A 72,089-nucleotide genomic window follows, 5' to 3' on the forward strand; every position below is an offset into this window, starting at 1 on the left:
AGACAAGGAAAGAATTAGAAATCCCAAGTTGCCTTTGTTCAATTCAAATTATTAGGCCTGAGGAACTTCGTAGAGATTATTGAAAAGGAAGATGGATGAAATTGTGAAACACCGTCTGTGATCTTTGAAATATCCCGGGGAATGGAAGTGGCCCAGGTAATGTGGGAAAGAACAAATGGTATCTCAGCTTTCAGAAAAGAGAGAAGGGATTAGTATCTTCAAATTACAGGAAAATAAGTTTAACTTCAAAAAATTAAAATTTTGGAATAAAAATATGGTTTCTGCTGCCTGTCAAGCTTAAGGGCTCGGTTCTACCTCTTTGGACAGCCCTACTAGAGTTAAAGGACTCTCACTGTTTTCTTTAATTAAAGATATTTCACCAAGTACCTCACTCAGTCTACAATATTAACTTATTAATGATTATCTTTGGGTCTTGTTATTCAACCAGTTTCGAATTCACCCAAAAGTATGTTTCTCCATCTTGTCTACAAGATTACATAAGTGACCTTACTAAGTGCTTTGCTATTAGGCTGTGTTTAAGACATTCCCTTGGTTTGGTAATCCTATCAAAAAAGAAATTAAGTTAGTCCGTTGTGATATACTCTTCATGAAGCCATGGGAACTTTCCATGGTCACAGCTTCCCTTTTAAAATGCCCACAGTCCATCCTTTCATAATACAGTCAAGAACTGTGTAAAGAATCAGAGTCAGATTCATCAGGCTACAGTTTGAATATTCTACCCTCTTCATTTTTTAAAAATCAAAACATTTGTTTGTATCCCATCCTATAGCACTTTTCCCACTTGACACAATTTTTCAGACCATTGGCCAATTCTTTCACTACCCTCAGATGTATGGAATTTTGTCAAGATCTGTTGGCTTGAATTCACTGAAGGTAAATAGATAGCTTCTTAAGATCTTTTATCTTTCTCTTGAAATCCTTATTACCTATGCTCTGTTATCTCCAGTCCAAATACCATTGCCCTTGATAGAGAAACAGAAGAAGATAAAAAGTTCAGTAATTTGGCTTTTGTTTATTGTCTATTACTATTGAGTAGTGGATGGAGTGCTGAACTTGGAATAAAAAAAAAAAACCTGAGTTCAAATTTTACCTCAAATGGTTACGAGGTCTGTGATGATGACCAAGTTGTTTAACCTCTTTGTGCCTCTGTTTATTCATTTATAAAATAGAGGCAGAAGGGGAGGGTCAGACTTGTCCTCTAAGGTTTCATTTAGTTCTAATTCTATGATCCTATAATCATTATTTCTCTTCTTTTTTTTTTGTGAGGTAATTTGGGTCAAATGACTTGCCCAGAGTCACTCAACTAGTAAGTGTTATGTGTCTGAGTTCAGATTTGAACTCAGATCCTCCTGACTCCAGGGCTGGTTCTCTATTCACTGTGCCACCTACCTGCCCCCCGTAATCATTATTTCAAGATGAGGTCCTATCACTTCATTGACCTTTCTTTTACCTCCAACATCAATTTTTAAAGTATTTTTTGTTATTCTTAGCATTCAAATAGCATTCTGCATTCACAAGAGGGATAAAATGTGAAAACCAGAATTTATTAAATTCAATTTAATTGATGAACACATGTCTATATGAGGCAAGAGTTATTGCGTTTGGTCAACAGAAGACTAAAGGTTTCTAGTAATTTTCTAATAAGTTAAGTTCATTTATTTTCTGGAGGGAGTCCAAACCACAAAGTAGCATAATGAGCCTATATGACATGATTGCTAGGGGAAAGGTGGTACTAATTCCAAGAAGGAAGGAGGGATGTATTACAATATAGTAGCTTCCTGGAAGTCCTTCTTGTTTTTGCATTCTTTATTTGGGATGAAATGAAGGTTGTACTGGATCTGATATTGTTAGCTTAAGTGCTTACATTGTGGTTGGGGTCCTTTTACCTAAACCTTTGGAGATCTAGACAGCTAACTATGTTTTGAAATTCTCACAGGAAGCCTGGGTGAGGTCAAAATAGGTCAAATTTCACCATGGTTTTCAGGAGAAATTCTCGATGGGGGCATGAGCCAAAGATGTGCTTTTTTGAGGAAAGTTCTCAAAATTACAAGTCCATGTAAGCCTAGAACTCAGAGATCTAGGACATGGATTGCATCTGTTGGATATTTTTCATATTCCATTGTACTTATCTACATGGAAAGTATTGGTTCTGTATAATGGGAAGAGAACTGGATTTGTAAGACTTGGTTTGAATCTGCTATGTAATGGAGGACAAGCCATTTCACTTTTCTTGACCTAAGCCATCTTACTTACAAAATGAGAGACTGCAAAAGATGATCTCAGAGACACATTGCATTTCTAAATTCTATAAGCCTATGAAATGGAAAACAGACCACAATCACATATAGACTGGTTCCAGACCCTCTCTCAATATTCTCTTAATTGGTGACCCCATCAACTTTTTTGTTTAATTGTCATATTGATGCAGATGCCTGACAAGTCTCTCTATCCAAACCTAGTCTCTCCTGAGCTCTATCCCATCCTGCATAACCAATTGCCTTTTGGTGATTTAGTCTCACAGGTTCCCAAAATGGAAGATACCACCCCTGGGGAGCACTGGAATGATCTGGGGGTGGTAGTAGCCTTGGGTGCAAATGGGGGGCATCGAATAAAAATAAAGGGGCTGTGGAAGTATAAGGAAAGAAAAGATAAGAAAATTTTGAAAAACCTATTTCATATTTGTGCATGTTTCATCTGTTGTGTAACAGAGTTAAAGTCATAGTGACTACATTATCTTCCAAATAAACACACAAAATGCAAGTTATAACTTATCAGTGGTCAAGTCAACTGACACATCTTAACAAGCAAGCGTTAGCAGGTGAGTATGTATCACACTGTCAGAAAGTCCAGCATGCATCGGCAGAAACATGTGTATGTATTGACTTGTTTACATTACGATACTATAAGGTTACATGACATAGTATTGTGTCATAAAATTTCAATGCAGGAAAAAACCTACAAATTTACAATGAATTATTAAATTTAAGATGAGTCTTTTTGTGGTAATCATATTACTGTAGAAGTAATTAAAAAAGAATAATAGATAATTTTGAACATATTAAATTTAAATATTATTGCTTGAACAAACTTAATGGAACTAAGGTCAGAAAAAAAGTGTTCAACTGGGGAAAGGGCTTTGAATCCAATATCCTTGATAGGGATCTAATATACAAAATATTTAGAGTAATGAGACAAATACATAAGAATATAAGTCATTCTCTAATAGATCAAAGTGTGTGAACAAATAATATTCAAAAGAAGATTACAAACTATTAACTAGCATCTGAAATATTATCTCAAATCAAGAATAAGTGAAGTGAAAATCAAAACCATATTTAGGTCTTTTTCTCATGCCAAGCAAATTACAAAGATGACAAAAAACTGGAAGTAGTCAACTACAGGGGAGTTGTGGAGAGTTGGGTAGACTATTGGATTGCTGATGGAGTTGTGAATTAGCCAACCATTCTGGATAGTAATTTGAAATTGTATGAAGAAAGTAACTAAAATACTTATATGCTCTAACTCGTAGATCTCATTGCTACAGTGATACCTTTATAGATCAATGACAAAAACCACTTTCCTTTAGGGTGGAGACTAGACCTGTGATTTCATTGATCATGGAACCCTTGGAGGAAAAGATTCACACTAATAATTTAGTAGTTAATAATTGAGTACCTCTATGTAACTTAGAATCTTGAAGAGTTTACTAGGGTACTGAGAGCTAAAGTTACTTGGCCAGGGATATGCAGCCAGTATTTTCAGAGGTGAGACCAGATGAGTCATTTTTTTAAAAAATTATACTTTTTTGAAATGATGCAAATTGCAAAAAATCTTTGAAGGATTAAAGAAAGCAGATTTCCAGGGGGTCACTGAGTATATTTTTTAGAAGGGGGGGTGGTAGGCCAAAAAAGTTCAGGAAGCTCTTGGCTTAGTGGATAAAGCACAGGAAGAGGAATCAAAAAAACCGAAATTCAAATCCTGCCACAAATACTACCTGAGAGACACTGGGTAAGTCAGTTTCTCTATCTGTAAAATGGAGATAACAATAACACCTACCATAAGAATCAAATGAGAGTTTGTGTGCAAAGCACTCTGCAAACCTTAAAGTGCTACATAAATGTTAGTTGTTATTATTATTCAATTCAAATATTCTATACACATCTCAAACTCAAGATGTCCAAAACAAAACTCAGTATTTTTTCCTCAAAACCTCCCTTTCTGGACTTCCTTGTTTTTACAAGGGTACCACCATCCTTCTCAGGTCCACATCCTTGGTACTATCCCTCTTTCCTTATTCTTTCACCCCATGTAGCCAATCAGTTGCCGAATCTTCTTATTTCTACCTCCATATCATCATGTTCTTCACAGTCACGTTCTCTCAACTCACACAGGGATCACTCTACTCTTCTGCCCTCGTGAACTCTTGTCTGTACTATTGCAATAGCCTCCTAAATGATCTCACTGGCTCCAATGTCTCCTCTCTTCAATCCATCCAGCAGAGCAACCAGTATGATTTTCCTAAAGCCCCAGTCTGATTATGTCACTCTTTTATTTTGTAAATTTCAATGGATCTCTTTTGCATCTAGGATCAAATATAAAGACCTTGTCTGCCATCCAAAGATCTTCACAACCTGGCCCCAGTCTAACTTCTCAGCTTTATTATTCATTACTTCTCCACCACACTTGGCTTTTTGCTATTCCTAACACGACACATTTTCTGCTTCCATATTTTTGTACTGGCCTATATCCAATGTCTGGAATGCACTCCCTCCTCACCTCTCCTCTCATAATCCCGTTTCCTTCAGGATTCAGCTCAAGTGCCACCTTCTACATGAAGCCTTTCCTGATCCCCCCAGATGCTAGTGGCTCTCTCTCCTAAAATTACTTTATATTTATTTTGAATATATTGCTCTTATACCTTTAATATACATATTGTCTCCCCTGATAGAATGTAAGCTCCTTGAGGGCAGGGACTGTTTCATTTTTATCTTTCCTCAGCACCTGGTTCATAATAGAAGCTTAATAAGTGCTAATTAATTTATTACCTCACTCATCTGCACTAGTATACCCTGTCCTCAGAAACATCCCTTTGTTTTCATGGAGGCATAGCTTGTATTTAAATTCTATGAGAATGTGATTTTATATTACTTTAATTTTATACACTTTTATGGGTATGTAAGAGGAACAAAATTAAGTTGAATTATGTCATATTATATGAAATATGTACTTTATAAAAATTTTAAAATATGTATTATACTAGAAAGAATTGTTTTAACGCATGCAAAAGATTAGAGTCATTGTAACTCTAGTTTCATAAGTCCATACTACATAAGCCTTAGATACCTTAGAACATGATACTCCCAACAGGAATTTATTTGGCTTTCAAATTTCACTTTAAGAAAGTTATAAAAAGCATGGATTTTTTTCCCAACTACTGTTCACAAAATATATTTTACTTAGCAACTGCAGCTAAAAGTTAGCACCAAAAACGCCACTGTGGTTCCTATGGTAACGTAATGTCCTAGAACCCTTTGGTTAAGTCATTACCATCAATTTAGTCGCAGAGAAGTTAATGAATCATCTAGGTTCTTCCTTTTACACTGTTGAATCCTTCTTTAATCTTCTCTCTGTCCCATCAACTTCATAGTGTATTTTTTGGATATTTCACTGACTCCAGCAATGTGCGAACTAAGAAAAGAAACATGAATCAACATTGAATTACTACCTAATCAATCCATGGATTATACTTTTGCTTCTCTTCTTCTAGGAAGCTCCGGCAGAGACAGATGAACTTGCTCCTTAGAGAGTTGAGGTCAGTGCTTACAAGCTTGAGACCCTGGGCAAATGATTTACCTTCTCAGAGCCCCGGTTTCCTCATCTATACAACAGAATAGCAGCATTCAAACTTTGTAGAAAGCCCTTAAAATGCTACGTTAATGCTAATTCTTCTAATGTAAAGTCTTCTGCAACTTCCATTTTGACCCCAAAAGGGCTCATTGGCACATCAGTCATCCAGACAGAAAGGAGGAGAGATACAAATCTGTCACGATTGCTATTTAGAATAGAATGTTAGAGTTTAAAGGGTGCTTGGATGTCATCTAGTCCAATACACTCAATTCCTGTTGTTTTATTGCTCTTTCTGAAAAATTACAGATGCTTCCCCAACCCCAATAAAAACCTTCCTTTGTAACAAAGTACAGTCAAAGAAAACATATCAATCAAGCAATATTTATTAAGCACCTACTATGTGCCCAGCACAGTGCTAAGTTTTAGGGATACAAAAAGAGGCAAAAGACAGTCCCTACCCTCAAGGAGTTTAAAATGTATTAAGTCAATATGTTGCACCTGTAGTTCAGGAGTACTTAACTCTTTTTGTCATGAATGCCTTTGGAGATCTGGTGAAGCCTATGAACCCCTTCCTAAATAATAGTTTTAAATGCATGAAACAAAATACAAAGAATTACAAAGAAAACGGATTATATTGAAGCAGAGTTATCCAAATATTTTTAAACAAGTTTATAGACCCCCAAAAATGAACTCTTGGTTTAATACAACATTTCCCTGCAAAGCATCAGGAGACTCAATTCTCCATCTGTCCTCTAGAGTAATAATTGGTCACTGCATTGATTGGAGTTCTAAATTCTTTCAATGGTGTTTTCCTTTACATTATTGTGGCTATCATTTGAATTGGGCTGGTTCTAGTTACTTCGCTCTGTACCAGTTCATACAAATTTTCTCAAGGTTCTATGAATTCTTCAATAATTCAATTTAATAGATATTTATCAAGTACCTATTATGTGCTGGCACTCTGCTAAACACAGGGCTACGGAAAACAAATAAGATAAAGACAATCCTGGCACTCTAGGAGCTTATGATTTAATGAGGAAAGACAACACAGGAAGCCAGAAAGGGGGTGGGGTATCAGAAAGTACCCAGCACGCAGGCATCATGTTTCATGGTGTCCAAACCAAGCAGAGCTTCTGACAGAAACTGGAGAAGTAGTTGGTGTGGAAAAGTAAGGGTTAATGACTTTACTAACCATCTTGATCTGCTTGAGCTCCTTTACTATCCAGGGGAGGCCAGACTGGCCTGGGAATCAGAATCAGCCAATTAGGAGGCAAACTGAGCATCCCTCAATCTTGACAGAACTGAGATCCTTGGCAGTGGTCACTTGCTGAACCCAGAACTCCCTCTGCCGTGCCAACAACAACAGAATTGATTTAAGCTGGTTCAAACCAGCTCTAACAGACAGAACTAAAACAAGCATCCTAGTTCTGGGACCTTGGGGACTTTTCAGCCCGCCCCTCTTCCTTGTTCCATGTAAGCATCTTATGATCTCTGTGATGAAATCTCCTTGGGAAACAGAAGCTGAACACAAGGAATTATGGCAGTACCCAATTGGGCCATGACACCATGAAGAAATTCAAACCCACAGTGGTAATACCTTATTGGGCCATGACATGGCCATTCCCACCCAGCTTTGTGGTTTCTTTTTGTCTTTATAATCTGTGCAGCCTAACACCAAAGCGAGCTCAGTTCTGACTGCAGCTCCATGTGCATGCACGCATGCCTCCACTTTGAGAGAAAATAAACATGCATACAATCTAGTTTTGTTTGTCTTTATTAGACTAAACTCTGGAGGTTGGCACTGGAAAGTCCAGATTTCATATTTTCATCTTTGTCACTAATTATATCATGACAATAATAGGTTTTATGGTTTGCAAAGTATTTTACATATGTTAACTCATTCAATCTTCACAACACTATAAGGTAGGTGCTGTTATTATACCCATTTTACAGATAAAGAACTGAGTCTAAGAGTTGTCCAGGTTCACACAGCTAGTAAGTATCTAAGGTAATATTTTAACTCAGTTCTTTTTGACCACAAGAGCCAATTTCTATGCTCTGCACCACTTAGCTGCCTAATATCATATTTTCATGCCACAATTTATCAAACAATCCCCCAATAAATGGGCGCCCACTTCACTTCCATTTCTTTTCCACTTCCAAAAATGCTACTATAAATACTTTGCATATTTGAGAACTTTTCCTCTGTTTCGACTCCTTAGCATGTACTGCAATAATGGCAATGCTGGGTCAAAGGGTTATGTACAAATTAGAGACTTTTTAAATATAACTCCAAATTATTTTCCAGAATAGTTGGAACAATTCTTAGTTTTACCAAGAGTGCATTAGCATTCCTGTCTTCCTATCACCCTTCCAACATTTATCATCTTTGCCGATTGGTGGGATATGCATCTCAAATTGTTTTAATTTGCATTTCTGCTATTATTAGTAATTTGGGTCCTTCATCTACATGCTTGTTGTTAGTTTGCATTTCTTCTCTAGAAAATTGCCTAATTGTGCCCTTTGACCACCTATCTATTGAGGAATGATTCATATTCTTATATATTTGTATCAATTCCTTATATATCTTAAATATCAGACCTTCATCAGAGATATTTTTCTGAAAAAAAATTCCCCAAATAACTCTTTCTCTTCTTATTCTAGTTGCAACTATTTTGTTCATGTGAAAGCTTTTTTCAATTTTATATAATTTACATTGTCTATTTTATCTTTTTTAATAGTATTTTATTTTTTCCAATTATGTTAAGAGACAATTTGTAAAATTCATTTTTTGATAATATTTTGAGTTCTAAATTTTCTCACTCCCTCATCCCTAACAAGGTAAGCAATTTGATATAGGTTACATATGAGCAATCATGTAAAACCTATTTCCATATCGGTCATGTTGTGAAAGAGGAAAAAGAACAAAAGGAAAAAAACTACAAAAAACAACTATTTTATCTTTAAAGATTACTTCTAAACCTTGCTTAGTAAAGATTTCTCCTTCCCTTCCTCATCCTAGAAGTAGCTGTTAAACAAAGTAACTGCTTCTGTTCTCTCATTTTTTTTAAATGACATGACCTTTCATCTTTAGATCGTGAAATTGGAACTTATTACGGTATGTGGTATACACTATTGATTTCTGAACTTAATTTCTGCCAATCTGTTTTCCAGTTTGCTCAATAGGTTTTATTGAAAAAGGATTTCTTACCCCCACTCCCACCATTGTTGATGAGTTTATCAAACATTACAACACATTTATTTTAGAGGTAAGGAAACCGAGGTACACAGTGGTGAAATGTGCATTGGTAGCTCTTGGAAAAGTTTTGGAGAAAGTGACCCAAAAAATGAGGTTTTCATTTATACGTATCACAGAATGCCAAAATTGAAAGGGACCCCAAAGATGACATCTTCCAATCCTAACAGGAATCCCTCCACAAGGTACCCAGCAAGCAACCATTCATCTAACCCAGAGGTTCCCAAACTTATTTGGCTTACTGTCCCCTTTTTTAAAAAAAATTACTCAGTGCCTCCCTGGAAATCTACTTTCTTTAACCCTTTACTGTTTGTTTTTAAATTTGTATAATTTCCCCCAAAAATATAATTTTTTTAAAAAAGTCACACCTTAAATTTAATGATTTATTGTAAATTTGTGGTTTTTTTTCCTGTATTGAAATTTTGATGATGCAATTATGTAACTATAGAGTATCGTATTGTAAACACGTCATTACACGCACATATTCCTTCTGATACATGCTGGACTTCCCGACAATGAGCAAAACACTCGCTTGCCAACACTTGTTTGTTAAGATATGTCCACAGACTCGACCCCTGATCAGTTATAACCTGCATTCTGTGTTTATTGAAAATAATGTAATAACTCTGACTTTAACTCTATTACACAACAGATGAAATATGTACGAATGGTTTTTCAAAATTTTCTTATCTTCTCTTCTTTCCTTATGCTTCCACTGTCCCTTATTTTTATTCAACTCCCCACAATTGCTCCAGAGCCTACTACCTCCCCCCCCCAATCATTCCATCCCCCCCCAAGGGGCACTATTGCCTACTTTGGGAACCTCTGAAACCCTTTGCTTGAACACTTCTAGTGAAATGAAACCACAATCACCTGAGGCATTCCATTCCACTCTTGGATAGTGCTAATTGTTGCCAAGTTTTTCCTTTTTATTTCTAGTTCTGTTCTCTAGGATCAACCAGACCAAATCTAATATCTCTTTCACATGATTGTCCTTTAAATACATCAAGTCGGGTATAATGTTCCCTCTTCCCACTTCCCAATAAAATAAATATGGAAAGATAGATTGTAAACCATGTTTCAGTTCAACATTGATATTATGAATCATCTGTAGATCATTTATTTTTCCATTCATTCTTTGGATCAACACAGTTAATCATGAGGTGATTATTGTTTTAAATTTTTCTTACATTTTCAAAGCTATACCTTGAACATTCATTTTAGAATTGTTAAACAAGTTGGGTGTAGACTAATAAATTGTTCATCTACTAAGATGACTTTTGACATAAATCGGATAATAATTCAATCCAGAGGTGAAAAGTTAGGCTGGGGAATTCCAGTGGATAAGTCTTTTCTAGTTATTTAAAATGCCTGGAAATGTCCTCCAAAGGCTATTCTTTCATCTCCTTTTATTGATAGCCAGAAAGAATTCAAATTATTTACTTAAAAATAATTTTTAAAAGTATCTATATGGAGAACAAACCATGTACAAAATTAATTTTAAATAAATATTTAATATTTTTAAATTCAGTTTGCTCAATTATTTTTATAATTAAGCAAAAATAAGGAGTTTGTCTAAATTATCCATAATTACATTTCCTCTAGATTCTGTGCCCTAATCCATAAGAAACAGATTTCTCCCCAAAAAATTAATTTCCTGGATTTTATGTTCTTGTTTTTCTTAGCTTTGGAAGAAAAAAAGGTTAAGATTTAAAATGATTCATAAGGATGCTCACAGTAGCATGCAAATAGAAGATTTTATAATATTTCTCATTTACATTTGATCCTGTGAAATTTTATAACTCTTCCATGTAAGCAATTTGGAGGCAAGATCCCTGCCAAGTTAGGCACTAAAAGTGTTCCTAAAACATATTTGATTCATTTCACATTGAAGGAATTTACTAATTGAAATTTCCTTTGTTACTATGGTACAAGGCACAGTCTACTTCTTCCCTAAGGAACCTAATAATTGTCTGCGTTTGAAAGAAACAGCAATCATAGCGATCATAATCCAGAAATGTCCCAAATATCTCATAGTGGAATCTCACATCCTCCCTGCCCCATAAAGTGTTCGATAACATGTTACATTTGGAAGTATTTAAGAATATCCCATTTTATTTCAGTGGCTTCCATGTGTCTGTTAGGCAAGACCTCTGGTCTTTACAATTTTGAGATAGATTTGCTACTTCCTAAACTGAAGCAAATTCAGAACACAAAGGAAGAGATATATTTTGCTATATTACCTACCCTTAGAATACGCCTGACAACATCTGTAGTAGGTAGAGTACTAGAAACTTTCTAAGAGACTTGAGTTCAAATCCTCCTCCTCCTCATCATCATCGCAGCTACCATTTACAGAGCACTTTAAAATTTTCAAACGGCTTTACAAATGTTATCCCTCAGAACAATCCTATAATGTAATTGCTATTATTGTCTCTCTTTTACAATTGGGGAAACTGAGGCTGAGAGAAGTTAATTGACTTGCTCAGGGTCACACAGCTAGTAAATGTACAAAACAAGATTTGGATGCAGGTCTTCCTAACCTGAATCCAATGCTCGACACACTGTCACCTAGCTGTATGACCATAGCATATTACTTAACCTCTCGGAGTCTCAGTTTTCTCATCTGTAAAATGTAATCATTTATAATAAGGCTTGTATTACCTACCTCATGGGAATGAAGTGAAACTCAAGTGAGGCAAAGCACATAGAGTTCTTTGAACACTCTAAGGTATTATATAAACACAATTTATTGGAATCATCATCATTCTCATAAAGTAGTAGCATCAAGAGGAACGTGGAGTCTCAAAGTTGGAAGAGCCTTCAAAGACCATCTAGGCTTATCTAACCAAACCACACCTCCCCTATTTAATGTTTGTGAGATTGATTTTTTAAAAAATTTAAGACTTTATGCTTATTATCATTAAACATTGTGTTATTAGATCCTGCCCAGAAGGAAAACCCTGTGGAAAATTCTTGAATTGTTCATACAATGTCAGCTTTTATATGTAATACTTGTCTCCTCCTCCCCCATCTCCTTAACATCTATGCACACTTGGTCCTTATGGACAGTGTTGCCTACACTAAGGGGCAAAGCTAAAACAGCTGTTGTGAAGTTCTACATCTGTTCATACCACCACAGGGCCCTTGAACCTTGAACTATAGCAGCTCCCTTCAACTGAGCACGTACAAAAAGCATTTCCGATTTGAAGCACCACCTAAGCATAAGCAGACAACTGTCTCTTTTTTTTTTTTAGCACCCCAGATCTCATGTTTAAAGTTTAAAGGATGGATTATATCTAAAATAATAACTCATAACTCTTTTGGTTCAGGAGGCCCCACTCACTTGGAGCCCCATTCTTGTTCCCTTCTTAGTTTAGCTCCAAAGAGCTCACCCAGGATATAGGTTGGATAGGATTTACTAAAAGGAAATCCAAAAATGAAACAAAATCATAAAATTGATATCCAAAAGTATCTTGAATAATCTTTTCGCATTTCTTCTGGAAGAGTCTGAATTTCCAATCCTTTCCCCCTATCTTCTCTTCTGTACCCTACCCTCTTCTTTTTTTTTTTGGTTGGGCAACGGGGGTTAAGTGACTTGCCCAGGGTCACACAGCTAGTAAGTGTTACGTGTCTGAGGCCAGATTTGAACTCAGGTCCTCCTGAATCCAGGGCTGGTGCTCTATCCACTGCTCCACCTAACTGCCCCCTGTATGCCACCCTTTTGTTCCTTGTTGGGGTTAGGGATAGGGATATATGGACCCCGATGTCTTCATTAGTAATTTAATATTACCAATATTAAAGTATTTAAAGTATTAATATAACCAATATTAAAGTATTTATATTACCAATATGCCAATATCAACAACAAAACCCGAAGTATAAATAATATATATTTATATATTATATATTTATATAATTTATGTAATATATAATACAATATTATATGTCATATATTATACATATACGTATATATACATATGTATTATTTTAAAGTCTTCAAAGACCTTTGCACATCCATTATGCTAGCAGGTATTGCTAGGGAAAATTTGGGCATAGAAAGATTAAACACCTCCTAAACACAAAACAAGTAAGTGCCTGGGAATTGAGGTTTTCTGATGTACAAAAATAAAAGCACACTGCAGTGATTCTACCAAATGGGATCAAAGGACTGAAAAGAACTTCAACAAGTAATCTACTCTATCTTGCAAGGCAGCCCCTACCTAAATCACCCAAGACAGATGGCTATCTTGCTTAATCTTAAATATTTCAAGGGGAGGAGGAAAGATTCCAGTTTAAATACACACTTAAAAAAATATTAAGTAATCCAGCTGTGCAGGCCATAAAGTATCCTGAGAGGCATAACATTGATCTCTACTTTTTGTTGCAGCAAATTAGGTTACATTTTCTTTAATATTGTGTTAAGGATATAAGCCACCACACTTTCTGGCCTCAAACCAAGCTCTTCAGAAAAGATGAATAGAGACTACATTTAGTGTTATTTTTCACTGTATGCTTAAATATATGTGTTTTTTTCATTTCAGAAAGATCTCAGTTTCAGGATATGGCCTATATCCAACTGGTATGCTAAGTTCATTATTCCTTCTCATCCTAGGCCTTGATAGCACTTACGAGACTTAGGGTTTCACAAAAGGAGTCAGACCATTAAGGCAAAATGTAATAAATGATGTGTAATAATAGTGGCATTTATGTAATACTTTGAGGTTTACAAAATATTTTAAAATATCTCACTTTATCCACAGAACAACCATGGGAAGTACCAAGCAGTACTTTGCAAATCTTAAGGCATTATCTAAGTGCTAGTCATTGCTGTTGTTATAGCAATGCTATAAGGACAGGTGGGGGGGTGAGGAATAAGTACTTATATGTTGTTCAGTTATTTTCAGTCACGTCCAGCTCTTTGTGACCTTATTTGGAGTTTTCTTGGCAAAGATACTGGAGTGGTTTGTTGTTTCCTCCTCCAGCTCATTTTACAGTTGAGGAAATTGAGGCAAACAAAATTCAATGACTTATTCAGAGTCACACAGTAAGCATCTGAGGTCAGATTTGAACTCATGAAGATGAGTCTTCCTGACTCCAGGCCCAATACTCTGTCCACGGCACCACCTTGCTGCTCCAAGCATTTATAAAATGCCTACTATGTACCAGGTGCTGTCTAAGCACTTTGCAAGAAGTATCTCATTTGACCCTCACAACATCCCTAGGAAGAGGGTGCTATGATTATCCTTATTTTACAGTTGAAGGTAAAATGACTTGCCCAGGGTCACATAGTAGGTTTTAAGGCCAGATTTGAACTCAGGTCTTCTTGACTCCAAGACTAATGTTCCATCTGCTGCATCACCTAGCTACCTCAAGGAGTAGAGGAATGAAGAGGGAAGAATACCACCAGAATGGTTACTGGGACCCCAGGCAGACTGACCTTTGGGCCATGGCTGGAGGAAGCAAGGAAGTCAACAATGACTCTTCAGAGAAGCACTTGATTCACATATCTAACTAGCTTGACTGGACTCTTCATTACTGTTCCCAATCAGTGCAGGACACCCAGACCTCAACTGCCTTCAAACAAGGACAGTTCAATAAGAAAGCCAAAGGTCACATATTTAAAGGTTCTTTTTCTTTCTTCTTCTTTTTTTTTTTTTGCTAGGCAATGGGGTTAAGTGACTTGCCCAGGGTCACACAGCTAGTAAGTGTAATGTGTCTGAGGCTGGATTTGAACTCAGGTCCTCCTGAATCCAGGGCCAGTGCTCTATCCACTGCACCACCTAGCTGCCTCTACAGGTTGTTTTTTTAAGTGATTTCCTACCTCTCATATAATAGACAAGGAAATAATAGGTATTGGCCAAAGGAGACTCCAGTTAAGTCAAATAATATGGAGTATGGAAGTTTCTGACAAAAGTAAAGAAGAAAAGAGAAGTCCAATATCTATAGGAGGAGTAGCTTTCCACAAATGAACCTTATGGATCTCATATCCAGCTCACAGCGCTAAGACTTGTTTTGTTTTATTTTGTTTTTTTGAACTATCACTCTCACAACAATGTATGTTTGCTTAGAACTGGAAGACACTTTGGAAGACAGCATTGAATATTGGATGAAATGCTGGAATTGGAGTCTGAAAAACCAAGTTTCAGATCCTGATTTTGACGTTGCCTGTGTGACTTTGGGCAAATCATGCAACTTCTCTGGACCTCAATTTCCTCATTTTTAAAATTGGGGTGGGATATGGAGCAGATGGTTTTTAAGGTTCCTACCAACTCCAGAAGCATGACTCTATGATAACGTCGTTCAACCATTGAATCCACCCCCTTTAGAACTAGTCCTTTCCTTTTTGGGACAATTCTAACTGTCAGGAATCTGCCTCTTTTCAACTTTCACCCTTTGTTTCTGGTTCCCTTGGGAGAACAAATCTAATTCCTCCTCCATGGACAACCCTTCAGATACTGGAAGACAGCTATCATGCCACTCTCCTGGGCCCCAGGTACTCTCTTCTCCAGACTACACACACACACACACACACACACACACACACACACACACACACACACACACACACACACATTCATGATGACTTGGCTGTCTTGAGAAATTATTTGATTCTAAGACCTAGAAGACCTGAAGACTCTCCAGGCAGTTAGGTGGTATGATACACAGAGAATTGTGCTTGGAGTCAGGAAAACCTGAGTTCAAATCCCAGGTACATGCTAGCTATGTGAGCCTGACCAAGTCATTTGACCTCTTCCTGACTCAGTTTCTTCACCTATAATATGGAGATAATAGCACCTACCTCATTAAGTTGTTATGAAAATTAAATGCGACAAGACATGTAAAATGTTTGGAAAAGCACTATTTAAATGTTTGATCTTAGTCATTATTTCATCAGAGCTATTATTTAGTATCCAGAGGAATGCCAAGCTTTAGGATTACAACATATGTCTATTTACAGTTGAGCCTTAAAAGATCATCTCAGACCAGTGGTTTGCAATTGAATAATCAAATCCATCACTATTGACTAAGACCATCTCCTTATTTGAACAAAACAAGCTGACTGCAGTTATTTTTGCTATAACTTTGGTCATTTTCAAAATTTTGTTTGTTTGTTTTTTTGCTAGGCAATGGGGTTAAGTGGCTTGCCCAGGGTCACACAGCTAGTAAGTGTCAACTGTCTGAGGCCACATTTGAACTCAGGTCCTCCAGACTTCAGGGCACATGCTCTATCCACTGCACCACCTAGCTGTTCCTTTTTGTTATAACTTTGACTACCTTCCTAGGGTATACATAGATATGCCTATAGGCTGACTTCCTTTTCTGGATCCATTCCAGTTAAAATAGAACAGCTGGGAGGATTTTTTTTCCTGACAGATGATCATTAATAAACAAACAAAAAACATTGCTCAGCTATATATCATTGTAGGTGAATGACAATTTTGTGTTGTGATTATACCCAAAAATCAGTCTTTGAAGGGTATCAGATAGAACAAAACATAATTTATTTCATTCGCTAAAGAAGCACTCAAATCAGTAATTGGTAAAATTTATAACAGTGATTCTCCTTTAAATATTAGAAACCAGAGATTTAGAGATGGAAGCAATTTTATTATATTGGCTTGGCCTACCCATGAACAATTAATATTTTTCTAATTTGTTTAGATTTAACTTTATTTGAGTGAAAAGTGTTTTATTGCTGTGTTCATATAGTTCTTAGGTTTGTCTTAGCCAGTAGACTCCCAAGTATTTCATATTGTCTACAGTTATTTTAAATGGAATTTGTCTTTCTATCTCTTGCTGCTAGACTTTGTTGGTAATGTATGGAAATGCTGATGATTTATGTTGGTGTATTTTGCATCCTGCAACTTGGCTAAAGTTGTTAACAGTTTCAAGTAGCTTTTACATGATTCTCTAGTATTTTTTAAGTATAACATCATATCATCTGCAAAGAGTGATAGTTTTGTGTTTTCCCATTGCCTATTCTAATTCTTTTAATTTCTTTTACTTCTTTTATTGCTATTATAGCTACCATTTCTAGTACAATGTTAAATAGAGGTGATAATGGGCATCCTTGCTTCAACCCTGATCTTGAGAAGGCTTCTAGCTTATCCCCATTAAGGGATAATGCTTGCCGATAGTTTTAGATAAATATTACTTATCATTTAAGGCAAGCTCCATTCATTCCTATGCTTTCTAGTGTTTTTAATAGGAATGGGTGCTGTATTTTGTCAAAGGCTTTTTCTGTATCTATTGAGATAATCATATGATTTCTGTTGGTTTTATTATTGATATGGTCAATTATGTTGATGGTTTTTCTAATATTGAAATGGCCCTGCATTCCCAGTATAAATCCCTCTTGGTCATAGAGTATGATCCTTGTAATATATTGCTGTAATCTCTTAGCTACTGTTTTATTTTAAATTTTTGCAGCAATATTCATTAGGGAAATTGGTCTATAATTTTCTTTCTCTGTTTTGGCTCTTCCTGGTTTGGGTATCAGCATCATATTTGTGTCATAAAAAGAATTTGGTAGGACTCCTTCTTTGCCTATTTTTCCAAATAGTTTATATAGTATTTGGATTGTTTTTTAAATGTTTGGTAGAATTTGCTTGTGAATCCATCTAGTCCTGGGGATTTTTTCTTAGTAAGTTCTTTGATGACTTGTTCAATTTCTTTTTCTAAGATTGGGTTATTTAAGTATTTTATTTCTTCTTTGGTTGATCTGGGTAATTTATACTTTTGTAAATATTCATCCATTTAATTTAAACTGCCAAAGTTAAACAGTTGGGCAAAATAGCTCCTAACAATTTTCTTAATTTCTTCTTCATTGGTGGTGAATTGATCCCTTTCATTTTTTATACTAGTAATTTAGTTTTCTTCTTTCCTTTTTTTAATCAAGTTGACCAATGGTTTATCTATTTTATTGTTGTTATTTTTTTTGATAAAATCAACTTCTAGTTTTATTTATTAGTTCAATAGTTTTCTTACTTTCAATTTTGTCAATCTCTCCTTTGACTTCCAGGATTTCCAATTTGGTGTTTAATTGGGGAATTTTTGTTTGTTTTTTTTCTGGTTTGTTTGGGTTTTTTTTTTTTTAGTTGCATGCCCAATTCATTTATCTGCCTTTTCTCTATTTTATTGATGTACGCAATTAAAGATATAAATTTTCCCCTAAGTACCACTTTGGTGGCATCCCATAAATGTTGTTGTCATTTTCTTTAATGAAATTATTGATTATTTCATGATTTGTTCTTTGATCCACTTGTTTTTCAGGATTAGATTATTTAATTTCCAATTAATGTTTAATCTCTCTTCCCATTGTCCATTATTGAATGTAATTTTTATTACATTGTGATCTGGAAAAGATGCACTTACTATTTCTGCTTTTCTGCATTTGGTTATGAAGTTTTTATGTCCTTGTACAGGGGCGGAGCACTTGTGGCCTCAAGGTCACACGTGGCCAGACTTAACAGTTTGGATTCAGTCAAAGGGTGACATTTGAGGACTTAGGGGACCACATATGTCCTCAAGGCTGAGGTTCCCCATCCCCATCCTAATATATGGTCAATTTTTGTGTAGGAGTCATATACTACTGAGGAAAAGGTATATTCCTTTCTATTCCCATTCAATTTTCTCCAGAAAGCTATCATATCTAACTTTTCCAGAATTTTATTCATTTCCTTAACGTCTTTCTTGTCTATTTTTTGGTTAAATTTATCTAGTTTTGAGAAGGGAAAGTTGAGGTCCTCTGCTTGTATAGTTTTATTATCTATTTCTTCCTGTAACTCATTAAACTTCCTCAAAAATTTAGATCCTATACCATTTTGTGCATGTATGTTTAGTATTGATATGACTTCATTATCTATGGTACCTTTCAACACTATATAGTTTCCTTCTTTATCTCTTTTAATTAGATCTGTTTTTCCTTTTGCTTTGTCTACAATCATGATTCTTACTCCCACTTTCTTTGCTTCAGCTGAAGCATAATAGATTCTGCTCCCTCCCCTTGCCTTTACCCTGTCTGTATCTTTCTGCTTCAAATGTGTTTCTTGTAAACAACATAATGTAGGATTCCGGCTTTTAATCCATTCTGCTATCCACTTCTGTTTTATGGGTGAGTTTATCCCATTCACATTTATAGTTATGATAACTAACTGTATTTCCCTCCATGCTATTTTCTGCTTATTCATCTCCCTGTCTCTTACACTCCACCCTGTCCCTCCTCACAAGTGTTTTACTTCTGATCACTGCCTTTCCCAAAATACCCTCCCTTTTATCAGTTCCTCTCCCCCCTCCTATTAACTCTGTCCATTTTTACTTCCTTATAGGTTAAGATAGATTTCTGTATCCAACTGAGTGTGTATGTTATTCCCTCTTTGAGTCAACTTTGATAAGAGTAAGGTTTAAGCTTTGCCTGTCACTGTCACCCATCATCTTCCCCTGCATTATAATAATTCTTTTTTTTTTTTTTTTAGGCAATTGGGGTTAAGTGACTTGCCCAGGGTCACACAGCTAGTAAATGTCTAGTGTTTGGTCTGAGGCCGGATTTGAACTCAGGTCCTCCTGACTTCAGGGCCAGTGCTCTATCCACTGCGCCACCTAGCTGCCCCATAATAACTCTTTCATGCCTCTTTTAGGTGGGATAATTTACACCATTCAATCTCCCCCCTTCTTTTTCCAGTGCCATTTTCTTTCTCACAGGTTTATTTTGTTTTGGTTTTATTTTTTTTTTTGGTATCATTCCATCACCTTATAGCCATACCCTCTGTCTATATATATGTCTTCTAATTGCTTTAACAGCATAAAGTTATTAAGAGTTACAAATATTACCTTGCCATAAATATAAACAGCTTAACTTTATTGGATTTCTTGTGTTTTCTCTTTCTTGTTTCTTTTTCACCTTTTGATGTTTCCCTTGAGTCTTGCATTTGGAGGTCAAAATTTTTATTTAGTTCTGGTCTTTTAATTAGAAATGCTTGAAAATTCTCTGTTTTGCTAAATGTCCATTTTCCCCCCTGAAAAGTTATATTCAGTTTTGCTGGGTAGATGATTCTTGGTTGTAATACTAACTCCTTTGTCTTTCAGTATATCATATTCCAAGCCCTCCAATTCTTTAATGTGGAAGCTGCCAAATCTTGTGGCTCCATGATACTTGAATTGTTTCTTTTTGGCTGCTTGTGATACTTTCTCCTTGATCTGTGAGCTCTGGAACTTGGCTACGATGTTCCTAGGATTTTTCATTTTGGTATCTCTTTCAGGTGGTGATCAGTGGATTCTTTCACTTTCTATTTTGCCCTCTGGTTCCAATATATCAGGACAGTTTTCTTTGATAATTTCTTGAAAGATGTTGTGTAGGCTCTTTCTTTTATCATGGCTTTCAGTTAGTCCAATAATTCTCATATTATCTCCCCTGGATCCATATTCTAGGTCAGTTATTTTTCCAATAAAAAAATTTCACATTTTCTTCTATTTTTTTAAAGTTTTTTATTTTGTTTTATCATGTCTTGATGTCTCATAGAGTCATTAGTTTCCATTTTTGTTCAATTCTAATTTTTAAGGAATGATTTTCTTCAGCGAGCTTTTGTACTTCCTTTTCCATTTGACCAATTCTATTTTTCAGGAAATTAATTTCCCCAGTAAATCTTTGTATATCTTTTCCTATGCTGTTGACATTTTTTTTATATTTCTCTTGTATTACTCTCTTTTCTTTTCCTAATTTTTCTTCTACTTCTCTAATCGGCTTTTTGAAATTCTTTTTAAGCTTTTCTAGATATTCTTTTTGAGCCTGGGACCAAATTACATTTTTCTTTGAGGCTTCACATGCAGCCATTTTGACACTATTGTCCTCTTCTAAGTTTGTGCCTTGATCCTCCTTATCACTATAGTAACTTTCTATAGTCAAGCTCTTTTTGTTTTTTGCTCATTTTTTCTCCCTATTTTTGTGACTTGGTGTTTTTATGTGAGAGTTTTGCTCTGGTCCTGCACTGTCCCAAGCTTTTTGTGCTGGAGCTCTGGGTCTTACTGCTGGTTTTCACTGGGCTTCAGGGCTTAGTCACTTGCTTTCTCTGGAGGGTAAATTTCCCTTCTGGTTTACATTGCCTCCCTGTTGGCCTCCCCTGGGTGTGGGGTTTAGCTGCCGGCCTGCTCCAAGGCTGGGGCCTTGCTGTTGAGTTGCTATGGGAACAGAGTCTTTCTGGTGGCTGGACCTGGAGGCGGCATCTGATTGCTGCTGGGATATTATGGAAACAAGGTCTCTCTGCTGGTAGGCCCCAAAAGTGAGGTCTCACTGATGGCCAGCCTCATGGTGGGGCTTTATTACTAGTCAGCAATGGGGTCAAGGTCTGGCTGGTGGCTTGTGCTGGGGGTGGGGCCTTGTAGTGCTAACCAGACTGCTCACTTGCCTAGGGGGCTTCTGGCTTGGAGCCTTGCTGCTGGCCCCCTGCTGTGGGGCTGGTTAGTGCTGCTGCTCTTGGACCTAGCTCTCCTCCCACCTCAGTGATACAGACCTTTCCTGCTGGGCTGGTGAGCTGCTTCCCTGCTCCTAGACCAATTCTGAAGTGGTTTTCTAGTCGTTCAGAGGGGAATTTAGGAGGGCGTCAGAAGGTTCCTTGCTTACTCTGCCATCTTGGCCCCAGAAGTCTGGGAGCAATCTTAATGGCAATCTAGAAAACTGGGAATTTTCAATTTTCTATTTAAATCACACAAGTCACAAGTGGCAAAGTCAGGATTCAGACTTAGGGCTGTTGACTCCCAATATTTATTACATTATTCCACATTGCCTCTCTAACTTTATTCGATTTTTTTTAGGCAATTGAGGTTAAGTGACTTGCCCAAGGTCATACTGCTAGCAAGTGTCAAGTGTTTGGTTTGAGGCCAGATTTGAGCTCAGGTCCTCCTGATTTCAGGGCCAGTGCTCTATCCACTGTGCCACCTAGCTGCCCCTTCTAACAATCAATAACATTATTAACACAATTCGTGGAACATAATAAGTGCTTCATAAATGCTTTTATCTGTCATCTGGCTATCTATACTTATCTATCTAATCAATATACCCATCTATCATCTCTATCTATCTATCTAATCTATCTGTCTAATCTAACTACCCATCTCTCATCTATCACTCATCTATCCATCCATCCGTCCACCCATCCGTCCACCCATCCATCCATCTACCCATCCATCCATCCATCTATCCATCTGTTTATCTTTTTGTCTATAGTGGTAAACTAATCACACAGACTCTTGGAGCTGGGAAAGAGTTTAAAAATCACTTAATCCAACACTCTCATTTTACGAATGAAGAAACTGAGACCCTGGGGGCAGTTAGGTGATGCAGTGGATAGAGCATGAGCCTTGGATTCAGGAGGACCTGAGTTCAAATCTGGCCTCAGACACATAACACTTACTAGCTGTGTGACCCTGGGCAAGTCACTTAACCCCATTGCCTAGCCAAAAAAAAAAGAAAAAAGAAACTGAGACCCAATGAGTGACTTGTTTAAGGCCATGTGAAGGCATTTAGTAGCAAAACTGGCCCTAAAATGAGATTCTTAGTTGGAGTGGACTATACTGTGCCAAATTAAAATAAAACTGTGGTGTTCGGTATGAGCAAATGTGCCAAAAAAATAATAAGAATGATCCTCAGAAGTAATCTATTTATAGGTTCTAATTTTGTGCCTAGCACTTGAAACAAAATATTTGACAACAGATCAAATATATTTCCCCTCCCCCTCTTCCCATTGTTGAAAGTGAGGTCTGTTCTGTTTTCCACCTTACTGATTTGAGATTATTTAGAGCCCTGGGTTACTTGATCAGTAACACATTAGACTAGAGACAGGTCTACGGAGATCATTGGCAGCATCCCAGTGGCAAGTCTTTCCTCTTTTGCATGGTCCGTTTCACTGAATACCATATCAGTGGCAGATTCATTGCAACACACATTTTTCCATTTCTGTGTGTATTTTTTCTGCAAGCTACAAAGTTTATATGCCTAAAATATTTTGGCTGAATAATTTAAATATATGGAGATGAATAACATTTACTCTCCAAATGACTGAACTGAAGTAAATTGTTCATGTCTTGGTTATGTGGTACTTGCATATTAAAGCAACTTTGTTCTATTCTTTACAAGTGGCTCACAAAGGAATCTTGTAATAAAGTTTTTGAGGGCTGTGACAAAAATGTTTCATAACTTATTCCCCTCTTATCATGGTTGCTGCTTTTTTAGGACCAAACCTTGAATGCTGGTACATTTCATAGAATTTTGGCCTCGTTTAAATTTTCCAGCATCTAAAATAATTTGTCCTGAGTTCAGGTTATCCTGATAATACAGTCAAGAAACATAGCTAGGTTCTTTCTATGCCATTAGACAATTTAAATACAGAGGTAGCTTTCTATAATGGAAAGCATAATAACTGTCTCTTAGCCTCAGATTTCTCACTTGAAAAATGGGGATAATAATTTTTTAACTACCCACTTTAAAAGTTTGCATGAGAGAACAATACTTGGGGCAGCTAGGTGGTGCAGTGGATAGAACACCAACCCTGAAGTCAAGAGAACCTGAGTTAAAATCCAGCCTTAGACACTTACTAGCTGTGAAACCCTGGGCAAGTCACAATCCTGATTGCCTGGAAAGAAAAGAACAGTACTTTGTGAATTTCGAAGTGTTGCAGAAATATTATTCTTAATGAGGAGGCATTAAGCTGCAAACGCACAAATAGAAAGTCTGGATTCAAATCCCACCTCTGATCTTTGCTAACTTGGTGGACACATCACATAACCCTGAGCCTCAGTTTCTATATCTCACGAACGGAGAAATTGAACCAGATGGCCTCTGAGCTTCTCTTCCAGGATTGTATCGATGAGTCTATGACTTCTGAATCTGCTTCTATTCAAAATCTTCAAGTAGTTTTGGTGGTTGCCATGACATTGGTTCTTGGCAAAAGTAAAGTTGTTTGGGGGTTAGGGAGGGGGGCAACTACAGAAACATAAAAGCGAAGGAGACTGGGTTTGGTTTGACTAGGGACACATTTTTTTTCCATTCCTCATTTCTAATGCCCTCAATCATAATTTTTTTATTATTACGATAAATTGGATAGTGTGGAACAAATCCTTTCCATTAAAAAACACCCAGACGCAAATATAAAAACCAAGTAGCTCTATTTTGTAGTTCTTTTCTACAGGCTTATTATTGTCTGATTCTTCCTCCTTTCCTGAATCTTTGCTCCAATTCTCTTGTCTGCCCATTTCCACTATTCTTCCTTTTCCTTTTCTGTCTTCCCCATTCCTGCCTCTGGTCATATTTAACTGCTTCTCTCCCCATGTCCTTCAACTGATCATTTTCTTCTATCCTTTGTTTCGTTCATCTATGTACAGTGCCTCACATTACCCACTAAAAGCATTCTTGAAAAGAGGACTGTATGTTTTTTAATACATCATTTTTCTTCCATAAATTTAAATTGAAATTGATGAGAAATATCCCCAACTTTTAAAAATGGGCTTAAGACATCACTAAAAATAATAAGAATGCAGAAACCCTCCTCAAAGTTACATATTTAATTATAGAATTGTAGAATTGGAAGGGAGACCATCCAGTTAAAATCTGCTAACATCATGAATCCCATATACAAAATTTCTAACCAAATGGTCTTCTAGCCTGTGTTTGAAGGCTTTTTATGAATCAAACCTCATAACCTCATGGGATGTCCCATTCCATTTTTGAATGACTCTGATTTTAATATTTTCCAAAAAGAATTTCCAAAAAGATCAAGAAATTAGGGTGGTGGTGGGGTAGGACAAAAAGAGGAACTAAGTGTCAGAGATGTTACAAAAGTAGAATTGACTAGGAGCAGGAGCTAAATGGGAAGGAAAAGTAAAATTAAACTAGGAGTTTTCAAGCTCAAGTGAGTGAAAGGACAGGGATACTATCAACAGAATGGGAAAGGACAAGTTTATCAGTATAATGATGAGCTCAATTTGGGATATGTAAAGCATCAACTAACTGTTGGCATCCAGGCAGAACGGTACAATAGACAGTTCAAAATGGGGAATCATTATCAAGATTAGGTATAGAGGTTGCCATTTACATGGGTGATCACAGAAACCACAAAAGTAGAAAAGATGACCAAAGAAGATAATGTGGAGTAAAAGTGCATAGTCCTTGAAAGACACTTATGCCTAAAGAACAGAAAAGGAAAATGAAACATCAAAAGAAACTAAAAAGGAATAACTAAAGATATAGGAGAGGAAAAAGATAAAGGAATACCACCAAAGCTAAGGGAGAGGAATACCATAATATAATTCATCCCAAGTAGATAATTGAGATATTTTACTGATTTGAAGTATAATTAGGGATAGGAAACCTTGTCTGATACCATCTTGCTGCCCTAAATTCTTGGCACCATTTTGGTTTTGGTCCAGACTCTTGACCGTCAGTTTGTTCTATAAAAAGTGATTTGATCAGTTAATGTAGCTGTTTGCTACTTCATTAGAACACCTGTGTAGGCCTCTTAGATTCATAGATGTAACCTAGAAAGCACCTCAGAAGCTACGTCCTCATTTTACAGACAAGGAAAATGAGACTCAGAGAGGCCATGCCCAAGACCATATAGGTAGTAAGCATCAGAGGCAGTATATGAACCTAGATCCTCTAACTTTATAACCAATCCTTTTTTTCTACTGTACCACGCCATTTCCCAAGTACTCTACCTTATACCCTATTCAGAAGCTGTCTTTACAGTAAAAAACTGAACTAGAATGAGTATTCCAAGCATCCCCCACTAACCCTATGCTGAACACTCCATCCTGCTCTCCCTTGTCCCTGCTAAAACAAAAACAAAATCCCTCTACTCGATTTTCATTGGGCTATAGGATTTATAGCTGTGAAGGACCGTTGAGATCATCTAATCCCATACACACATTTTCTAGGTGAAGAAATTTCTTAACTGAGATTGGGAAACATTATACTGAGCTACACTGCATGGCTCCTCTCCCCATATCAGGCAGTGGGAATGACTTGCCAATGACCAGCAAAGGTGGTCAGTAGCAGACTTGGAATTCAGATCCAGATCTTCTGACTCTCAACAGATAAAAAGGTAGGGAGAAAATAAAATCTGACGGCAAGGAAATAATATCAAAAAATAAATAATGTTAAATACTAAAAAATAAATAATATTAGAAAAGCAAAACAGTGAAAAGGCAAAGAGAAGTAGTCCACTAAGACAGCGTAGTAAAGAGTAGGGATTATTTTAATATTGTTCAACATAAATAGAATTGTTAAGTTACAAATACAGTTCAATAAGTTTAAACTCATTTATGAGAAAACAAGATGGACTTCTATTTTGCCTTCTTCTCTATGTTTCCTCCAAAAGTTCTCTAGGAAAGAGTGATGTCAAGTACATTTCTACATCTCAGTTGAAACCTAAAGCAGTTAAGGCACTAGCTAAGACAGAAAGGGTACAGTAGAAAAAGTTTTAGTTTGGGAATGAGAGAACGTAGATTCAAATCCAGGTTCTGCCACTTACCACGTTTGTGATTGTGCAAGTCAATTAACTTCCCTGAACCTCAGTTGCCTCATCTGTAAAATGAACGATTTGTACTGGATAACTCTCAAATTGTTGCTGTCGTCATACATGTCCAACTCTTTGTGCCCCTATTTGGAGTTTTTTCTTGGCAAAGATCCTGGAGTGGTTTGCCATTTCCTTCTCCGGCTCATTTTACAGATGAGGAAACTGAGACTAACAGGGTTAAGTGACTTGCTCGGGGTCACACAGCGAGTAAGTGTTTGAGGCTAGATTTGAACTGATAAAGATGAACTTCTTGACTTCAGTCCTGGTGCTCTATCTACTGATCTGGATTTGAACTCACAAAGATGAGTCTTCCCGATTGCAGGTACAGCATCTGTCTACAGAGCCACCTAACTGCTCTTAACTCTAAAATGCTCACCTGTAAAACTATGGTCAATGATCCTACGGAACTTGGAACTTCCTAGCCGCATGTCTTTTCTGGACCTCAGTTTCCAGTATAAAATGGGAATAATAGCTTGCACTAACATATCATAGGGTTGTTCTTCATTGTCCATCAGCTATTCTGCTTGGTTTTGACCCCATAAACATCATGCTTCTCCTACGATAAGCTCATCACCTGAAATACCATCATCATGGAGAATGATCCAGCATTGATACTCAATACCTTGTCAGTACCCTCAGTTGCCTCTCGTCTCTGATTGGAAGGCTGGAGGGTAGAACAGTAAACTCCTTCCGAAGCCTTCCTTTATAGAGGGCTCAGAACTTTCCATTTTCCATCAGCTGCTCTGCTTGGTTTGAGCTCCACATGCATTATTGCCCCTGGACTGGAGTACACTCTGCCAGTGGTGCTCCACCCTTCTTCAGCTTCTTTTTGTGTATTGTCTTCCTCCATGTAACTGCAAACTCCTTGAAGGCAGGAACTGTCTTTCTTTTTCTTATTTGTATGGCCAATGCTTAGCACAAAGCCTAGAAAATTGGAGCAGCTAGGTGGCGCAGTGCATAGAGCATCAGCCCTGGATTTAGGAGGACCTGAGTTCAAATATGGCCTCAGACACATGACACTCATTAGCTGTGTGACTCTGGGCAAGTCACTTAATCCCAATTGCCTCACAAAAACAAACAAACAAAAAAAAGCCTAGCAAATAGTAGGCACTTAATAAATGTTTATTGGCTACAACTATGTTATAAGCAAAAAAGTTTGTAAACCTTGATGCTCTAACCACAAAGGGGAGTACATGAGCAAGGGCAAGAGGTCTCCAGTTCCCAATAATTTTTACCAGCAATCCCCTCCTTAAACTGGCACCTTCATCATTGAAGCCCTCTACCTCCAAACCACAGTCTGAGCCCTCACTTTCCAAACAATGGTGTGGCAACTCTCCTTCCCCTGTTGGGCTAGGCTATTCTTTCCAAGTAACCAGAAAAGTTTCAGGGATCCTCATCTCATTAAAAAGGAAAATTTTTAAAAGTGAACAAAATCTAGGGTTTAAATTGAAACTCATATAAAATGAGATAACATATGTAAAATACTTCTTAAAACTTAAAATACTGTATAAATGCTAGCTTTTATCATCATCTTCATATGTGCTCTATAAGGATGTGAAAATAATTCTCTCTAATTGGATTGCCTCCATCTCAGATTTCTGAAAACAAGATTTACTTACTCTTTAAGGAATGGGACCCCTTGCAAATTAATAACTAATGAAACTCTCAGACTTGACAATCATCAAATTTTATAATAAATCTTGATATGAGACCATGGGAAAGTCACTTCACATCTGAGGGTTCCAGGTAATTCTCTAAAACTATAGGCTGCACAGAAGGTACAGACCTGAATGTATAAAGGGAGTTTACTCATCAAGGAAATGAGTGAAACCACAGATCTAGCCCCTATCTAACCCATATCAAGTTTGATTACAGTGTAACAGCTGAGAAATGAAAGAAACATTTAGGTAAATAAAGCTACTGCTTACCCAGTAGCCAATACAATAAGATGAGAAAGTCTAGAAGTGAAAGGATTGATTAGTAAGCAGAAACACACTGACTGAGGTTCCTCATTATCCCCAGGCCCACAGATTGCCCCCACATCATCAGTTTCTGACCCAGAATCTAATTGTCCTGCAATTATTCTGCAGTAGGCGAGAACAATCTGGCATAAGGTGGGTGTCGTCCATGTAAGTTATATGTGCATCCTTATAGGATTTCTAAACATATATAGACAGATGGCCCAAGGTGAAGCATTGATAGATATTTGTGTAATCTTGCCCACCCCTCTCCTAGGAAGTTTGAGATTCCTACCTTGAGGGGATCAGAAAGATCCACAAGGCTAGTGGTTCTGCTGTCCTCTGAGAGAAAAAAGTACCTGACTAGAATTACATCTATCCAACTCCCAAATGTGGCTGGTTTATGGCATGACCGGATTAAAACAAAAAGCTACTTTCCTGGCCACTATCTCTTATCTACCTTAAGCTTATATCCACTGGCTGGCTTCTTCCCACCAAATGCTGGCCACATAAAAGACCACCATAAACAGTAAATGACAAGTAAACCTATTTATCTAAGCAAATAGTAAAGAAATAGAAGTTATACAGATTAGAATATATCAGAAATTGCACAAAGTAAAAGAACTTTTTATATGTACACAAGATGAGACCTTACTCAGTCAAGAAATAATTGGCATTTTCATCCAACACAAACTAGAATCAGGGATATGTTGAGGAACTGGCCCTCTCTGAATGTCTACAAGAGAGTCTTTCTCTTGCCTGAAGTCAATCTTAAAGAGATCTTTAAATTATGAGTGTGTGGAAGGAGGAGTAGAAAAAAGAGGAGGAGGAAAAGAAGAAGATGAAGATGATGATGATGAATAATGTCTCTCCTCTCCAAAGCACTTGTACCAACTCTACCCTTCATGGAGGCACATCCTGTGGCATTAGTACTCTCTGCACCAATTAGGAGTCTCTTGCAAAATGCTAAGAGTTTGGCTGAAAATCTAGGTTAAGCTGAAATGGAGGGGGAAGGGAGTGGGGCACTCTTTCATGACCTTTGATCAACTCTGCCTAGTGTCTCCTTTCTAGCTGCTGCCCGGTGGGTTTCTTCTAGGTCAAAGACTATCTCCTCAAAACCTTGGGAATTATGGATAGTCTTTCTGGTTAGCAGACATATAACCTGGTAACCACCCTTCTGATGAAATTCAAATAGAGTGGTCAGTGAGAAGCCCATTATCTCAAGTACCATTTAAAGCCACTTTAAGAGACACTGAGATTCGAAAAGGCTGGTCAATGAAGTTCTGAAACCAACAGGGGCCCCTCTGCCCCTCCACCCTGTGTTGAACAATGGAATAATGTTGTGCCTAGATACTTGTGAAATTCTGAACTACTGTTCCTGGTTACCTAATCTCCCCATCCACGGTATAGTTTTACTTTATAAGAATCCCTAGCCTCTCCTGGCTAGTGGACATCCTCTTTAAGCAGAGATCATCCCCCAACGGGTCCCTCCCTTTATGGGGCATCATCCTTAAGGACCCATCTATAGCAGGAGGTATCCCCCTTAATCTGCTATCTCCCTTGGGGGGCTGCTACCATCCTCCCTTAAGCTGGGGTCTCCCTTTAGCTGTATCTCCCTTCAGGGGCAAAGGAGCCTGCTTGGTGTATGTGTTACCCCTTCCCCAATAAATGCCTTTATTTGATTTGGAGACAGCCTGAGTGAATTCTTTCCAGATGACCTTGCACCTCAACATTTTGGGGTATCCCTGAACCTCATCACTTCTATGAGAATGACTCTGTGGGTAGGGCAAATCCAGGTTCCATAATATTAAAGGTGGTTGAAATATCATATTACATTGTATTGAGGCCCAGGAGCTCATGAAGTTTATGGTATGGTTGCATCAATTAGGGTTACACTCTTTAACTCTAAAACCAAATCCATTAAATACATAAATCACTCTAAAGTCAAGTTCATGAATTTTGGAGAATAGGGCAGAAATCTTGATTAAAGGAGGAAAAACAAGAGACCAGCATTAAAATTAGCAGAGAAATATATCATCAGGAACTCATGAGAAATAAAGCAGAACAAGACCCCAAACAATTCTGATTCCTGCAGTTAGTATATACTTTCCATAATGCTTTTGAAGGACTCATCTCTCCTCTGCTCTGCCTGTTCTTTGTTTCTTTCAGGTCCATTTGCCATTTTCTCCTTTGCATTTTTTAAAATTTTTTTTCTAGCTCTGGTTGTAATTTTTGTGACTCTCAATCTTCTCTCTTCTGTCTTCTGTCTCCAAAACTCTCTCATAATGCCATATAAAATTGAATACGTCAGAGCTAGGCATGTGGGACATAGTTGTAAGCATTCTGCATCTGTCATCAGAGGATTTGGATTCATACCTCTGCTTTGCTACTTACTAAATATTAGAGCCAGAACTAGCATGCAATGGCCAGAGCTTTGTGCCAGACACTGACATGAGGGTGGGGAGGGGGGTGGTGGGAGATACATTAACTCCCCATTAGACCTTTTTTCCTTTCAGCCTTCATGATGCCACTTCCCTCTCAGGATCCCCTGGCCAACATAACCTAGCCCCAGGGTCTACTTTCCTACTGATGCTGTCTAGAGGTGCTAGGAACCCCAAAATGCAAGGGTACAGAATGGATTTGCCTAGAAAGAATTCAACCACTCAAGCCTTCTTTCAGTCCAAGTAACAAGTGTATTATGACTCCAGCTGGGTGGTCGAGATTCCTAGTGAGTCGGCACTTAAAGGGGGTGAGAATGATACTTTTATACAGAGAAAGGGAAAAAAGGTCAGTGAAAAGATCTCGATGGGATTAAGGAGTGGCAAGTAGCCTGGGGTGGTCAGGAGGTAACAGAGAATGAAAGGCTGCACTGGGTCACAATGAAAGGGCAGTTGAAAGGATTATACTGGGATGGGCTGGATGCCTCAGGCAAATGCTAGGGACTGGGTTCCTGAAATTTGTGGGAAAGTTCAAGGACCTTTTTTTAAGGATCCTATTGCCCATCAGCCCCATCACTGCCACTGAACACCCATTATGCCGCCTGGCTTAGAGGTATACTCCTGGCACACTCCAGCCACATGAGATTCTGGGCATTAGTAGCAAAGTTGTAATGTACTCTCTCCCCAGTTTCTATTCTTCTCAGCCATCCCTTTCCATTGTCCCTTCAAGAACCCTCTTCTATTGTTAACAAACAATATCCTCATTCTCTTCCTCTCACATTCCTTTGATCTTCTAATGGTCTCCTGAAACCATTATATCTCTTGGCATCTTCTCCAAGTATGATTGCTCTTTTTCTTTTCTTTTCTTTTTTTAGGCAATTGGGGTTAAGTGACCAGGGTCACACAGCTAGCAAGTGTCAAGTGGTCAAGCTTGGTCTGAGGCCAGATTTGAACTCAGGTTCTCCTGACTTCAGGGCAGGTGCTTTATCCACTGTGCCACCTACCTGCCCCAGTCGCTCTTTTTCTTGTACATTCTATATAACAGATAGGACATGCTCTATGCTCCCCACTGCCACTTTTAGACCCTCCACCATCATCATTCAATAATCAGCTCTCCTCCCTTAAAGATCACTCTAATCTATTCAGACCTTAGTTGCTATAATCTATGGACCTTCAGGACACTCTCTTTCTTCCAGAGTAATTTCAGTATCTATCTCAAAAATTTCTCCTTAATATGCCCCACCCCACTAGCCTCCAAATTCTTCAGCTTCCCCAAGTCTCATGTTATCTCAAGCAACCCCAAGAGCAATTGATATTGGCTTAAACAATCCTTTCAAATTCATTTTCCCTAAAGGGCTGAGATTACTAGTTGAAGCTCTACTATCTGTACCACCCCAAGACAAGTCATTTCAGTTCTCTGGGTCTCAGTTTCCTCATCCATAAAATGCGAGGGGAGTGAAGTATATTTTAATAACTTTTCCAGCTCTAGATTTTGTGATCCCGACAGTCCATGGGCACATTTGCTTAAAAGTTGGAAATTCTAGTCATGCTCCCAATATAGGATTATAAAATCACAAATTCTGAGTTTATAGCGATTTTATAGGCAATTGAGTCCAACCTCCTCATTTTACATATGAAGAAAATGAAGCCCTGAAAAGTTAAGTGACTTGCCCAGAGTCACACAGCTAGTAAGTATCCTGAGTCAGGATTTGAACCCAAGTCTTCCTGACTCCATATCTGATGTCCAATCCACATGGTCTACGTGAGATAGATTCAAGGAACCTATGGCCTGATCAGCAAGAAATCTCCTCTCCATCCAGGATAGGAGAAAAATCAAACAGGACACCTCCCTGAAGGAGTTCCAGGAGTTCTATTATGATATTAAGAAGCAACATACCTGCCTACATAGACAGGACTGTACTCTATTGACAAAAAAAAAGTTTATAAAAATCACTGGGTTGGGGAAGAAGGGTGAGGAAGGATGAGAAAAGAGTTTCCACAACAAAATTACTACTGGCACCAACAACCAATTAAATGCACATGTTTGAGGGAAACTGTGCATATATCTTGGGTTAAAGTGGTTCTCAAGAGTAACGTGATCTTGGACAAGAATATCTACCTTTGATCCAAGAGTTGGGTTTATTTTTTCCATTAGGAAACTGAAAAAACATAAGAAAAAGTAAACCCTACTTAAAAATATCTATTCCAAGTTCACTCAATATATCAAAAACTAATCTTTCAAAAAAAAAAAAAGAGGTCTAAAGGTTTAAATGTACTATATTGGCTTGTTTTCTCTGGACCATACATTTCAAACTATACCAGGGGATTTAAACTATCTGCAGCTGAAAATAAAAGAGAAAAGATTATTGATGCTTTGTTTGAATGTTAATTATGTTTGTAGTACTTCTAGCCAGAAAAAAAAAATAGTCCATTAGATGCCATTATCTCATAAAAAACTGGAGCCCCCAAATTGCAGATTTTCGTTTAACTCTTTCATTCTTCCATCTTTCACAATTTATTTCTATCTTCATTCTAATGTATTTGTCTTGCTACATTGGAATCTCTCTGTTGTCACAGCAACAATTTTGGAGTCCTTACTGTGGCATGGTGTTGTAGGTGAAACCATGCTACACTTTTTAGGTATATCCAGTTAATAAAATCCCTTTGAATAAGACCCACGATCAAGCCACGTTTTCAGCAAATATTCATTAATCATCTCTCATGTGCACAATTATCTGCTAAGCTCTAGGGAACATAAAGAATTAAAAACAACCACAACAAAAACACTTTCTCTGCCTTCAACAAATGTGTGATTTCGTAGGATATGACACATGCACAAATAATTTTTTAAATTATTTCTTCAGTGTAGGGGGATACTAGTGAATTCCTTCTCTACCAATGCAGGCTAGACCCTTCTCCGTAACTTATAGTCTTAGCGAATTGCCCCAAGGCACTGAGAGGTTAGTTGACATGCCCAGAGTCACAAAGCCAACATTTGTCAGAAACAGAGTTCTAACTCATCTTCCTGACTCAAAAGACAGTTTTCTATCCACTATACCCTGCTGCCGTGATGCAATAGTTGCCATCTATCATAAGGTAAAATAAAGATGACAGTGATGACATGGGAGAGAGGTCAGTCATAGAGACCTGAGGATCTCTTCAATCCAGTGACACTGGCCTCCTTGCTGTTCCATGAACAAACCATTCTATCTCTAAGTGCCAAGTATTCTCTCTGGCTGTCCTCTAACCCTGGGATGCTCTCCCTCCTCCACTCCTGACTATGGACCTTGCTGGCTTCCTTTAAGTTCCAGTTAAAATCTCACCTTCTATAGGATGCCTTTCTCAACCTCTCTTAATTTCAGTGCCTTCTCTGTGTTAATTATTTCCCACTATCCTGTATATAGTTTGCTTTGTGTGTTTTTGTTTGTATGTTGTCCCTTCCCCCATTAGATTGTAAGCTCCTTGAGGGCAGTGAATGTCTTTTGCCTCTTTTTTTTTTGTATCACCAGTATTTAGTACAATGCTTGGCACATAGTAGGCACTTAATAAATATTCATTGTATTGAATTGAGTGTCTTATCATGGAGAGGATTGTACTTGAGTTAGACCTTGAAAGAAACACAGGGTTTCAAAAGGAGGTGAAGGGTTCTACATTCTCCATCCTATCAGTGAAAACAATGTAGTAAGAATCTACAGGGGAAAAAAAGATTTTAACATGTATAATTGGAAACATTCTGTGTCTCTTCTGTTTTCTTCAGTGCCCCATTGTAACATCATCATCTTTAATCAACAAATGCACCTTTCCTCTTACCTGTGAACCCTCCGCTTCTCTGCGTCTGCAAAGTTCAGGGCAGGGTCCATTTTTTGTTGTACTTTTTGATCCCTTCTCACCTCTTTACCCACATTCTTCTCACCTCCTTCTCAGGATCATAGGATTCTAGATCCAGCATTGCAAGATACCTTAGATGTCCTTATTTTTACATATGAGAAGACAGAGGACCAGAGAGGTTCAGTGATTTGCCCAGTCACACAGGTAATAAATGTCAGAGTAGAATTTGAACTCAAATCATCCTAATTTCAACAATCTATCTACTATACTATGCTACTTGCCCCTACTATTCTACCCTATTCCTATTCTAGAGTAAATATGTTTTATCCTTAACATCGAGACTTTGTTTCTGTGCCACATATTACTTTTTTCCTATTCTCCACCCAAAGAAACATTTGAGCATAGAACACCACATTCTAAAATCACATCTAGATTCACATATAATCAAGTGCATTCTTACCCAATAGATCACCAGTTATCCCTATAAATCTCCAGAACATTACTCTTCTTCATATTTATATTTTCATCTCAAAATCCTTATTAGTTGATAAAGTAGGACTTATAGGGACTTTGGAAAGAAATGACCCAGAATTGGTGACAAATAAAGAATAGGGTTCCAGACTTAGTCTGATATGCCCACTAACTTTTGAATAGCAGAGTTCATAGAGTTTGAAGATAGGATAGGCAGGAATTTATAATAAACTAGATCTAATTCAAATCAAACGGATAGCTCCGCTTCCAGATTGGCACAAAATGAGTTACCTATGTATCATTTAACAGTTAACAAGAAGAGGTCTATTTAGCCATTGCAGAAGAAGAGTATTCGTGAGGATACAGCAATTACTCACTAGGGTGTCACTTCCCTGCCTCTGTGTTGGTCATATTGTTCTGTTGGTCAGAAGCCTGGGGAAACAGAAGCAGCTTCTCATGCTCTGGTATTTTTACCCTTAGACCACCAACAAAGTTACATCAATAGCCTGAACTTTCATCCATTAAGCCATTAAAGTCTCCAAGATCGTTTCAATACCTTTTAAAGAAAAACTTATCAAGCAAACATGGGACAGGCCCCTAGTAGGTGGATTATATCATGGACTCCGTGGCCTGAAACTCTAAAATGGAAATTGGATCAAAAGAAATGGGAGACACTCAAAAACGGAATTCTGGGGATGCTGTTCCAATTGATTCAGAAGAGAAGTCAAGAGCAAGGTGTCTAAAGAGACTGATGATATGAGTCACCAAACAGAGGTCTATCACAGCCAACTCAAATTTTCAAAGGGCAGACACAAGAGAGAGAAGCAAAGTCAGGTAACTTACGATGAACACAGAACGGTGAATGAATGCAAACAGACAAATACAAAACAGGTCCAATAAGAATAGATTCAGGAAAGGTAAAGTCCGGACTCACACTGACAACTAATACTAAAAACCAAAAGAGGCTTTTAAAAATCATCAGGAACGAGCAGAAAATAAGGAGATGTAAGATATCTGCCTGAAATAAATAAGATAATGATAATGGACGATATAAAGATGGCAGAAATCCTCAAGCCCTATTCTCTTCTGCTTTCTCTCTCTCTCTCTCTCTCTCTCTCTCTCTCTCTCTCTCTCTCTCTCTCTCTCTCATTCTCTGTCTATCTCTCAAAAAAAAAAGGGGTCTTCAGACTGGGAATGCTAAGACAAAAATAACTAACAAAGAAGGGAAACCCAAGGTCAGTGAGCTTATATATGCAAAAACCAAGTCAACCAGGATTTATTAAGTGCTTTCTGTGTGTCAGGCACCATACAAAGTTCTGGGAATCTAAATATAACAAAAAAGTAAGACAGTTTCTGCCCTCAAGGAGCTTGTATTCTTTAGAGGGAAGACAACATATCAAAGAGAACTGAAGTGCTGGAATGGGGGGAGAGAGGGTGAAGGTATTCATGTGAAGGGATGTTGGCAAAGTCTGGAAAGTCAGAAGCAAAGTCAATGGAAGAATGAAGAATGATTGTCCTGAGTCATTCTTCAAAATGAAAGTTCTGGAAGAAACTACTAATGGGTAGGTCAATCATAAAGGAGAAGAGAGCTATGAAGCAGATGAATGTTCCAGGTGAGAAGGCCACAGTCACTAATGAAGTTTCCAAGGTGATAAAGTATGGTGACAACATCCAGAGAATATACATACAAAATATATGCATGATGTAGAAAACATATACCAGGTGCTATAGGTGTGGGGCCGGAAAAGACAAGAGATTTCTTATCATGTAGGTGGTACTTGAACTTTGAAGACTGTCTATTATGCAGAGGGAAGGAAGGAGGGCATTCCAGGAAAGGGATACAGACTATGCAAAGACACTGAGAGCAGGCAATAGGATGTTGTATGTAAGGAACAACAAGAAGGCCAGTTTGGTTTTCTTTTCTCAATGAATTCAAGTCAAGAGGCCTCCTTCAACGATATCCTGTTGCACTTTAAGAAAAAAAAACTTCTGGAAATAATTGTGGAACTGTCAGTGACCTTTGAGGAAATGTGGAAAATGGGATGGGTGCCTGGGATTGTAGATGGGCTAATGTCTCCAAAAAAGTGGGGGGAAAGGTATATTCTTCAAACTAAAGACTGAGTTGGAATTCAGTTCTTGGTAAAATTCTATAATAATTATTAGAGAGATGATTTGCGTGCACTTAGCAAGAGAAGAGGTTAGTTCTAGTAGCCAACATGGTCTTGGAAATACTATTATCTTTTGAAGTTCTACAACCACATTCTCCACTGACATGTTATGAATAGTGCTCTGAGCGGGAACTTGGGGGCACAATGAATGCCCTTCCACAGCCAGGAATTCTGAGGGTCTTTTAGCAGAGTAGCCAATTGCATGCTGGGCTGGCTAAACTCCACTCAAGAAGTAAGCAATTTTGCTTCATAGTGGGACAGAACTATTTAATAAAAATTTGCAAGTGCATGGAATTTCAGGGAAATTTCAATCGAAGTGCACACTTGCAGTTCAATCAAAAATGATGCCTACTGGGGCAGCTAGGTGGCGCAGTGGATAGAGCTCTGGCCCTGGAATCAGGAGGACCTGAGTTCAAATGCAGCCTCAGATACTTGACGCTTACTAGCTGTGTGACCCTGGGCAAGTCACTTAACCCCATTGCCTAGCCAAAAACAAACAAACAAACAAAAATGATGCCTACAAAATGAGGGTATTTTTTTTTAATAACTAAAATCACAGGCACACAAGTATTCCTCCAAATGGGATGAGATCAGATTACAAATCAATACAATCAATACCTGAGAGAGAGAGAGAGAGAGAGAGAGAGAGAGAGGAGGGAGGGAGGGAGAAGGAGAGGGAAAGGAAGGGAGGAAAGGAGGGAGGTACAGAGAAAAGGAAGAAAGAGAAGGAGTAGTGTTTCAAGCTTCTGTTTTGCCTGCTTTGGAGGAGAAACCCTAAATAGGAACACTCCCACATAAAGATCTCCAACCTGAAAGAGAACAAAAGAACAAGGATTGATAATAAGTCTGACCTGAATTCAAGCAAGGGGAGGAAGGAGAACAGTTGCTTGCTCTTTGTCTATAAAGAGAAGAGAGGAAAGAAGGAAAGAAAGTCCTATGTCTCTCCTATGTGTTTCCCAGTGAATCCAGAGTCTCATCAGGTTTTTTGAAAGGTTAGGGAAAAAATTTCACCTTATCCATTCCCAGTTGAGTACCAGATCTAAGAGTCACTGGACAACCTCACTGACAGTTTTTAGGGGACAGTTCAGTTTTGAATCAAGAAGGTTCAACCATCTTGGTAATAGAAATATAATTTTTAAATGTAGGTAAAAAGACTCGCTGCTTTTTTATGAGACCAATCATTTTATAGGTGGGACCTTTAAAGATACACACATGTGAGGGTTCTCTTTCTCTCTGTCTTTCTGTCTCTGTCTCTCTGTGTCTCTATCTCTGCCTCTGTCTCTCTCTCTGTCTCTCTCAAATAGCTAGAAGGTAATCAGTTCTTAATGGACAACTGGAATATCACCAAGGATAGCTAAGTAAGCAGACTTCTAACAATGAGTTCATTGAATTCATTGAACAAGAAAAAGCCAGGCCATACTAACCTTATTTCCTTTTCTAGTAATGTTACTAGACTGTAAACTTGAGATATTTGGATTTCAGTAAAGAGTGTGACAAAGTCATTCATGATACCTATGTGAAGAAAATGGAGAGACATGGGTTATATAATAGAAGTTAGGACTGGTTGACTGACATGACCATTACATATTGATTAAAGAATGTATCAATGACTACTGCCTCAGTTTTCTCAAATGTAAGATGAACATAATAGTGCCTACTTCAAGAGATTATTGTGAAGTTCAAATAAGATAATAATCATTAAGCACTTAGCATAGTTTCTGGCACATAGTAGGCACTTAATAAAAACTTATTCCCTTCCTTTCTCCTCCCCATTTTAGTGTCATTGTGGATAGAAGTTTCTAGTGGAATGTTTCAGGGCTCTGACCTTGGTTCCATTCTGTTCAATATTTTTATTAATTACTTAAATGAAGACTTTTTTTTTAATTTATGGATGATACAGAACTAAGGGGAATAACTAATATATTGAATGACAAAATTGGTTATTAGGAAAGATCTGGGGGCAGCTAGGTGGCGCAGTGGATAGAGCACCTGCCCTGAAGTCAGCAGGACCTGAGTTCAAATCTGGCCTCAGATCAAACACTTGACACTTACTAGCTGTGTGACCCTGGGCAAGTCACTTAACCCCAATTGCCTAAAAAAAAAAAAAGATCTGAACTAAATGGAAAAGTGGAATGAAATTAAATCAAACAAAATAGTGATGAATTCAAAGTCCTACACAAAGATTCAAAATTTCAACTATATAAACATAGGGTAGAGGACTATGGCTAGGTAGCAGTTCATATGAAAAGGCACAAGCTTTTAAATTTACTGCAAGCTCAATATGAGTCAATAGCATATAATAAGCAAAAAAAAGAACCTAATGGAATCTAATTTCAATATTTTGGTGTATCTATAATCTCCTTGGTGTGAGTCTTCTTTCCCATGGTACAGTTCATAACCATCCAAGATCTTTCATCCAATCTGATTCTTATTCATGTCTTCCCATAGGTCTTCCACACAGGGTCCATCCAACACAGTGGAAGCCTTCTTGTAGAGTTTTTGATCTCATGTGAAATAGAATGTCAGGTGTGGGTAAGTACAACTGAATCATTTTGCCTGGATTTTAGAGTGCATGAAGGTAAGTAGTGTACATTAATACTGCAAAGGTAGCCCAGAACCAGTTTATAAAGGGCTTTAAATGCCAAAACAAGGAGTTTATATTTTAATCTAGAGAAAATTGTGAAATTTCAAAACTTCTTGACGGGATAATGTGGTCAGAACTGTGTTTTAGAAATACCAATTTGACAGCTTTGTGAAGGATGAATTGGAGGGGGAGAGACTCAGACCAATTAGAATGTTATTGCAATAACTAAGTGAAAAATGATGAGAGTTTAAAGTAGGGTGGTGGCCATGTGAGTGGAGATAATGGTACAGATGTGAGGGATATTATACAGGTAGAATCTAGACTAAGCTAGAGTTTAGACATGGAGGAGAGGAGGCAGAAGGATGAGTCAAGGATGACACTGACTTTATGCACATGGAAATCTGGAGCCCTAGGACACAGTCATATATAGAAGGCAGGTCACATATGACGATCCAGCAAAAGAAATTAAGTGGTGGACAGATAAGAGGAGAGCTAGCATGAATCAGTGTCACAAAAACACAGGAGGAAAGAGCATTCAGCAGATCCAGGGCAGCAGAGAGATTAGACAGGATGAAGTCTAAAAAGGGTCCATAATGTTTAGCAAATGAGAGCTCATTGGCAATCTTGGAAAGAACAGTTTCAGCCAAATGAAGATCTCAGAAGCCGAAGAGCAGGGAGATCAGAAGTGATGGAGAGAGAGAAGAAAGTGTAGATAGCTTTTTATAGTAGTTTAACTGCAAAAGGGAGAGAATATACAAGAGGCTAGCTTGAGGAAATCATAGAATCAAATGTAGGTCTCTCTCTTTTTTTTTTTTTTTTTTGGCTAGGCAATGGGGTTAAGTGACTTGCCCAGAGTCATGCAGCTATTAAGTGTCATGTGTCTGAGGCCGGATTTGAACTCAGGTCCTCCTGAATCCAGGGCTGGTCCTCCATACACTGCACCACTTAGCTGCCCCCAAATGAAGGTCTCTTAAGGATGAGATGGACTTGGTATGTTTGTAAGGAGTAGGGGAGGAGACAGTAGAGAGAGAATAATTGAAAATTAGGAAGAAAAGATGGATGATTATGGTAGTAAACTGCCCGAGGAGGCAAAAAGAACTGAGATCAAGGACACAAGTAGAGAGGTTGCTCTTGGTGAGGAAAAGGATCACCTCTCCATCAGAGGCAGAAGTAAAGGAATAGAGAATGGAAAAAAATTTGTCAAGGGGTTTTGAAATATAGAATAGAGAAACTTTGAATCTACACTGGTTCTGTGACATCATCAGCGAGTATATTCCCTCCATTGACATAGATTGTAATTATCTACAACTTTCTCTTTTGTCTGTGTCCTTCCATGAATTCCCACCCCCAGGGTTTCTACTGGACATGGGCGTCTTCTCTAGATTACTTGTCATTGAGCGGATACTACTGGAACACATAGGCAGTACTTCAAGCATCCTTCTCTTGCTACATGACTGGCCCATCTCCATTTTCTGAATCACCCTTTTGATGTCATCATTCATACCATTTACCCTGTGCAATTGGCAATTGCAATTCCTTTGTAATATGCTACATTCTTTTTATGAGCAACATATACTTTTTAATGCATTTTGAGTAACTGGTAACATTAATTCTTCAGGTAATGTGGTAACTCAAACTGGCTGCATACAGCATGGCTGAACAATTGGAGCCATATGACATCATCAAAAGAATATTGATATTTAAATGGATGGGCCTTTGTTTCAGAAAGGAGCCAAAGATCATTGAAAGTACTATTCAACTTCTCTAAGGCAATCCAGCCTCTTCTGCTCCTGTTCAATTCTATGCTAATTCAATGTTGATCCACGGTATATATACTGATGCATCCAAGTACATCTCACAGTACCTATAATAGTTATTCTTCAGGCATTTAGCTTTTCCTGTGTGGGTAGATAGGAGAAATTATTCTGAATGATTATGTATCTTATTTAGCAAGCTCCATAATGGAATTGATGAAAGCAGCATAATGTCCCAGAAAAACAGAAACAGCTGAAAGGTCTTCCATGTCTACAAGGAATCTCCCTTTCATTTGGACTCCGTGATGGACATCCTCCACGACAGTGGTAATCATCTCTGGCAAGCACACATCCCCCAGATTTAAGCCTCACTTCATGTTAATTGAGAGGTAGCATTGAAGAGTGAATGGAGAGCTGGACTCTGAACTAGGAAGGCATGAGTTCAAGTCTTACTTGTGACACATAGTGGAGGAGAGATCTTGAGTAAGTCACTTAATCTTTTATGGCCCTAGGCAACTCTCTAAGATTATAAACAAGAGAAAAGGTGCCGACGTCCGTGATAGAAGTTCCTTAGTGGGAGCTCCCGATACAGATGAAATCACAGTTCCAGTCATCCTATACTCAGATGGAATTCGAATAAAATTATCTCTGTTGTTGCATAAACTATAATTATCTTCATGGCAGTGTTGTTGTTGTTTTTTTTTTTTAATGCATCTCATGAGTATTGAAAAGTGAGATGACCGTGTCCCATGTCCCATTAAATTATATTTCTTTTTGCCTTTGGACACATAATGAAATCAACTCTGCCAATTCTTGCATTCGCTCCTTCGAGGGAGACCTGTGAATCGTCCTTCCATTTAGCTGCAACTTCCTTTTGTCTTCTGATTCCTTTGATGGCAAGAATGTCAAGACAGATATTGTTTCTTTCCTCCAGTAGCGTATCCTTTCGGCACTGAATAAGGCTCTTACAATTAGAGCACTTAGCGCTAAATTAAAATTTATAGACCTAAAAACTCTGTGACTGTTAGCATCACCCACTCCATTACCGGCTCTCTGACTTCATCACTTCGGAAGAAGTGGCCTGTAAAATTGAGGGGCAGATTTTTTTTCTTTTTCATGTTTCCATGGCTAAAGAGTTCATTAGCAATGGGCCAGCCTTCTGTTAATGAGTGTCTCCATATAGAGCTAGGTAAAACAGACATGATCTGATAGGAGGACTGTAATCTAACTACGTCTGAACTCAAAATGGTAATAAAAATGCTTCCGTTGACCTCCTAATAGAGTTTCTGCAAAAAAAAAAAGTGTTTTGTGAACCATAAAACACTAAATGTGAGTTCTTATTATAATATCTAGCATTATCATGAGTACCTCACTCCATTGACTAAAAACACTGCAATGTTTCCATGGACATGTAACTTTGTCTTCCTTATCAACCATTTCAGTTCTGAGTATGGTTTTTATCTTGGCCTGCCTAGTGACATTACTGGGAAATCAATCCCCAAATCCTCATTTTTGCTTCCAGCATTTTCTTCCTAAGTATATGTTACTCTGCTCCTCCTGAGGCTTACATCATACTCTTTCATCCCCAACAAAGAATGTCTACAAATATGCTCCTTGAAATCCTCTCCATGACTTTATAATCACCATTCGCATAACAAAATCCCATGCAGGCATTGGATTGTTTCCCTTTTTCATCTTTTTCTAATAATAATTCATCATTTAAACAATTTTAGGACTTCTGTGTTTGTTTTGAGTAACTTTTTAAAATTATTTCCTGGACTTCCAAGATATCTAAAGGAAAAAATAAGGAAGAGACAGGAGAAATTGTTAAGAGACATCATGGAGAGGTATCAGAGTTCTGGACTTGGTACCATGAACCTGAGTTCAAATCCTGCTTCAAACCCCTAATAATTATATTACCATATACAAGCTGCTTAACTTCTCTGAAACTCAAATCTGTAATCCACGGAATGGGATAAAAATACCACATACCTCATAGCATTGTTTTGAGGATCAAATGAAATAAATACAACCATACTCTAGACTCACTTTCCTGGAGTGAGGCCAGCTACACCCAGCCTCCCTTCTCAGGGTTCCATGGGGTATTCCTGAAGAGTTGGAGCTGTCTTTCTCTATTTTTATTGGCTCGTGCCCCTATTCCAGTATTATTTTCACCCTACACATATCCATCATTAACTTTTACTCATTAATCTCCTCATTTCATTTAACCAATCAATATTGATTAGCTTTTACAGAGGAATATTGACTGTAAAGATAAAGCAAGAACAGAAGTAAAAATATTTTCCCAAATACCTGAAGGCACTCTCTCCCTTAAACCACCTCAATCCTTGGGTAGATTGGGAATAGTTGCTTTAACAGTTGTTGCATAAGGTTAACCCCACCAAATTCACTTTGAAATGCAGAATGCTAGCTAGATTGATGCGTTTGCTGGACTGGACCAGGCAGGTAGCTCAGGACTTCTGACACGTCTTGATTCCACCTGTCATGGATTCCAACTCCTAGACTTCTGTTGACTCATTCTCCAAGACTTTCAAAACTCACAAAGTCATAGCCATCTCCATCTCTTTCACCTAAAAGCAGGAAAGGATTGACAAAACACAGAAGTTATAGCAAGACCACTTGATCTTGATTTCATAGTGGTCCTGGGCAAAAGAGGGTTCGAGGGCCTTCCTCTATTCCCACCAGGAAGGAGACCCTCAGCAGCTCTTCCTCCTTATCCAATGCCAGTCAGTCTGGAAAGAGCCTTAGCCAAGAGACTCATGCTGGCTAACTAGAATTTTTTGAATGCATTCTACTTCCAACTACATAGCCAGTCAAGACTGGAACCACTAACAAAATGTGGGTACATGCTCCAAATAAGAATACAGGGCACCTATATTACATGTCATCATGCCTTTCCCATAGCAGGCTTCTCAGCCTTTTGGACGTTGGGGATCACATCCGTCCCTAACCCTGTTACAGCAGCTATGAGAGATGGATTTTTGGCGTTGGCTGCTACCTCAGGAGTTCAGAAATGTCTGGATTCCTTAGTTAGAACTGACTGCCAATAGAAGGTGTTTTCTGCAACTATAATCTTCTTAGAGAAAATTAACTTCATCAAGGAAGATGAGCCCAAGCTATGAACAGCTTGCCAAAATATTTACACTTTAGAAAAGGGGGTCCAACGTTGCAGAGCCAAGATGAAATTGAAATGACTATTCAGTAGTCTGACAAAATGTTTTAATTATCAATTCTCTAAGAGAGCATAATAGGTAATATAGATTACTGTTTCATGTTTCAGGTCTTTCTCCATGCATATAGATTAGTCTTTTCTGTTGTAAGCACTTACTTCGTGGCAAAGGAAAGAAATAGATGCCAATAAGTGTTCTACATTTTGCATTGAATACCTTTCTGATCTCTTTGGGAGAGACTTTTTAACTGAGAAACCTATCATCATATTGGGTTCCCTATAAATAAAGTCTTGCTAAAGAATCCTCCATGAAAGATGAACCAGAATGGTGAATAGTCATGGCAATCATAGATAATTCTATGGCATCAAACCAAGAGATTTAGCCATGAGGGTGAGTGAAAACAAGGTAAAAAGTGAGTGCAAAGGGAAAGAGAAGTTTGTACCAACTTCCACCATGTGCACTTGGGGTTTTCTGTGAGTGTCAAGAAATGGCTTGATAGGAACAAAATGCAAATTGAATACACTACCCGAAGGTTGCTACGCTCCAGATCGTCAAGGTGAATAAAGTTATTTTTTTTAAAGGAAGACAAAGGGAAAACCAGGAAAGAAAATTGTTGGAAACCATAGAGGTAAATTTAATATGTGTCCAAAGACTGGAGCAAGAAAAGAGAAAGTTCAAGGAACTTTTAAAAATTTAAGCCAGGCAATCCTTCAGAACAGTAATTTACAAGCTTTATGCAGCAGCTTCCTCCTTTTTGTAACAAGATTTTCACATCCCCTACGTGCTTTTATTTATGAATTTTAATTTTTCCTATATACTTTTGACAAAAATACCTACGCATAAGTTTTTCTAAGTTTTTTTCAAATAAAATGAAGAATATATTCAAATCTTTATAATAACACATAACACAAAGAACATAACCTACATGTATCCACTTATTGATAAAATCATTTACAATTTTTATATTTACTGCTTATGAAAATAAGAACTTTAATGCTAATATCATTCATGACACAGGTGGGTTTCTCTTTTTTCAAAGCATATCATTAGATGTGAAAAACCATATTAGTAAAAACTATTGCTAAATATTGATAAAACATTACTTGAGATTAACAGTTTGTCTTCATAGTAGATAGAGCAGAAAATCCTCATTCCATGTGTACAAAGAAGTTATAATACTCAAATACTTAAATGGATTTGTGATCTCATTGCTACAGGGGTTCCCTCCAATGATGCATAATGCAATTTATTCATGGCTGCCCATCCATCATGACTTTTGTCAACACCTTCCCATAAGTTCTCCTCGGGGATTCCACCCAACATGCTGGAAGCCTTCCTCTCCTTTTCCTGATATTCCAAGGGCACCAGTGAAATAAACTGCTGTCTACATGTCTTCCCTTGCCCTTATCACATGAACAGCCTATTTTCTATTCCTATGATTCAATGCTTTGATTACTCTTGACCTTTTGCAGCAATTTCACTTTACATTGATTAAACTTCTATATGAAGTTATTATAATCATATAATGTCATTTCTCTCGTTCAGTTCTCATTTTTCAATTGCCAACTACTTGAATAGCTCAGGATGCAATTGTCTCAATTGGACATCATGTAAGTTTCTCATTATTCTCTCTTCTCAAATGCAGCTAGGTGACACTGTGGAAAGGGTGCTGGGTCTGGCATTAGGAAGACCTGTGTTCAAATCCAAATTCAGACACTGACTAGCCGTGTGACTCTGGGCAAATCATTTAAACTTTGCCTCAAGTTCCTCAACTGTACAATGGAGATAATAATATTACCTACTTTATAGGGCTGTTGTAAGGATTAAATAAGATAACAGGCATTTAATAAATGCTTGTTCCCTTACCCTTCTTATTTTTCTGATCTTAAATGACAAGCAGATATTCTGACTACACAGACAATTGATTCAGAGATAACTCTCGAATCCATGGTCTTTTCCATTTTGTTAAAGTATAATTTATAAACGCTTGAGCCATTGATGTATTTTCTGAATGGCTTAGATACAAAAAATCCAGAGTAAAAGGAATTAACAACTCTTCCCTCAAGCTTCTAACTGGCAGACCATCATGGGCAATAGACAGAAAAGTTATGTCCAGCTGAATTCATGCTATTTCCCTGCTAAATTTCCTTTTCTTGTTATGACAAAGTAATCCTACTTTAGTTAGCTATCAGATTTTTCTATGACTATTTCATCTAACTCCAATCTTAAATCTGAGCTACCAGGCCAGCTTCAATAAGAACTGGCCTACTGTGCATGGATTTTCTTTTAAGTTATGTGTCATTAGTATAATTCAATTAAATGACTTGCTTGATTTCTCTCATCCTTTTACACATTAATCTCCTCCATATGCTCATTGGTCCAGCCATAATAACCAACTTTGTTTTCTTCACACGATACCTCATCTCTTGTCCTTATGCCTTTACACTGGCTAGCACATAAATCTACCATCTTTTAGAATCCCTTTGAGACAGTTCAAATGCCACCTTCTTCAGGATTCCTTTTCCTTTCCCCCTACCAACTGCTAATGTCTTCCCTTTTAAGGTGACCTTCTTGCAACTGCTCAATATCTGTCTCATATGTGACTGATTGTGTATGTATTATCTTCCCCCATCAGAGGACAAGTTCCTTGAGGGCAAGAACTATTTTTGTTTCTTTCTCTGCATCCCTGGAACTGAGTATAGTGCCTGGCACGTAGTGAATATTTCATAATTATTTAAAGGTAGATTGATTTTCTGTGTGGTCATTTGGCATTTGTCATGGTTAGCATTTACCAAACCTTTTCTTAAAGAAAGTGTTCATGAGATTTCATTGTAATCTACCACTTTTCAATCTAATTCTTTCTTTCTGAACTGTGTTTTCTTACATGTTTTTTCATTATTCTACGGGGGCAGTGAGTTTCTCCAGTTTATAACATAAATAATATTTGATGAAATAGGGTGGGAACTCTGAGCTTAGTTGATTCATTTAGATATACATTCAAATGCTGTTAACTGATGATAAATATACTAATATGCACTTTGATCACCCAAGAACTCAGAATGATCAAAAATTCAAAAAATGAGAATCAAAATTAATCAAATATTGGCCTGAGGAGTAACCAACAAGTAAAGGATGGAAGAGACCATAATCCTGGCTACATAAAAAAACAAACTTCATTTTCTCCTACGATTTTCCCTTTTCTTATGGCAATCAATGAATCGGTAATCAGTCAAGAAACATTTATTAAGTATCTCTTACATAGCAGGCATAGAACTAAATGCTGGGAATACAAAAAAAGAGGTAAAAGGCAGTTCCTGCCCTCAAGGAGCTTACAATTTAATGGATTGGCACTTAAGGTATCCATGAGTGAGAGTATATTTAAGATTGCCTTCCCCAGATGACTCACCAAGACACCAGTGGCAGAATTATGTTAATTATATTAAAGTAGAAGGAAAAGATATCTTCAGCAGGATCTAAATCACAAATTTAAAGCAAGATACAACCTTAAAAACGATCTCCAATATCCTCATTTTACAAATAAAGAGAAAATGGTGATTTGCCAAAGGTGACTGACATCCTAAATTAACCAGACTTCTTTCCACTAAACCATGAGCCATCAGGGCATTGTTATTCCTCATCACACATCTTTTTCTTTTTTCCCTCTTCTTTTTCTAAATCAACATTTTTTCTCCTTTTCTCCCTCTCTCATGCTTCTTTGTCTTCACTTTCTCTTCTCCTCTTCATTTTTCCCCTTCTCCTCTTGTCTCTATCTTAGACTTGACAGTTAGGTCTATCAATACTGCCTGGCCCCGTTGATTGCCCAAAAGACTAAATCAACTGCTAATCTCTATGCTAACTCCTGACCCTTAAGCCCCATAAGATGATCTTATTAGTACCCAATCCCCCAAAGAAATGCTTACTCCTAGCTTTGCCACAATTGTTGCTACAACATTGGCACATGGACAAATGGTCAACATAAAAATATCCTCAGAATTACAGAAGACCCCGGGGCTTTCTAAGCTTCAAAGGCAATAGAATCCCCATTTCCAGCCACAATCCAGCTCAGGAAGCCTAGAAGGAGCTTTCACATACATGCAGTTTCTTATGAACCTCAGTCCAAACTTTTCATACTCTTGTCAAAATAAACACAAATCAGGATGTGATTTAGATAACACAGTGAATTTACTTATTTTCTGGGATTTTATAGAAATGGTAGTTTTGTTTGTTTGTAACCACTACAGCAATCATTATAGTACAGTTACACAAAACTTCAGGAAAACTGCTCCCTTGTTTAAAGTGATTCTCACGCAATGGAAGAGATGAGACCTAATACAAATCAACATTTTCCTACAAGACCTGAATTAAAATGCATCACAGGTAACAAATACTTATTTGAAAGATCTATGGAAACTGAAGACAACTATATTAGACCCAAACCTTAACATGGGGCAATGTGTTGTAGTGGAAAATACACTGTGGAAGTAGTCAGGGGAGACCTAGATTCAAATCCCACCAATGTCTCTTACTAACTATATGACCATAGACAAGTCACTTTAGCCTCTCAGAGATTCAATTTCTTTTACATCTTCATAACCTAGGCTTCCAGTCAACCTTCGGGTGTTTTGTATGCCAAAGGAGACTCATTGGTGGTGAAAAAACTGATCCTCAAGCAGTGCCACAACATTGGGTCATCATTCTCTTCACCAAATGCAAGTCCTAGTTCTCAAAAACAGAAACACAAAAAACACTTCCAGGCATGGCTGGAAACTTGGGGTTACACCAGTAAAATAGACATGATAATTAATAACTAAAGTAACTACATCGTAAGGTTATTGTGAAAGTCAAATGAAATAACATTTCTAAAGTATGCTGTGAAAAATAAGAAATGATTATTCTCAGACAACAAAAAGGAAACATAAAATTTTCATTAAATTGTTTGCTTATTTGCAGTTTTAATTTGACAAGCATAACTGCTTTGTTTACTTCTGTGTAAATCAAAAAATCATTAAGCAGTTATTGAAATCTACTATATGATAGGCATTGTGTTGAGTTTTGGGCTACAAAAAAAAAAGGAACACTTCCTGTCATTAAGGAACTTGAGAGAGAGAGAATGGTATATAAATAAGTTTATACAAGGTAATAACAAGGTAGTTTGGGGAAAGAGGCACTAACAGTTGTGTGGAAAAGGAAAGACCTCATGTAGGAGCAAGCATTTTAGCTCATCTTTGAAGGACACTATGGATAGTAAGAAGCATAGTTGAGAAGGGGGAATATTTTTTACTCTGTATAGTATAAGGGCAAATTCAATCACTTTTTATACATTCTCTTTAAAATTTCCACTATCCAGGGTACTTTTCATCTTGATGGAGACTATGTGGAGAAAATTTTAAGTGATCTTTATTTCTAAAACTGAGACAAGGATGAGATCTGGTCATGAAAAAGAACTAAAACTTGAAACAAAATCCATGCCAGTTTCCCTAGCATCATTAGTTACAACAGTGAGTTGGAAAGGTTAGTTTAGAGTACAGAGAAAGTCCGACATGTATTGGATCCCTACATGGCAAGGCAGATAGCTATTGTAATGTCTTGTCAGTTATTACCACGTCTGTTATAATTTCAGCCCTTTCTCCAGAATATCATAAGAACTGCATTACACTTATTGACTGCCAAAGCTATAATAATAGTTTACATTATATAGTACTTTAAGGTTTTCAATGAACTTTAAAAAAAGAATCTCTTTTTTATTTCATTTTTTTTTAATTTTCATTTCCAAATTCTATCCCTTCCCCATGCCCTTTCCCCATTCATCGAGAAGGCAAGAAATTACAAATATTAAGTCAGGCAAAACAAATACCCACATAAGCCATGTATTTCGATGCATTTTCATAAGATCGTAGGTTTAGGCTTGAAAAGGCCATAGAGATCATCTAGTCTTACCCCTTCATTTCAAAGATAAGGAAGCTACAGTGAAAGAAATGATTGATTTGAAGTTAGAAGACCTCGTTTCAAATCCTGCCTCTTCATCTTATTACTTTTGTGACCTTGAGCAACTCACAACTTCTCTGGGACTCAATTTCTTCAACTGTATGATAAAAGTATTGGGTCAGATAACCTTGAAGGGTTCCTTCTATCTCTAAAGCTATGATCTTATGAAACTGAACCTCAGAGAGATAAAGCAGCTTGCCCAAGGTCATATGGAGCTTAAGTGGCAGAGTTTAGTCATGTCTCCTAATTCCAGGTACAAGGTTCTGTTTAGCATACTGCACACTGCTTTCCTTACAACAACTTTGAGAGGCAAAAGAGTAAATATTATCATCCCCATTTTACAGATAATGAAACTGAGTAGAGAATCGGAATCCAGGTCTGCCTGATTACAAATCCAAGGTCATTTTCACTCCTAACACTACCACTCTAAACTGGGGACTGTACAACCCAGTTGGCTTGGCCCACCACGGTTCTCCTCTGTAATAGAACTATGTAGCTAGGTTCCCAAAGACGTGTTATGGCTCATTGGCACAATGCCTGCAACATAGTAAGCACTTAATAAATGCTTTTTCATTCATTAAGGCAACAAACTGTGGTCATATTAACAGAGTCTATACTTAAACAAGCTAAAGTCGTCCTTGGCATTAGGGAAAAACTCTTCCTTTCAAGAATAACATACACTGAGGTCAAAAGTATAACCTCCGGCCCAGGGAATAAGGATGATTACTTCTGAACTAGTCATCAAACCTAGCATTTTACAGTTCTGGAGGGTTCCCCCATGAGCCATTGGCCAAGTCTTTCTGGTGACATTTGAACCAGGAGGTTGTCATTGTCCAAAGAAAATAGACACAAGAAAAAAAGGAGTTAAAAGGGAAAAAATAAATACATAGATCAAAATCAATTTGAAATTTAAACATGCTAGGTGAGAGTGGACATTGGGGGAGAAGGCAAGAAAAGCTGGTCTGTCGAATATAATCCTGGTGCCTAGGTCCTATGTGGACTCATAGAGGAAGGACTGGAAAGATAAACCCTTCAATCAAGCTCAAATCAACCCAGGCCCTGGCCTGGTCATTATGTTCTGCTGGTGTGTTTATAAGAAATGCACAAGTCTGCATTAGTTCCTAATTAGGTTAGGATGGCTGCCAATTTTTTTTTTTTTAAAGAAGGAATAGTCTTTTTTTTCAATGTAAGATTATGGTATAAAAATTGATGTCAAGAACCTCCACACTTAAGTGGTCATGACAATGGCTGCCAACTAAGGATTGGTAATTGGTCTCTCCAGGTTAAATGAGCAACACGTGTTTCACCTTTGTTTGCGCTGCCTTACATAGTCCCCACAGCCATTAAAAGATGGCTAAATGTAAGCCAAGGGAAATAAGCAAGGCTGTACGCAATTAGGTTTGGAGAGTAGCCAAAAAGTAATTGATTTAACAGTAGTATGGGTCATACTATGTAAATTAACTGTAGTACTAGCCTAGCAATGGTTGATCACTTATACATTGGAGATGATTCTTTTTGGGAACCCATGGCATCCCCTTCTCTACTCAATGTGTAAACTTCTTTTGCTTCATATTTACTATGGTTATAAATATCACAACGGGAAAATCTTCAGATTTGTCTATTTACTTTGGTTTAATTTGTTCTTATTAAACAAGGCAGATAAATGCAATTATGAGGCCATTTTGAATTATAGTCAATGGCACAGTCTCCAAAGATTGGTGTGGTTGGAAATCTGGCAGGTTACAAATCCACCAGCAATATTCCTGCAGCCTAAAATAATGCAATTAGGCTGCTGGAAAAAGTCATATTTGCACTGCCAATGTAGAAATAGGAAGAGATTTAAGTGTCTAAACTGTTCCTGCCAATTATCAAGCTGATTTATTTCATAAAAAATATTTTATTTCTCTACCATTTGTTATTTTTTCCTGCTACAATGGAATGTGTGGTATGCTGTATTCTAAAACTATCTGTGGTATTTCTTGAAGTAATGTAGATCACAATCCATCTTGGCCATGTCCTCTCATATATGCACCAAAAAAGGTCCATCTAACATGTTAGAGACCTTCCCCTACACGTTGTCTGATTGTAAATCATAGAATGTAACAGCTCTGAAGAACTAAAGTTGAGGATCACTGAGAGGGAGTGATAGTTGTGGACAGGCTACAGCATCTAACAAATGAGGGTTTATGCAGCAAAAGAGCCATCAGAATCATCATCAATTATCAGAGATGGATAACATTAATGAACAGCTTGAATGTTCTATTCAATACCAGGAGAATACTGAAGCTGTCACTGGAAGAATATTGGTTATAATGAAGATGGACTCGAGGTCATTCAAAGCAACGTGTACTTTCTTAAGGACGTAGTAACTAGTTCTCTTCTTCTTTTTCAGTTCTAGATGTAGCTCACTATATTGTATATATGGATACTAGAAGTGCTCAAAAATATGTATTGATATTAATGATATTTATTCCTCAACAAAAAGCTATTCCAGTGTATCAGTATGTCATGAATGTAGCCCTGGGTTCTAAAAGGTAGTATCAGTGGAGACCAAGCTCTATCAAGCTATAACAAGCTAGAAAATTTTTGCGTGTGATATCAACAGCAAATCATTTCTTCTGTCTAAGGATGAGATCAGCAGAGTATAGAGTTATTAATCACTAGAAGGCTAACCAATTGTGATGAACTCTTTATCCGTGATAACTCCTCCATCATCTTCAACATCATCACTACCACCGCCACCACCACCACAACAGCCTGTGTTTATTTAGAGCTTTAAAATTCACAAAGCGTTTTATAAATATTATCTCATTTTATCTTTACAATAACCACAAGAGGTATATGCCATTATTATCTGCATTTTACCCGTGAGAAAAATGAGGCAGACAGAAGTCAAGAAACTTACCCAAGGTCCTATGTCTAATAAGTACCTGAAACAAGATTTAAATTGAGGTCTTCCTGAATCCAGACTGAGGTCTCTATCCATTCTGCCACTTAGTTGCCTCTACATAATGCATCTCAATTTTGTAAAGTCGATTTCTGGAGTTATTGGGAAATAGCAGTGGGAAAAAAGACAGAAGGTGTTGGGAATCACCCAGTTTTTAGACTACTATGAATATTCAAAAGACTTTTTTTCCCATTCTTCTGTTCTAATTACACGTTTCAAAGTACTGTCCTATTTATACATAGATGTTACAGTGCTGTCCTCTTGGCAACAAAGCCTTGAAAAACTTAACCTACATTCAGCAACTTTCCCTACTCTGCTGTGTAGAGCCAGTCACAGTTTGGTGACTTATTCCCCCTAGTGGCTAACCATTTACTCTGTCTGTCCTATATGGTCTTTGTCCTTAAGGCAGAGAGAGATAACTAATATGCCTTATACCCCACCTGCTTTGGGTTAGAGGTTGTGCTGTGAAAAAAAATAGTTCATTTTCTTGAAGATAGGCTAGTAAGAGATAATTTGGGGATTTTAGTTCTTCTATAAAAAACAACATAAGAAAGAAAACCTGAATAGTCTATTTCAGGAAATCATGCAGGAAAATTGCTCAGAAATAATGGAAACAGATGGCAAAGTACAGCTTGAGAGCATTTGCAGAACATCAACAGAAAGAATCTCTAAGTTTAATTCACCAAGAAACATTGGAAAATACATTTCAGAATAAAATTTTGGCAACAAATTGAGCAATGGCCAGAAAAAAAAAACCTTCAAATTTTTGAGGAGTATACATCAGATTAGCACAATATTTCACATTGTTTAAAGGAAGCAAAAAAAAAAAAAACTTGAAATATGACATTTCGAAAAACAAAGAACATTTATTTAGATCCAAAAATAGCATATTCTGCAAAGCTGAGCCTCATCATCAAAGAAAAATAATCTTCCACAGAGGAGGAAAAAAACCTGGACCATATGAATTTAAAATAAATCCATTAAACATTTAAAAGTCAACAAGTATTCATTTTATAAACTTCATTTTCAATAATACATAGGAAGCGCTTTGTCAAACTCCTTTTATAACAAAAATGTTATCCATATCTACACAAGAGAGATAAAACAGAAATGGATCTATATACAAATTTCATTAACAAATATTAATGCCATTTTTTAAAACTCCCCAGAAAACCCTAGCAATATATCTAGGAAATAATTCATTATCATTATGTTGGACTTACACCATAAATGATTAATAATTTCAGTTTAATAACAAAATGGAAAACAAATCCACAAAATTCCATACAGTGTTATAAAAAAAAAACAGGAAAAACTTTAAGAGAAATTACATTCAAAATAATTATAACATGCATACAATATTTTAGAGTTAATCTATCAACACACCATTATGAATTGGATTTAAATAAATGCTACTACAAAATGTTCTTTACTAAAGACTTAAATAGAGAAATATCTGATATCCATGGCTGGAAAATTACAATACTACCTAAATTAATTTATAGAGTTTACTAATTGAATTACTAAGGAGATATTTTATAAAACTAGATAAAATAATAACAAAATTTATTTTAAGAAATAAACGTCATCATCAATTATCAGCTTGAACAGCTTGAATGTTCTATTCAATACCAGTAGAATACTGAAGCTGTCGCTGGATGAATATTGGTTGAAATGAAGATGGACTTGGACCACAAGGATAACAATTAAATAAAAGAAGCAGAGGATGACCCAACTTCAAACCATGTTATAGAGTCATAATCATCAAAACTAATTGATGCTAGTTTGAAAAAGAGTGAGAGAAATACCAATGGGAGGGGGAGATGGAGAAGGAGGGAGAGAGATGTACATCAATGGAATAGTTTAGATAAAAAGAATCAGAAGTAATAAAAAATTGTAATCCAGTCTTTTATAAGCCTAAGAACATCTATTATTAGAAGATGGAAGTCTTGTTTTACAAAAAGTTTTGGGGAAAATTGAAAGGCATTTTAACAGAAATTGTTGAGACAATCTATTACAGTATTTGACATGATAAATTCAAAATGGATAATTAATTTGAAAAAAAAGCGAGAGAGAGACTAGAAGGAGGTACATTTGACTTTGCAGTTAACAATAGAATACTTAACCAGAAAGGATTAAAGGAAATCAGAAAAGATAAAATAAAAAATATTTAATTACATAAAATTTGAAAGTTTGCACCTGAATAAAATCAATGCAGACAGAGTAAGAAGAGAATATGTTGAAGGAGAAAAATATATGCATCAAACATTATTGATAAAAGTTCTATGTCCAAGATGTAAAGAGAATTAACAAAAATATATAACACCACGAGTCATTTCTTATTGGATAACTGATCAAAGGATATGAAGTTTTCAGGGGGAAAAAAAAGAATTATAAACTGAAATCATTTAAAGCTATGCTCCAAATCATTAATAACAGATGTGAAAGTAAAACAACTCTAAGGCTTTACCTCACATCCTACAAATTGATAACAATGACAAAAATAGGACCAGTCAATGTATTAGGGAAGGTAGGGAGGTAGGAATACTGATATACTCCTTACGGTGTTATGCATTGGTCTAACAGTTCACGATACCAATTTAACATCATTAAACAAAAGTGACTTAACTTTTTGTACTCTCTGATACATAATCCCACTACTGAATTTATATCCAAAGATATCAAAGATAGTTTAAAAGTCCAAAATAGCATAATAGCATTCATTTTCATAGCAAAGAATCAACAACAAAATAGATGCCTAACTTCCGGAGAAAGACTGAAAAAATGGTGGTATAGGAGTAAAATGAATAGTACTGTACAGTAGCAAATGGTAACCATTTCCAGGAAGGATTGCATTATAAAAACAAAATCAAACTTATTTTTAAAAAGAGAGACCTAGAAAAAGGTCCTTGCCTTCTTCCACCAATAGGTGGGTCTTCAAGCTCTCAGCACTGGAACTACATCTATATTGAGAAAAATAGGGCAGGTCAGTCAGATTTATGTTTTCTTTGGCCACAATGTAAGTGTCTAGAGATGCTTATCCAAGAGTATGTTATAGCTGTCAACTAGAGATATAAGTCATCCATTGATTTCATTTTTTTTTTACTTAATACTCACCCAGTCAGTACCTTCCTAGTCTGACATCATGCTGTCCTAGTTCTGCTGACCACCTATGGCCTTGGGCAAGTCACTAAATCTCTTTGGGCCTCAGCTTCCTCATCCATAATGAAGGGAGCTAGACTGGATGACCTCTTAATTTCTTTCCAGCTCTAAATCTGTAATCCTATGATTTTCCTAGGCACCAAAAACAGATCCTTTGGGACTTTTAAATTAAAAGATGCTTACTGAAGAAAGATGGTAGGATTTTAGTATTTTGTAGGGGACAAAATTCATGGTAACTTGACTATGCTACTATAATAACAGGATTGAAACCTGAGAAGGTTCACAATCATTTTTAACACATTCATGGATTGAATTTATCTTGAATATGATAGTATTAGACAAATTTCCACTCTGGGTGGTGCTCCAAGAATCTTATAAGCTTATTTTACAAAAGAAGAAGGGGGTAGGGGTGGGGGAAGGATGTGTAACTTCTTAGCTACTCTCAGCAATTGCTTGATGTTTATAAAAATCACTAATATTTTCCATGGAATCTTGAAGCAAGTTTCTGGCCTGGCTGATGCAGAGTGGGTGGAGAGCAACATTCTAACCATCATTCAAACTATTTTGCTTTGTGTGGGAGACCCAATTGGAACTCTTCTAAACTAACTTTGGAATGGCGCCCAATTTTGGCTTCTCTGGCTATCAGGGTGTGGGTGCTGCAACCCCTAGCATTTAAAGAACACTCACACAGGAAAACAACCATAATTTGAAATGGAAATAGGTCTAATTGATGCCATCTGGGACTAGGGACAGTTCCCTCACCCAGAACAGGGCTGGAGAAAGCTAAGTTACTGAGAAAAGCAAACCAGAGCTCATTAAGATGAGAACCATTATTGGAGTAAGTCACACACTGTGTCTAGGTCATTAGTCTAATGGTAAATAAAAACCCTGTGTTCATAATAAAAATAGAGTAGGAGGAATGATGAAAGAGTTCACCAAGCCTGAGACTTCTACGTGAGACAAGTGTTTCCAAATTTGTGGTTCTATTTGATCTAAAATGATTTTCTGCCTCTGCATTTATCAAAGTAAGTCTATTCACAATTCCAGGAAAAGCTGAAGAGAGATCTCAAATGGCCTGTCAAAGGACTCAATAGGTGACCCTGTCCTTTTTGATATTTTTTATCAATGACTTGGATGAAGACAGAGAGAGAGTATACTCAGATTTGCAGATCACTCCATCAGCAAACCCATTCTCTCTCTCTCTCTCTCTTTCTCTCTCTCTTTCTTTCTCTCCTTTCTTTCTCTCTCTCCCTCCCTCCCTCTCTTTGTCTTTCTCATTGTGATTTTTTGTATTCAAGTTAAATATTACTAAGAAATTACTATGTCAGGCATTGTACAAATCACTGAGGACACAAAGAAAGGCAAAAACAGTCTTTTCCCTTCAGGAGTTCCCATTCTAATATGAGAGACAACTTGAAAATAACTAGGTATGTGCAGAGAGTATCTAGCAGCTTGGAAGACTTGAAAAGACCTCCTGAAAAAAAGTGAGATTTAAGTTGGATTTTGAGGAAAGCCAGAGAAACTAACAAGTGGAGTTGAGGAGGGAAGATCATTTCAGGCATTGAAGACCACTGGGGCAAAGGGACAATGACTGGAGGTAGACTGTCTATTTGAGGATGACACAAAGCTGAGAGTGTTGCCTAATATGCTGGACAACAGAATCAGAATCCAAAAAAAAAAATATGACAAGCTCGAACGATGGGCCAGAACTCATAACAGTAAATCTAATAAGGATAAATGCAAATGATGGATTAGACAACTCTAACAAACAAAACAAATATGGAATCTAAAGGAAAATTTAAATATGGACAAACAGGTATATGGATAGACAGCGAGAAAAAGGAATAGGTTTTTTTTTGGGGGGGTGGAGTATGACGTTCACCAGCCTTCACATTGGGGTAGGGATTTAGGGTCCAAGGCTCACACAGTGAGTTTATGGTAACCAGTTCCTGACAAAATGTGAGCATGTCCTGATATGTGAAGATGAATGAGTTTGTTTATTATTTGGAGAAGTTTTCAGAGTAAAAACTTCAGTTTTTACTTCAGTCTAAAGAATAAGTCTCAAAGTACTACAGGCCCCCTTCAAAGAAGTCTATAGCCACTCAAAAGGACTAAGTCTACCACTTCATAAGGAAAAAACCAAGAGATAAAGAATTAGCTTTGCCGGGATTATCTATTGTTAGTCTTTGTAGGGTCAGTCTATCTGTGCCTGAGACAGGCATTGCAGATGAACGACATTCTCAGCCCAATCAATCCATCAACAAGCATTTATAAAGCACCTACTATGTGTAGAGTGATATGTTAGGCACTGGGGATAGAAAGCCAAAAATGAAAGTATCCCTGCCCTCAAGGAACTTACATTCTCTCAAATTGAAAAGTAGAAAGACAATGGACTGGATAACACTTGAACAATCCCTCAAGGATTGCCCTCCTGAACTTACATTCTAAATTCCACATGGCAGCCAGGAATGGCAATTCAATTCAATAGACATTATTGAATGTCTGCTATATACCAGGCACTGGGCTAGTTCCTGGGAATACAAAGACAAAGATAAAACAGTACCTGCCCACGAGGAGCATACATTCTTCTTTGGGGCTGGCTACAACATGCACACAGGAAAAGAAATGTAAATAATGGCTATAAAAATTATAAGCATTTATATAGCACTTTAAGGTTTGTAAAACACTTTACATAATTTATCTCAATTGATATATGCAAAATCAATACAACATAATTTCTGGGAGTCTAATATAAGAGATATTAAGTATTAAGTATATAATATTAAGTATATAATATTTAAGATAAATCTTGAAGGGGACAAGGGATACCAAGAAGTAGAAGTAAGGTTAACTATAATGGCAGATGGAATATTGACTGGAATGTACTATGTGTGAGGTTGGAATAAAGTCTCATCAGACTGAAAAGAGTACTAGACCTAAAGTCAGGAAGTCCTGATTTCAAATCCAATCTCTGATACTTACTAGCTATATGACCCTGGACAAGTCACTTAATATCTCTCTGCCTCAATTTCCTCAACTGTAAAATGGAGATAATAATACTACCTACCTCACAAGGGTGTTTGGGGGATCAAATGAGATATTTGTAAAACATTTAGCATAGTCAGGCACATAGAAGGTGCTTATTAAATGCTTGCTCCCTTCCCCTTAGTTTTTCCTTTCTTTATATCCCTAAAGAGAGGTTAGGGCTGAATAAAGATATTTTATACTCATCTGTATAGAGGTGATAGTTAAAGCCAAGTGAATGAATGAGATTAAATAAGGGAAAGAATGGATATTGAGAAAACAAGACCCAGGCAGACTCTTGGGAAGTATCCATATTAAGATCAGACAAGGAATGGTTAGAGAAGCAAGAAGAATGTTATGTTACTGAAGTCAAAGATTCTGTAGAAGAGGCAGATAATAAGTGTCAAAAGCTGCAGGGAAGTCAAAAAAGGGTGAAAACTAAGGTAAGAAGGGACCAGAAGCCTTTGAATTTTATCATTAAGAAGTCATTGGTGACCTGACCCTTACATAGTGCCTGCAAGATTCTGGGTAAGTTACTTTGAGCAACTGTTTGAATAGAGTGATAGAATCAGAAACTCAAATATCAAGAGTTGAGAAGAGGTTGGGTAGCATGACAGTAAAGAATTCCTCCACTGCCCCCTACCATGCATAAGCCACCCTACCAGCTTGCAAAAGAATTCAACTCTACCCATCCCTACTCCCAGTGCCATGGAAAACCAAAAGGCAAATGTTTCCTTGAGTCAGGACAACAGTGAAATAGGGCTCTGAGCTACAGCAGAGCTCAGCAAGAAAAGTGATGAACAAAGGGAACTAGGGAGAGGACACATGTGTGTGGCTATATGTAACTCCACTAAGTCTGAGGGGAAAAGCCTAGTATATAGCAGGGGCAAGTTCTACCTGTCAGAAAAAAAAATTTATAACAGAAATAGAGTACTGTAAAATATGAATTAACCAGCATGGGAGAAGACTAAGATCCTTTGAGATCCAGCCCCCAAGGAAACCACCATCAAAGGAGAAGGAGTTAAAAAGTGATCAATAGAGGCATATCAAAAGAAGAAGAAAAAAAATTGAAACTATCAAAGATCTGAGGAGGAAGAAAACTCAACTAAAGATCTTAAACATATGTAGATAAAACCATAGGGCAGATATTAACAAGAGAAGGAAAAATGGCCTCCATAATCAAGTAAAGAATACAGAAATGAATGGATATTGTAAGATAAAGGGAAATGAATCAATACCTTATTGCCAGTCAACAAGCATTTATTGAGTATTTATGTGCCGGACACTGTGCTAAGCTCTAGGAATACAAACACAAACAGAAGGAAAAACCAATCTCTGACCTCAAGGAACTTACATTGTAATGGAGAAGATAATACATAAATGAAAGCTGAAAAAGGTAGGTAGGGGAAAAGGTCCCTGGCATGGGAGAAATTATGGAAATATTTAGAGGAGGGAGCCTGGTGGGAAATGAAGAAAGGACCCTATGGATCAAAAGAGAGCATAGAAACATGGTAGAATGTTCCTGAATGATTTAAAAGAGAAATAAGGATTGTGAAAGCAGAATGTATGGCCTGTACAACATAAATCATTGGCAGAATAGAAAAACTTAAATCCACAGTGGTGTAAACAAAGTAAAAGAAGAGGAGATAATTGATTGTGAATATAAATACACAGAAGTGAAGGACAATCAAAGGTGACATATCCTGGAAACCTGAGACTAACCATTAATGAAAAGAGATGGATGTTAATTTTTTTTTTTTAGGCAATTGGGGTTAAGTGACTTGCCCAGGGTCACACAGCTAGTAAGGGTCAAGTGTTTGGTCTGGTGCCAGATTTGAACTCAGGAGCTCCTGACTTCAGGGCCAGTGCTCTATCCACTGTGCCACCTAGCTGCCCCTAAAATACTTTTCTATTGATTTTTTTTTTTTGGTGAGGAAACCAGGTTTTAAGTGACTTGCCCAGAGTCACACAACTAGTAAGTATCAAGAGTCTGAGGCCAGATTTGAACTCAAGGACTTCTGACTCTGGGGCCAGTTCTCTATCCACTGTGCCACCTAGCTGCATGTTAATTTTTTTTTAAAAGAGGTATTTAAAGCATTTCTAGAAGAAAAGCAGACATGAAGGAGTTATTTAATTTTCAAACAACCTAGACAACAAATATGCAAGAAGGGTAAACATATACAACAACCAAGGACAACAACAACAAAACAATGGAGATACCAATAAGATTTCGTTCTCAAAGTATACAAGGAAATAAAGGTGAAAGCAGAAGTCAGATTAAAGTAATAGTGGAGAAACAGGCCTGAAATATCATGCACTAGACTTCACAACACCCTGCCTACAGGTGAATCTTGAGTTTTTAAGGGAGTAAATTACATAATAGGATAACACATGAAAGAGGAAAGGGGGAAAAAAAGATAGAGAGAAATTAGAGAAGGACCTATTCAAGTCAAGGCTAACAATGAAAGCAAGTAATTGCTATAGGTCCCAGGAAGAAAAGGGGGATTTTGGCTTTGGTGGCCAATGATGAATGTTCCCGTAGAGGAAGAGACATACTCTGTAAAGGGAGATGGACACCTTACGATAGGTATAATCTACAGGGATTTAATATTTAGAGAGCCCATTCATCCTGTCTCAAGAGAAAGGGAATCAGAGCTCCTGAAGATACATGAGACCCAGAGGAGTACAAAGGCAGGAAGGACACTACAAGGTACGTGGTGGAAAAAAAATAACCAAGGGGAAGGCAAAGGTCAATCATGAACTACATAATCAGAGACATGGGGAAATTTCTACAAATATCTTATTACCTGAAGGAATCAGTGTTTTAAGATTGAGGCAAAACAGAAAAATGGAACTGGAGGCAAGATCTAAAAGATAATAATGAAGAAATTGTTTAGAAAAGGGAATCTAAAATAGGTACCTTCAAAGCATGTCTCCATTTTGCCAAAAGATTAAGTGACAGGCTTAATGTCCCTCAATGAGTAAATGGTGGATATTGAGCTCAAACTCAGGTATCCTTACTCCAAACAAGTCGTTCATTGCATTCCATCACACTGCCCCTGGAATGTACCACAGGATATTGATATTTATCTCAGAAGATCAAGGAACCAAAATGAGCTTATGGGTAAGGGGAAGTGATGTTAGAGATAGTGCCATGGGAGGAACTGCTTCACATTTTCATAAATGTTACCATGGTAAATCAATATTATTTATTATCTTAAATGTTATCATGTTCATAAATTGTATCAGAATTAATTCTAGCATAATTGAATACGAAACAAACTGTCCCTTCGTACTGATTCTAATCAAGACTTCCTTATTGATATACTATTCAACCCAATGAATAATAAATGAAACAGAGTGATTTTTTCAAGGAAATTCTGTCTTGGATCAAATCATTAAGGGGTAGACAAGTCTGTAAGATGAGAATCCCAGAACATTAAACATCTATTTATCACGCATAATTTTAAAGCACCTGTTATGTGTCATTTTTACAGGGCAGCTAGGTGGCACAATGAATAGAGTGCCAGGCCTGGAGTCAGAAAGACTCATCTTCTTGAGTTCAAATCTAGCCTCAGACATTTAGTAGCTGAGTGACCCTGGACAAGTCACTTAATCTTGTTTGCCTCAGTTTCCTCATATGTAAAATTAACTGGAAAAGGAAATGGCAAACCACTTCAACATTTTTGCCAAGAAAACACCCAATGGGGTCATGAAGAGTCTGACACAACTGACAGTGAACACACACACACACACACACACACACACACACACACACACACACATACACACATTTCAGTGTGTGGTCCCATACATATTCACGCTACACATTTCCATAAAGATATGAACAGGGATAGAGACTGTACCTGTGATTTCAGTGATAAAGGTAATTCCCTAGGGAGGAAATTCATTCTACCAAGAGAGATCAGCATTTTCCCTGCAATGTATGACACTAGGTATTACCTAAGGTTCACAAACTGGGACATGACAGAGGTAAGATTTGACTCTGGATCTTCGAGACTGGTGCTCTGCCCACTGTGCCATGCTGGTCTCCACACTCTAGGTATGACTAGTTCTAAACGCTATTGTATAAGTGAGTAGTACAGGGGAAAGGAAAAAAGCACCTACTCTGTGCCAAGCATTGTACTAAGTGATTTATCGACATTCTCTCATTTGATCCTAACAACAACCGGGTGAGGTCGATACTATCGTTATCCACATTTTACAATCAGCAACACCTGGATCATACAGCTAGTGTCTGAGGCAGCAGTTGACCTGAGGTTATCCTGACTCCTGAGTTACACGCTCTATCCACCACACCATCTAACTGCCTAGCAAGAAATCTGTATTGCAAAGAATTGGGTTCAAATCTTGAAACTGCTATTTGCTAATCATGTGACCTCTAATAAATCACTTTACCACTCTCAACCTCGATTTTTCTCATCCGGAAAATGATGGCTTTGGGCCTGCTAGTTCTATATCTTGTACCATGCATACTATGAGTCCCCAAATTATTTTTATCCACAACCAAGAGGTTAGCCAATAGACAAATCACAGTTTCATTCTAGTTTATGACACCTTTACCCCAATAAAACCTCTTATATGTGACCTTATATGCCTTGAGGATAAGGAGAGGATGGTGGTAATTATCCCAGTACTGTTTTCTGACATATTCTTTTGGTGGATCCATTCCCATAGACTTTAGTACTCTTTCTCCAAATAGAGTTCGGATGGAAAATTAGAAACCATTTCATAGATTCAAGGGTCATGAAAACACCACTGGGTCTCCCTAGGGGATTTGGACTTCATGATTCTTTTTTCTGTTTGTTTCAAACTCTTGCAGAGAGTCTAAATGACTTGGTCATATCTATTTACAGTATACAGATAAGAATCCACATTGTTAGTTTTATGGTAAAAGGTCAATGGGGGTGGGGAGGGGGAGACAGGAAGCGGATATTTGTCAGATTTAAATCTTCTCTAATCTAGTCATTTCACATTTAAGATATAGAAAGTCAAACTGAAAACTAAGCCATAAGTAGGAAAGCAACCTTTATGTATTTTTTAATCAGGCAAAAACTGTAATCTTATCATATGTGCTCTTTTTTTTTTTTTTGTCAGTAAAGCACTATTTATATTTGCTTGGGAAGGGGACAGAGTTTAAATAAACTAATGTTAATTTAAGCATCTCAATTTATGGAGCCTGTTTAAACCAGTTTTCTGGGGCTTTTATCCACTGCTTTGCCCAACTTTTAGCAAGTGAAAACAGCCTTGAGTCACAGTTTCCTGCTCCTTAAGATGGAGAAAAAAAAAGAGGATTTGTTGGTTAAGCCTTCCGTGAGCTGAGCCTTGAAGGGAACTTGAGATTCTGGTAGGTTAAGGTGAAGAGGGAGCACATTCCAGGGATAAGAAAGAGCCCATGTGAAAGCAAGGAGTTGAGAGATGAAATGGAGTGTGTGAGAACAGCAGGAAGGCAAGATTGGCTGGTACATCATGTAAAATCATCTGAGAAAACAAACACACAAATCAATAAAACCCATGATTGCTCAGAAAAAAAAACAAAAACAAAAACAAAAATGCTGAGGAGAGACACAGGTTATACTGAGGACCTGAGGTGCATATATTCATTAGATATGTTTGCAGCCAAGTATTGATTAACTTAGCATTGGCTTTGGGGCATTATGGTCCATCAACTCAATTGCATATGCTTATGATTATAACTAAAAAATTCCAATTAACTGGGGCTGCTAGGTAGATAGAGCGCAGGGCCTGGAGTCAGGACGACTTGAGTTCAAATCCAGCATCAAATACTTACTGACTGTGTGACCCTAAGCATATAACTTAACCTCTGTTTGCCTCAGTTTCCTCATCTATGAAATGGGTATAATAATAGCACCTACCTCCCAGGCTTGTTGTGAGGATCAAATGAGATTATTATTATTAAGTAAAATACTTAGCACAATGGCTGGCACATAGCGTCATATAAATATTAGCTAGCAGCAGCAGCAGCCACAGCAGCAGCAGTAACGGTAGTAGTAGTAGTAGTAGCAGTAGTCGTCGTAGTAGTAGTAGTAGTAGTAGTAGTAGTAGTAGTAGTAGAAGTAGCAGCAGCTCCCAAGGTTGTTGTGAGGATCAAATGAAATGGTAATTGTAAACTACTTAGTATAAAGCTGGAGCATAAATCATCATTATATAAATGTTAGCTATCATCATTTTCATCATCACCATCATTATCACCTCCCAGAGTTATTGTGACAATTAAATGAGATAGTATTTGTAAAATGCTTAACAGAGTGCCTTAGCACAGTGCTGCTAAATAAATTATTGTTATTGTTATTATTATAGATATAGGCTTAGTAGTGTCATCACTATGTTAAAATATATTCACAGTTTAATAAATTTTGGGGTATAGTTCCAAATTGCTTTCCAGAATAATTAAACCACTTTAGAACTCAACCAATACTGTATTAGTTGGCCTTCCTTCCTAGAGCCCCTGCAACAATTATTATTTTCTGTTTTTGTCATCTTGGCCAATCTGGTGCATGTGAGATAGAATCCCAGAGTTTGTATTAATTTGAATTTCTCTTATTAGTAATTTAAAGTATATTTTCCTAAAGTTGTTAATGGCTTGGATTTCTTCCTAAATAATTGCTTATTCATAGCCTGAAACCATTTACCATTGAGGAATGCTCTTTTTCTTATTTATTTGAATTCCCTATTTATCATGAAAATCAGACTTTTATCAAAGAAATCTGATACAAAGTCTTTTCCTCAGTATCCTTTCCAATTCTAAATACATTGATTTTGTTTGACCAAAATCTTTTTTATCTTATATAATCAAAATTGTTCATTTTGTCTCCTGTGATCATGTCTATTCCCTGTTTGGCCAAGAACTGTACTTCTATCTATAACTATGAAAGTTATCTCCTATAATTTGTTTATGATATGACTTTGTGTATATCTGACTTTAGCCCTAACTTACAATACTGGCTTCTTCCATCCCTGCCTTATTCCAGCAGGTTTCTGGAAGTCTTGTGTAAACCCAGTCTAACTTATGGCTATTTCTCTTTACCACTTTTGTAAAAATAATTTTTCTTTATCATTTTTTATCTTTTTTATTATTCTTTATCATTTTTTCTTTCTCATTCTTCTTCCTGATACATTTTTAAATGTTACTGGAAAGTTTGTAAGAGAGCCAGAATCCTGTAAGATCTTTCCCTTCACCATCTTAAAAAGAAGCCCTATCTTTACACTATGAATAATAAAAGATTTAAATTTATACTTCCTAGAAAAATAAACACCCTTAAGACTCAAAGGAATGACCCTCTAAAGGTGAAATTTCAGGTACAGTAACAAAAAGAATCACGTAGTTGAAAGAGTGATACATTTGAAGACAGAAAACTTAACTTTAAATCTCACTTCTAATAGCTGTGCGGCCTTTGGTAGGTGAAGTGGATAGAGCAGGAGGATCTGAATTTTCAAATCCTGTCTCAGATGTTGACTAATGTCATGACTTTAGGCTATTCACTTAATGCTTCTTCCCTCAGTTTCCTCACCTATAAAATGTGGAAAATAGTATCATCTGTCACACAGGTGGTGGTGAGGATGAAATCAGATGATCCATGTAAGGTGTTTTCTAAACTTTAGAGGGTTATATGTATGAACCGTTATATCATCAGCCTACATCTTCAGTTATCTTCATACATAAAATGAGAGGATGCTTCTAAGTGTGAAATTCTATTTCCTGTGATAAGTAGGAGAGAATAGGTTTGAGGGGTAAAGGACCTTTCTAGTACTTCTTATAACTATCAGTTCCTGGATTTAGTTGGTAGTGACATGGGCCAAACTAAGAATGTCAAGAACCTGGATCTGGCCAAGGAAGAAGAGATGAGTCAGATAGGTCCCAGAAATGGAAAATATGAGGAAATCTGAAAAGACAATAAGCGAAGGTCCAGGCGTAGAGTTAACCATGAGTCTATGGCTCTATTGATTAAGTATATGCAGTATACAAAGCACAGTGATGAGTGCCAGGGTGTAAAACATGGCCCGTAGCCTCATAGAGCTTATAGTCCAATAATGAGATGGCTAAGATATAAGGCATAACAAAGACAAGAGCAAGGACAAACCTCAACAACAACTTACTACCTAAGTGGAATACCAAGGTTAGGGACTCCAAGATGAGGGAACAAGTTATCAGAAGTGGGGTACAAGGCAAGAACTTAGGAAGAATGAGGTGGGAGCCCAATTTCTAAAACCCAGGTAGATAGCCGGAGTGAAACCAGCTAACAACAGTTTCACAAAACTGGGTCACCTTAGCTACGGTTCCACGTTTCCTCCTGCTTCACCCGTCAAGTGACCAGGTTGGTTCCAGCAGGGGGTAAGCCTATAGCCTATTGGTGGATGTTAAATAACATCAGCTATAGAGATTTGAGGAATACTAAGATACCAGGCCAATCATTACAGAAATATGCCACACTAGTCATCCTATCTTCTACCTAGTCCCAAGGCTGGCCATGCCTAAATGGCAGGGCACTAAATATTAAATATTTGCTTTATAATGTTGAGAAGCAGATTGCCTGAAGTAGTGGCTAGAGAGAAGGCCTCCAAAGACCTCAGAAAGACTTGATTTCTACTCCCAATTCTGACACATACTGGCGGTGTGACCCTGGGTAACTTTCAGCACTCTAGATAACTCTCTAAGACAATAAGTTGCAGAAATAGTGAAGACCTGCATTGTTAGAAGGAGTTTCTGTACCCAGCAGTTCCCTATACCAGTGAAATCACAGATCCTGTTCCTATCTCTAACATAGAATTTATAATAAGCATTGACTCTAAGGGCAGCTAGGTGGTGCAGAGCATGGAGCACTAGTCCTGAAGTCAAGAAGACTTGAGTTCAAATCTGACCTCAGACACTTATTAGCTATGTGACCCTGGGCAAGTCACTCAACCCCAGTTGCTTCTCTCCACCAAAAAAAAAAAAAACCTTAAAAACCAAATAAACAATGATTCTAGATTTTGAACTCCAAAATTGAATTATTTGAAATTAAATATTTCAATCAGACTTTCTTCTCCCCCTCCTTCATCTTTATTCCACTCTGTGGAAAACAAATCAATAAACTCCCACAGAAACCTGTGGAAAACTTCCCTTGGAATATTTATCATTGCCGAACCTTAGCAGGCAGAAAATCAGGTTGAAATGTCCTCTGGCACTTCTATCGAGAACAGAATATTGGGCTGAATGGATCATTGGCCTGACCAAGGATGACATTTTTATGTTTTGATGAATGTTACTTTGGTCAGTGCATCTTAGCAAAGGGGTAACATCCTGACCACTTTGGTTTAGCATTTCTGTCATGAGTCACATGCAAAATGGTTCTCATAATCAGTGATACCTCCATATCCTTTGCCCAAATCCCTCTGCCAAGAGAGTTTCCAAATCCATTGTGATCAAAATTTTTTTTGACCTGAGAAAGCTAGTAAGTTAGTATTGTTTGTATCTGCTGCTTTATCAGTGGTAGTCAGGCTTCTCTGGGAGTCCTTGACAAAACCATTCCATTGAAGAAGTTGTCATCTCTGGCATTTCTTTTTGTGAAGTTGCCTTCTCCTTGCTTCTTAAAAAGATTCACTTGTATCATTTAGCATCTTCCAGCAGTTAAAATTGTTTCCCTATTAAGCATTCTCAGAATTATGGTAAAATGATAATAATGAAAACAAACACACTTATATAGGGTACATTAAAGTTTGCAAAGCATGTTACATACAAATTATCTAATTTGATTTCTTACAACAAACCTATGAGGTAAGGTATTATCTCTGTTTTACAGATAAGTATTGTTCATAAACTCTGAGAATCTTTATCCTAATTCCCATTCTAACAAATAAGTCTAGGCTCTCAGAGCAAAAACTACATATTCCTCTTGGAATTCTAGGAGTAATACATCTGAGGAGTTGGTGTTGATTCCCTATTACCATTGGTTCAAGCCCCCACTGGTGTGCTCCCCTCTACACTTTCCCCTCCACACCCCCCCCCAGACTATCAGTTGAGAATAATCTTAAACATCTTAAGTAACTTTTAGGAAGGGGTATTTTCTAAGATGGTATAGAAAGAATAATTGATACAAAAAATCCCTTCAGCCCCCCAAAACCTATTCTTCCACAAGTATATATATAAACTCAGGCTTAGTGAAAAAAAGGTACGGAAAACAAGTAATTCACAATTCTTAGTCGCTGGAGGTCCTTTTCTCCCATTTCCCCACTCATGAGAAATAAGAGCCAACATGATGGTATAGTGAATAGAGCTCTGGGCCTGGAGTCAGGAGATATGAGTTTAAATCTAGCTTCAAGCATTTAACTTACTAGCTGTATAATCCTAGGCAAGTCATTTAACCACTGTCTGCCTCAGTTTCCTTAACTATAAAAATAGGGAATAATAATACCACCTGTTTCCATGGTTGTTGTGTATCAAATGAGATAATATTTGTAAAGTGTTTAACACAGTGTCTGGCATATAATAGATGCTTAATAAATGCTTATTCCTCCCTATATGAGGTTCTCAAGTAATTCCCTTAGAAATAGTTTCTTTGGGGGCAGCTAGGTGGCACAGTGGATAAAGCTCCAGCCTTGGAGTCAGGAGGACTTGAGTTCAAATCATGTCTCAGACCACATACTTGACACTTACTAGCTGTGTGACCTTGGGCAAGTCACTTAACCCCAACTGCCTCACCCCCCCCAAAAAAATAGTTTCTTATAGAGCCATGAATTTATTTCCTGTCTGTCCTTGGTTTCCAATGCAGACACTGCCATCAGATGATCTAAAGATACAACTGGAACAATAGAAAAAGATTATGGAAGTTCAAAATCCTCTGGACTCTTCAGAGCTGGCAAGATCCTCCAGACAAAGGGGTAGGAGGGATGGAAACCTAAGCCTAGGCCAAACCTAGCAAAGGCCAAGGCAATTCATCCTCAAAAATTGTCTGGATCTCTGTCTCTCTCTGTGTCTCTCTCTGTCTCTGTCTCTCTCTTTCCTTTAACTAGAACTTCTTAATTCTAGTTAACTTGATGCTTTTGTAGTCCCAGAAGGTTTGAGGAAATACCTCAGCTAATTAGAAGAGACTTCCTGTCTGGCATCATTTCATTACATCCGATGACTTTCAAAGACTTTTCATACTTAATTTAAATCCCGTGATTAAAAATGATTGATTAAGCATCTTACCACATACTTTAAGTGGGATAGAATGACTTTGATTGATTATTAATCATCCTTGAACTTATATAAGGAAATTGAGGCACAGAATGGTTAAAGTGACTTACCCAGGCTCACACAATTCATAAGTGCCTAAGGCAGTATTTGAACCTAAGTCTTCCAAACAAGTTAATTTTTTATAAAGCATTTTAAAAATATCTTCAAAATGATGTTTCTTTAAGGAAAGCAAGTTCCAGAGTCTCAACTTTGGGCATCACAGTTGCCATACCTCAAACCTCCATTTGGACATAGGTAGACCAACCAGATGGATCATACATTTAAAATTGAAATCAATTGATCAACAATCATTTAACTAAATGTTTGTCAATAACTGTGCTGTGTTGGAAATACAAGGTAAAAGCAAAAAACAACTTCTGAATTCAAGAAATTTACATTCTAATGGGGAAAAAACCTGCATAAATTAGAAGACCATAAACAAAAACATAGTAGGAAGAAGGTAACCTTAGAGGGGATAGCAATCCCCTTTCTGAATACCTTGGATTTCCCTCCTCATTTCTGCCTCTGGACTTTCTCCACTTCCTTCTAGTCTCCGGCAAAAATCCCACCTTCTACTTTCCAATTCTTCTTAATTCTAGTCCCTGCCCTCTGGTGATTATTTCCTATTTATCCTGTGTATAGCTTGTTTGTA

The sequence above is a fragment of the Vombatus ursinus genome, unplaced genomic scaffold (assembly GCF_900497805.2).
Source record: "Vombatus ursinus unplaced genomic scaffold, bare-nosed wombat genome assembly UNPS02003292.1, whole genome shotgun sequence".
NCBI lineage: Eukaryota > Metazoa > Chordata > Mammalia > Diprotodontia > Vombatidae > Vombatus > Vombatus ursinus.